This window comes from Eptatretus burgeri, chromosome 4, assembly GCF_056783735.1.
Source record: "Eptatretus burgeri isolate ZD-2024b chromosome 4, Ebu_testis_v1, whole genome shotgun sequence".
NCBI classification, from domain to species: Eukaryota; Metazoa; Chordata; class Myxini; order Myxiniformes; family Myxinidae; genus Eptatretus; species Eptatretus burgeri.
In genome coordinates, this window is record NC_140964.1 from 103,182,496 (window position 1) to 103,254,584 (window position 72,089).

Sequence of the window (72,089 nt, forward strand, 5' to 3'; positions counted from 1 at the left end):
TATCGATGAGTAAGGTGAGGATAGATGGGTTGGTTTTAAACAGTATGATATAGTTAAGTAAGGTGAGGATAGATCGGCCGGGTTTAAACAGTTTGATATAATTAAGTAAGGTGAGGATAGATCGGCTGGTTTTAAACAGTATGATATAGTTGAGTAAGGTGAGGATAGATGGGCCGGTTTTAAACAGTTTGATATAGTTAAGTAAGGTGAGGATAGATGGGCCGGTTTTAAACAATATGATATAGATGAGTAAGGTGAGGATAGATCGGCCAGGTTTAAACAGTTTGATATAGTTAAGTAAGGTGAGGATAGATGAGCCGGTTTTAAACAATATGATATAGATGAGTAAGGTGAGGATAGATCGGCCAGGTTTAAACAGTTTGATATAGTTAAGTAAGGTGAGGATAGATCGGCCGGGTTTAAACAATATGATATAGTTGAGTAAGGTGAGGATAGATCGGCTGGTTTTAAACAGTATGATATAGTTGAGTAAGGTGAGGATAGATGGGCCGGTTTTAAACAGTTTGATATAGTTAAGTAAGGTGATGATAGATGAGCCGGTTTTAAACAATATGATATAGATGAGTAAGGTGAGGATAGATCGGCCAGGTTTAAACAGTTTGATATAGTTAAGTAAGGTGATGATAGATGAGCCGGTTTTAAACAATATGATATAGATGAGTAAGGTGAGGATAGATCGGCCAGGTTTAAACAGTTTGATATAGTTAAGTAAGGTGAGGATAGATCGGCCGGGTTTAAACAATATGATATAGTTAAGTAAGGTGAGGATAGATCGGCTGGTTTTAAACAATATGATATAGTTAAGTAAGGTGAGGATAGATCGGCTGGTTTTAAACAGTATGATATAGTTGAGTAAGGTGAGGATAGATGGGCCGGTTTTAAACAGTTTGATATAGTTAAGTAAGGTGATGATAGATGAGCCGGTTTTAAACAATATGATATAGATGAGTAAGGTGAGGATAGATCGGCCGGGTTTAAACAGTTTGATATAGTTAAGTGAGGTGAGGATAGATCGGCCGGGTTTAAACAATATGATATAGTTAAGTAAGGTGAGGATAGATCGGCTGGTTTTAAACAGTATGATATAGTTGAGTAAGGTGAGGATAGATGGGCCGGTTTTAAACAGTTTGATATAGTTAAGTAAGGTGATGATAGATGAGCCGGTTTTAAATAATATGATATAGATGAGTAAGGTGAGGATAGATCGGCCGGGTTTAAACAGTTTGATATAGTTAAGTGAGGTGAGGAGAGATGGGTCAGTTTCCAACAGTTTGAGCCTGGGGAGTAATTGCTGAAATATATCTGTCCGCATTCTTCCCAACATCTTGTTCTTTGTTCCTTTCACATTTCTTTCTCCTCTTTTTTTTCAGAATTCTCTTTATTCATTCAAATTCTTGCTTTTTCTTCTCTTCATCTCTTTAATCCCTCTATTCCTCTCTTCCATTATCTATCTCTCTTCGGAGAAGTGATTTTACTGAAACATTTCTGTAAGGGTCACTTACTTGGCTGCGCCTCGATGTGTTTGAGGGCTGTGGAATAGCTGCTGAATTGCATTTTTTGCAATTGATATTTATTTATAACTGATAATTATTATCGATAATTGCAATTGATAATTGCATTATCATGTATCCCCCAATGTTGATTGCACATACAAAGTTTAATTTAAAAATGTGCCCATAATTGCATTTTTTAGAATTTGAACTTTTGATCCCACCCCAGGGATGGGCCAAAATGATGCTGCTCTTGCACCGTCGTGCTATGTGGTGATCATAACTACCAAGTTTGGTGAATTCCTCTCGAGCCATTTGGGAGGAGATAGCATGATGGACGGACAGACGGAGACAGACAGGACTGTTATAGTACATATTATATTTAGACAGGACTAATTTTTTTCAAAAAGCATGTATAAAGTAAAGCAAAAAGTAAACTGCTCAGGAGGAGATGACAGATGGATGGACACTTGGAGCCGATTACAATATCTCCTCTTTTTTTTCTCTCAAAAAATGTGGGGATATAAAATAGAAAAGGGACGAAGAGAGGAAAAGGAAGAAGAAATTAAATTAAAATGCATCAGATGATGGGAGAGTATTGACACAAGTAGATAATGCTTGTTATGATGTAAAAAAAAACCAGATAGGAATTGGTAAAGTTGGATTTTAAGAGTTTATTTGGTGTAAATCAGCCAAGAGCACATCTAGGCCATTAGCCTATTGGACATAAAGCAGGAACAATATTTATTTTTGTCACCATCCTAGAGGTAATGGAAAGTCAAGATCGAATTCATGATGGTGAAGGTGAAATGTAAATTAAAAATTTACTGACCTGTTTATATGTAGCGTGAAGTGTTTTGGTGTCTAAAGCAGGTTTAATTACCAACACTTTTCATTATGTCCTGGTCATTAAACCTTCTCTACAAACCAAAACATTACATATGTCATACTTATTGTCTACCTTCTATATTTTCCAATCATCCATCACTTAGCATTATCATTGTAATTCCACTGGATACGTTGTCTGCTTGGTTTCGTGCCAAGCACTCAATCCCATGGAAGTTTATTTGCAATAATCGAATTCATTATTATTTACACATTCATTTATTAATTTCCCATTGGAAGCTCACTGTCAGAGATTAATGAGTTTGCCAAGTTGACGGCTTCAGATGGTCACACACGAGGAAGAGAGCCACTAATATGGTAAAAAAAACACAAAAAACATCAATGTCATTCTTGTTCACAAGTTACAAATCTTTCTAAAAACTAAACTCGTCTGAAAAATAAAGGCATGAGATAAAATGCAAATAGGTAAAACAATCGACTTAAATACGTGGAACCTCTGCTGGTAGCTAGTGAAGTTATGAATCAGCAATTATCCTGTTATTTTAATGCCTTACAAACCTGATCCTCTCTCTTAAAACAGTTATTTAAATCAAAGCTGATGGATCTTTTCTTCTGCAAAACAGAAAAGAGAAATAAATCTCCAGTGCAAGTATCAATGAACGGAAAAATAACGCACCGAATATTTAGAAACATTAAATAAAGCACAAATGTTAGAGATAATGCAAGAAACTCGTTGCATTGTTCAAGTAAAGGTGTGTGTGTGTGTGTGTGTGTGTGTGTGTGTGTGTGTGTGTGTGTGTGTGTGTGTGTGTGTGTGTGTGTGTGTGTGTGTGTGTGTGTCGTTGGTTGTTATCTCCATATCCAGGTTTTAAAAGGTGAAATGGAGTCCTCCGAGCAGTCAAAGTATCCACCTCTGTTTTATTAAGGGATCATGATTCATGGACCCAACTGAGAAATTTTCTTGTTCATAAAGTTTTGTTCTGAGGGATCTCTTGAGAAACCTCACTGAGCCACTGGACAGCTTCCAACTGCAGTTCATTTGTAGTAATATTCCCAGGGATGGTTTTTAAGATCTCTGTAAAGTTATTCTTCATCATTCCTGTTGCTCCAATGATCACTGGTGCAATTTCGGATCTCTTCAACTTCCAGGGGTTTTTTTCATTTTATTTTTGACATCTTGGTATTTGGTCATTTTCTTGATTTCTGCATAATTTAGGCCAAAATCACTGCGTACTGACATCTCAATTAGCAATGCCGTCGTTTCTTTTTTTTGTATATCAGTACTTCGTATATCCAGTCGCAATGCTTTGTTTTCTATGTTCACATTCGATGAGCTCATCAGGTCGTACATGACTGTTCCTTCCTTGTTTTAAATGATTGCTTTTGTTTTCTGTCTCCATGAGTTTCCTGGAACTGGGATGTCAAAGTTTGTGATGTTGTCCTGTTTTGCCTTTGTGATGACCTCGAGGTGTACAGCTGTTCTGACATGAGTTTTTTTTTACATCCCAAGAGAAGGTGACTCATACTTTCTGTTTCTAAAGGCCCAGTCACACCTTGACGTTTTAGCCAGGAATGGCAACGTATAAAAATGCACGTAAAACGTTGGTGTACGCTGAAGTTTTGAGGTTTTTTTTTAAAGTTTTGGTCATATTCATAACGTGTTGGTCGTATGCATAACGTATTAGTAATGGGCACAGAACGTTTCGTTGTGTTAAAGATAACTTATACCAACGAATGCTTAGCCTGTTGTCGGCGTTCACAACCTCTGCCCAACGATAGTTTAACTTAGTCATAGCGCGCTGCACGTATCTCCGACGAACTCGTGGCGTTCTCTGTTAAAAACCTGCCGCACGCAGATTTAAATCATAACCGCCTGAAAATTGGAAGTGTCAAAATCGCAGTCACACCTCGACAATTTCGCCAGCGTATGCCGACCTATGAAAAATGTGTCTAAAACGCTGGGACACGTCGAATACGGTATGGGTAAGTTGTGTATACGTTGGGAGCACGATGAAAAACAATGAAGTACGCTGGCATATTACGTGGTACGTCTAGTACGTCGTGAAATTTCAAGCATGTTGAAAATTTTAGGACGTACTCGACGTATGGCTCACAAGTTCCTCATACGCTGGCATAAGTTCTCGGCACGCTCCGCAATCGTTTACACACGTCGGCCACACGTTACTTATAAGTTACTCATAGGTCGAAACACGTCGAGGTAATGTTTAGCATACCCGAAACTTAATTTTTAGCCTACGAGTAACGTGCTTTGAACCTATTAGTAGTGTGCTTTGAACCTATGAGTAGCGTGCTTTGAACCTATGTGTAACGTATCTCAAACGCACATTGGCGTATGTAGACGAATTTGATTGACGTCTTCCGGACGACCACAGAACTTACTGAACGTGTTTCTAACTTACAGCTACCGTATAATGGCGTATTGGCAGCGTTTAGGGGAATTGGTATATACAAATGGGCTTCACAAGAAGAACCCGTCAGTGTTCCAGACTCCATGTTGAGTAGATGTCAATGTCAGCAGCAGTGGCAGTAGTAGTAGTAGTAGTAGTAGTAGTAGTAGTAGTAGTAGTAGTAGTAGTAGTAGTAGTAGTAGTAGTAGTAGTAATAATAGTAGTAGTAGTCGTAGTAATTCGAGAGAATTTAGTGACGTCGATGTTATTAGTAGTAGTTCGAGAGAATTTAGTGATGTCGATGTTAGTAGTAGTAGTAGTAGTAGCAGCAGTAGTCGTAGTTCGAGAGAATTTAGTGATGTCGATGTTGGTAGTAGTAGTAGTAGTAGTAGTAGTTCGAGAGAATTTAGTGTTGTCAATGTTAGTAGTAGTAGTATTAGTATTAGTCGTAGCAGTAGTAGTAGCAGTAGTAGTTCGAGAGAATTTAGTGATGTCGATGTTAGTAGTAGTAGTAGTTGTAGTAGTAGTTCGAGAGAACTTAGTGATGTCGATGTTATTAGTAGTAGTAGTTTGAGAGAATTTAGTGATGTCGATGTTAGTAGTAGTAGTATCAGTAGTAGTAGTTCGAGAGAATTTAGTGATGTCGATGTTGGTAGTAGTAGTAGTAGTAGCAGTTCGAGAGAATTTAGTGATGTCGATGTTATTAGTAGTAGTAGTAGTAGTTCGAGAGAATTTACTGATGTCGATGTTGGTAGTAGTAGTAGTAGAGGTGGTAGTAGTACTTTCAAGTAACGTGTTGCAAAGTGTGAACAACGTTCGTGTAGCGTGCTTACAAAACGTTACTCATAGGTTAGAAATAAGTTTCGGGTATGCTAAACATTACCTCGACGTGTTTCGACTTATGAGTAACTTACAAGTAACGTGTTTCACAGGCAGAGCGATTCATCAATGTATGTGTTGTCTCTTGGATTCATGTTAAACCGAAGTCCTGCCAGCATTAGATGGTGGACCTTAAATATTCCATGGTGTCCTTTGCAAATAGTAGGTGAGCCATTGTTGGCACCATGAACAAATTACCAGTTGTTGCCCTAACCAGCAGGGGGCATTGCATCGGTGGTGCAGCCGTGCTCTCAGCAATGATGCAAACCAGCAGCCAGAGGCAACACACAAAACGAATGTATCATCCATGAATGTGAAACACCACCATAAGAATTATTTTGAACGGACTATCGATGCTGTGGACAATTTAAGTCTTCTCATTTTACAATTTTCGAGTATGGTCCTGTTACCCCAATGCACACGAAGCGAAAAGTGGGGTTAGGCAATTGGTTCACTGTGTCTGTCTGCCTACAAACGCCAGTTTATAATCGAGGAACAACTTAATTTCAATCGAATGTTATATTTTCAGCACAGAATCGGAACATTAATCGGAAAAAGAACTTGAACCGGAACATTAATCAGAGAATGAACCGGTTGTTGAGCAGTACTTTGGCGCTGAATTCATTTTGAATGCACATCCGCAGAGAGGAGTGATATTATTGTTAAGCAGTGAAGCCGCTTCAATATTCGGGTATGTCCTTTCTTCCATCCGTCTGTCCATCCGTCCATCAAAAATGAAGAAGAATAGCCTTTCTCACCCACCGTGTTTAATTCGAAGTGGTTCCAAAGTGTATATTTTTTAACGTTTCTAACGGGTCATTCTAATTTCATATGAAAAATTTCACACTGAACCACTTCCTCCGTACACAGGTGCGAATGTTTTTTTTTTTTTTCCTCACTCTGCCTGTCTGGCAGTCAAACAAATTTGAAAATAATTGCAAACAGGAAACTGATTGGTTTTCAGGATGTTATAAAGGACACAAACAACAGGCACGAATAACTAATGTAAACGTGTTAAGTAGGGTGGGTGGTGCAAAAACACTGCGTCAACGGCAGTGAACTTCTGAAAAATATTTTTGTACAACCTTTAAAATCTTTATTTTATTTCAATTTAATTTTATTCCTTAACACTGTAAATCACAAATCACATTTTTTGCATTTTCAAAACTCTTCCGTTTAGCAGGACTTCAATAAAATATTGTGGTACTTTACGTCATCACGACCAATCAAATTTGCAGTTCTTAGACTCTGTTCACGTCATTGTTTAGTGATAGGTACTCTGTTGTTCTGTAGCATCCTCTCTTGCATCCCTTTTGTTCTGCAATTTGGCCTCCTTGTTGTGTTAGATGGTGAAATATAATTTCTGTGATGGTTCCTATCAGAAGTTTGTACGTTGTTGGTAGACATGTTATTGGTCTGTACTTGTCAGGTACTTGGGTTTCTTCCGATTTTGGAATGAGGAAGGAGTTACCCTGTGTGAGCCACTCATCCATTACCTCCTCCCCTTGGATAAGTTTGTTGAATGCTCGAGTGGGGTGATTATGTAGAGGATCTTGTTGCTTTAGTCAGAAGTTTGGAATTCCATCCGGGCCTTGGCTTTTAAAGTTTGGCATTTTTGCTCATTTTATTATTATTTTTTCATCAATTAGTGGTCGCCCATTAGCCTCCTCCAGCCGTGATGCTCCGTTGCTGAGAGAATCCAGTGAGCAGGATGAGCATCAGGGAAATGAGCCACACGCCCATGCAGCCACGCCTGACACTCACAGACTATACATGTAACTTATCTTATCTGAATCTCTCTCTGCAAATCCTCGGTGGACACAAAGTGTGCCAGCGATAGCCAATATTCTCTGAAGAGACCTGGTACCAAAGAAGTGAAGTCTCATCCTCAGATCCTGAGTCAGAGTCCAAGTTTCACATCCATAGAGCAAGACTGGAAGCACCAAGGACTCAAAGACTCGGAATTTTGACCTCCTGCACAGGTCGTGACAGTGCCACAGCCCATGATCCAGTGAATCCATGACTCCCCAGGCCTGATCCAGACATCTATCAACCTCTGGCTCACAACACGCAGAGACATGAATATCACTTCTCAGGAAAGTGCCTCTCTCTCGGTGACCTCAACATCTTCACCACAAACAGGAACAGACAAGATAGCAGCATCCAAAATGTCATTGAAAGCCTGGATCTTAGTTTTGACCCAGGAAACCCATAGTCCCAGCAACTCTTACTCCTCATTCAGCAGCCCGAGGCCCTCAAAAGGATATCCAGCATCTCCGCAAAGATGACTGCATCATCTGCGAAATCAAGGTCAAAGATCTTGACATTCCCAAATGTTGCACTGCAGCTTGATCTCTCTGATATCCTTCTCAGAATCCAGTCCATACAAGTGTTGAAAAGTGTGGGGGCCAGTACACACCCCTGACGAACTCCAGTAACAACTGGAAATAAGTCAGAGATGGTACCACCACACTTCACAGCACTCTCAGTACCAGAGTAGAGTTCAGAAATAAGATTGATCAGTTTTGGTGGCACCCCACGAAGACCAAGAATCCTCCAGAGGTTGTCCTGATTCACTGAATCAAACACTTTGCAGATATAAACATAGGCAGAGAGCAGCCCCTGCCAAAACTCTCGTCTGCTTCAGGTGAGGACCTAAAGAGCAAGGATACAGTCAATTGTTGATCTCTTTTGGGTAAAGCTGAACTGCTCTGGGTGCTGGTGCTCTCTCAGATGGTGGACCCTATAAATAATTATCCGAGCAAAGATCTTGCCCTGCACTGAGAGCAGCATCACCCCTCGGTAGTTGTTGCAGTCCTGGAAAACACCCTTTCCTTTCCAGAGCGGGGGAAACAAGGCTCCTCTTCCAGTCAGTTGGGATGATGCCTGTGTTGAAGGCAGAGCACAGAACTGCATGTAACGACATGAGTACAGCATTTCCACCAGCCTTGAGATGTTCAGAATGGATGCCACAGATCCCTGGAGCTTTACCCCCATTTCAACCGGTTCACCATACCCTGTGTTTCCATAAATGAAGGTGTACCACTGTTGATTGCAGGGTCAGCAATGGCGATAGTAACACCCCTGACATCCAACTCAATGGCTGGTGGATCAGCCTGGTACCGCCGCTCTAAGTAACTAGCCCAGCGGGCCTTCACTTCGGACTCCTCTGTCTAGAGTCCACCACATTCTGCTCTAATTGTAGTACACCAAGGGACGGGCTTGGAGGAATGCAACGCGTGAAATCCCCTGTAAGCAGGACAAGAATCACTTGACCACAGGTGATGCTCTACCCCTCACAGATTCCTCGCACATAGGCCTCCTTGTCCACCCTTGGCGTACACACAGTGTTACGTCGCAGCTCCTTGAACAGCTCAGCTCTGCCATTCAGCCTGGCCCTGTGACTCTGTTCAATGGTATCCAGTGTCCCTTGAGAGACAAAATTATTCTTCGCTCAACAGTGAGTTCTTAGACATCCACCAGCAACATCAAGGAAGGTGGTCTTGATGGCATCCACAACTCTTCAGGATTCCCTAAAGCACCCAGATCTACCAAATCTCCACTCAGCCTGTTCGCACACTCCTCAGCTACCTCTCATCCTTGAACTTATCAACATCCAGCCTAGGCTGGGATGGTACCATTCTCCAGGATTTAAGCTGCAACTTCATATATGCTACAACAAGCCTGTGGTCGGTATTGAGAAACTGAGCACTCTGGTGGACTCCGCAGTTTTAGATCATACTCCAGTGATGATCAACGAGCACATGGTCAACCTCTTTTGCCACACCACCAGCGTTGGAATACTTAGTCCAGCGATGAGCCAGTGGGTGCTGAAACCTTGAACCGGCCACCCTAAGTCCATGACTTCTTGCAAAGTCAAGGAACTTAATGCTATTCTGATTCACAGTTCCAGACTCATGGGGACCAACACATGTCTCATAGCCTTTCCTATTAGTTCCAGTCGATGCATTGAAATCCCCCAAGACTAGAAGAGTATCTCGCCTGGGGCACTGATCAACCACAGACTTGAGCGTGGCATCAAATGAGTCCTTCATGATGAGATCACTTGCCTCGGTCGGAACATATACGGAGACTCGGGAAATGACACCCAAGGAGTGACAAATTCATAGTCTCATAATACGCTCATTGACTGGTGTTACCGCAGTTATAGTTGGTGTCAGCTTGTTGGACACAGCTACAGCAACTCCTTGGGCATGGTAACTATCAGAGCGACAAGACCAATAGTAGGTGTAACCACCCGCCATGATCTCGCCGCAATCCGGTCTCCGAACCTCAGAGAGAGCTGCAATACCGATGTCCAAACGCTTGAGCTCAGATGATAACAGAGACAGGTGATCATCCTCTCTTAGGGATAGGACATTCCAGGCACCCACCCGAAGGGACCGCCTCAGGTTAACCCAAGGAGACCGCCGTCTGGTGGATGACACCTCAGCACCACTCTGACACACTCTACCGCAATCTGACCCAGGAAAGTTACCCCATGCTTTTCCTAATATCATCAGAGAGTGGGGGTCCCGAAGGCTTTGCCCCAATCCCGTCATCTGTCACAGGGCAGATGCACAGGATAAACCCACAGAGTGGGTTTTAATTTTTATTTGCATTTTTTGTGTTTTGCAAAATGAAGCGTTCTACGGTGGTCGGTGCGCAAATTCTGCTACCAACCTCTGAGATAAAGGTAACTCAACTGCAGGAGGACGTCCGCAGACAGATGGACACGAGACAAGGATGGCCGTTGGTTCACAAGTTGCTCCTCCACCTTTTGACAGTTGTTTTTTTTTTTAATCCTACTGGGTGTATCCATATCCATACACCCTCCTTACAAGAAAACCTGGTGGGGGAGAAGGTTTAGTCGCCGACAATCCGATGATTAAACAGGTTAACACAGGTTTACGTGGTATCTGTAGCAAGTCACAGATCTGATCTGGCCTGGCCTATCAGTGGGATACAAAATGCAAACTGTTCAGCCTGGCAGAGGGTCTGCGCTCTATTGAGTGCCATTCTCATTCTCTCTGTGTCTCCAGTTTCGGTTTCCATGATTGTGTTTGTTTTCTGTTCATGGGGCCTAGTCTATTCATTTTGCAGCGTTGTTTGCCTGTTACTTTTTCTTGAATGAGCAGTGTCGCTGCAAAGCACACTATTGATTTGCTTGAAGTTAGTGATTTTGATTTTACCAGGAGGATATATTCTAGTAGACGGTATGAGCAGACAAGAACAAGCGAATGATCACAGAATGCCTGCACATAATTCATGCAGGAGGTGTACAGGCCCTCTCCCTGACATGCGATGGACCCTCTTATCATTTCAAAATGATGCAATCTCTCGGTGTGACCATGGACGTATGCGGTATATGGATCCCTCTTTCCCTCGTCCGTCCAACCCATCTCAAGTTGGGCACAAGTTTTCAATGCAAGTATGGCAGGCGCTTTGCAATACCGGAGTACGAGGGACTGAAATACCTTGCAGTACGAGGGACTGAAGCTGCTGTAGTTGAAAGGCTGCATGGCAATGGCAAATTTATGAGACAAATTGACAAAATATTTGACGTTCTCAATTGCAGGAATCCCCTTTTGAAAGAGACTCATGAATGGCCTCAATGAAAATGGTGTACAAAGAATGAACACTGAATATCCTACAAGAAGCTAAAAGCCATTCATCGTCTGTTTGAAGGATGGGGCTGGTAACCCCATGTACTTGAGTCCCAGAAAAAGTGGATTTGTTGGCTTTCTTGCAAGTATTCCAAGTATCGCCAACATTTTGATGGAACTTGTAGCTGCCCCCAAATGCCCGCCATGAAATACCTTCTTACGTACAAATTAAGCGAAGACCACCGAGAACTGTTTCTTTTTTCTGCAGCAATAGCTGCACAAAGGGGGTTCAATAACAATCCGACTGCCATGGAGTTTCAAGCAACCTTACAAGTGCTAAGTGATGACATAATGTGAACAATGGTAAGGGCAATTGTCTGCTGAGAGATGACACCGTCATTCTTCATGCAACTCAAATGCAATCTCCAATCAGCAATGCCGGCAAGCATCACTTGCGGACAAGAACGCCCATTCGACGGCGAACATAACACTGCAGACGTCGCAAACTTTGAAACAGCTTCGCAATACAAAGAAGCTCCCGAAGCTTATCATGCTGGTTTTGTGGTTAGGATGTTGAAGTGATGAATCAACCGCCTGTCACGCACTCAAGCACTGACAGCCACAACGGATACCATTCATCCATTTTGGGGACATGAAGGACAGGGGATGCTTGGAGAAGCCATCATCTGCCATTCTCACCGTATGTTGAGAAATGGAGTAATAATATTATTATTATTTGAAAACATCAGGTGGACGACCTGAAACAGGGTGCTGAGTGATGGGACCTCCACGGCCATATTGATGACTGTCCTGAGCACGTCTGCTGACAGCCAAGCGCTCTTCCCAGAACTGCACAGCCATGTGTTGGACACAGCAGTAGATGACAATCATGTTTACATGCTTGTGAAGGTGGCATCCTCATACTATGCAGAGATCAAGTTGTTTCATGTTATGAAGCGAGTCACACAATCTTCTCATCGATACTCGTGTGAGAAAGCAGATTTCAAAGCTCATTCTGTTCAAGCATCACGATTAGAAACGGTGGATTATTCATCTGGATTACATTCCAAACTCCATCAACGGACTTGAGAAAAATCTGTGAAATCTTCAATTATCATGGTGAATGTGAAATAAACTTCTGTGAATTACATGATACTAGTAACGGGCCCATAGGTGAGTCCCAGTATGTGCAGCCCCTCTCTCGCCCTCCTCTCTCTCGCCCCCGCTCTCTCATCCCCCCTCTCTCGCCCCTCTCTCGCCGCTCTCTCGCCCCCTCTCTTGCCCCCCACTCTCGCCTCCTCTCTCGCCCCCTCTCTCGCCCCCTCTCTCACCCCTCGCTTGCCCCCACTCTCATCCCCCCCTCTCCCGTCCCCCTCTCTTGCAGATATTGGTCGACAGATAAATGGCCGTAACTTGGGAACCGCTCGTCCGATTAATATCAAACCTCGAAAAGACACATCCGCGGGTCCCCAGAAATATTCCTGTCAAGTTTCAATCAGATCGGACCGGCGGTCGCAGACAAACAGACAAACAGACACACACACACACACACACACACACACACACACACACACACACACACACACACACACACACACACACACACACACACACACACACACACACATTGCTGGAATTATAGATAGATGTTAACCATGCATTTCATACTTCAGTATATTTGGGATTTAATACTTTAGCTGACTTTTGTTTTTTTTCAAAAACCTGAAGTTATTTGTTCAACTTTTTCTTGCACATTAAACTTGAAATTTTACATGCACAAGCAAGTTGCCCCGTGTCCGCATGGGATCTAATCGGGGAAGGGATGGACACGGCAAAAATTCCAACGGCGTCTTCTGCCATCAAGCCGGCAAGCTGGGAGCAACAATTCACATTTATTGCCACATCTGATACAATTTAAATGCTCTAATGGCAGCGAGGTGCTCCATTTGAAAGTGTTTGTTCGATATGTGTTGCCTTTTGATGCTGAGGGTCCGTAATAAATATTTGTGTCGGTGTCAAAGCCAGTGACCAATTAGCAAATTAATAGTAAGATTCATCTTGCCATTTTATACTTAAGTTGGTGAAATATTCAGTGAGGAATATTAAACATTCAGCTCAGGGATATGGGACATGATATATGTTGCCAGAAATGTTGTGGTGCAGAGATTCGAACTCAATTTCAGCAGAAACCACAGAACTATTTTTCTTGCTTTTTTGCATGTTGCATTTTAAATTGAGTCAATAATACATCCTTCTTTATCTGGTGTGTGTGTGTGTGTGTGTGTGTGTGTGTGTGTGTGTGTGTGTGTGTGTGTGTGTGTGTATGTGTGTGTGTCACCTCCAAAACCACAAATCAATTAAAACCTAGCAGCTCAAACTTTGCATGCACACTAAGAAAACTCCAAGGAAGTGCAAGAGTGAAAATTGGGTGTTTGGGTTAATTAAAACACCCCTTTTGAAGATAATTAACGGCCTTATTTAATTATATCCTTCATCACGCGATGCTCAACCACCTCGCTGTCTAGGTCTTCGGGCGTTTCCTGGGTAACCTCGCTGGAGTCTTAAGCTGCCATGTTTTTTGGCCTGCTGAACCATGCCTCAGCTTGGAACAGGCCACAACTATTTCTTAAAGATAAAGTTTTTTTTCCACTTTCCTCACTCATATCATCAAATGTCTGTTCATCATCGCTACGAATTGCTGGATTCATTGCAATGCTTATAAACGCTCAGAGACGCCGGCGTTCATGTCTCTATTTCATTTCCACACATGCCATAACTTCAAGAATCTCTTTAACTAAACGGAATTACAAAATTTAAGCTCCAGAATTGAACTTAGCAGCAGTGCCGAATGCTAAAAGAAATAGTGTTAATTTGTCTAATTCGGATATATTTGACATTTTGACGTCTCCGGGAGGTGTCCTTAATATGACGTATCGCTAATTGCTTGCCAAGCCAGCTGTTCCTTATCAAATGTTTCAATGGAGTGCTTCCTTGAGTGCTTAAGTCACTTGGCAGGCACTCTACAATACTTGCACTGTCACTGAACACTGTGCTATGCCTGGTGTTAGCTTAATGGTTCGGGTGGTGGGCTTGGGATTCTAGTGATCCTGAGTTCAAATCCCACTTGGCTGTTGAATTAACTCCAGCAGGGGTTGACTGCCTGTCATCCTATCGAGGTCAGCAAAATGAGTGCCAGCTTGCTAGTGTCCTGTGTCAGAGTGGTGACCCATCCAGGATTGTGCCCAATAGCCAAGGAGACTGCTTAGGGAGCACCAATGCTCTGCACAGAGTATGGTCCCATTGAATGGATGGAACACTGTACTGGCGACACTTGTACAACCTGTGTTCTGATAATGCTTTTTTTGCTGCAGTTCAGATTTAATACAACACCAACAACTAGAGGGGGAGCACTCGGGAGAGTGCAAAACCTCCGCCGCCAATACTGCTGGGTCACTCAAGTGAACCTTATATCTTATTCATTAAATATGTCAACAGTGTTGAGAGTTATAGTTCTTTTCTCCATTTTTTTTGGGGGGGGGGGGGTTGGAAATCACTTAAAACATGTAAAAATGCAAAAAAAAAAAAAAATCGAAATTTTGTTGAAAAAAAAGTTGCAAAATTTTTTTTTTCTCTAACAATTTTTTTGGGGGGGGTTGGAAATCACTTCAAATGTAGAAATGCAAAAAAAAGTTTTTTCTTTTTTTTGGGGGGGGAACAATTTTTTTTGGGGGGCGGGTTGGAAATCACTTAAAACATGTAAAAATGCAAAAAAAATTTTCTGTAACAATTTTTTTGGGGGGGGTAACAATTTTTTTGGGGGGGTTGGAAATCACTTAAAACATGTAGAAATGCAAAAAAAAAATTCTCTTTTTTTTGTTGGGGGGGGTAAAAAAAAATTTGGGGGGGTTGGAAATCACTTAAAACATGTAGAAATGCAAAAAAAAATTTTTTTTTTCTCTAACAATTTTTTTTGGGGGGGGGGACCAAGTCCAAAATTTAATGGCATGATCCTTGGACCATACCTAACCCCCCCCCACCAAGTTTCGTCGAAATCCGTCGAGGAGTTTTTCCGTAATACTGTTCACAAACAAACAAACAAACAAACAGAAAGGGGGTAAAAACAGTAACCTCCATCCATCTTCGAAGATGGCGGAGGTTAATAACAACAGTGTGACATCATCCAGTGTGAGTCATTTGTGCTCCATCCTTCTGAGCATGTCGTCCATGCTCTGTCATTCTGAGAGAGTCATTCACTCACATTGACCAAAACTATGGCTGCAAAGCATGTAACAAGTGGGATTGGAAATAATAATCAACCGAAGAAGTCAAGAAAGTCTCATTCATTGAAGGTGAAATTAGAAGTTTTAGATTTGTTTGATAGAGGTGAGTGCAGCATTGATATTAAAAAAAAGAGATGAGACTTCGTGATTCTACAGTGAGAACCATTCGTGACAATCGTGATAAAATCCATGAGTGCTCAGACAACATCGAATCTCAGTGTTACCCAAACTGCAAAATCTCGACCTGATATGATTGAGAAAATGGCGAAGATGCTGACCACGTGGGCAGAGTATCAGAACCAACAGAAAATGCCCTTGCCTGGAATGGACATTCAAGAGAAGGTGAGGAGTTTGCTGGCGATCTAACCAAAGATATCAATGATCTCGTGCTTGTTGCTGCCAGTCATGGGTGGTTCGAGTGCTTGAAGAGTCGCCATACATTCCACAATCTCAAGTTGACTGGGGAAGCTGCAGCTACAGATCAAGCTGCTGCCAAAAAATTTGCAGCTGTCTTCAAATCAGTAATGTGGATGGAGATGAGACACCAAGCCAGGTGTTTAACCTCGACGAAACTGGACTTTATTGGAAATACATGCTCAGCCGCACTTTCATCTCCATCATCTTCATCTCCATGAACTGCAGCCTGAGGCAGTGATTGAGGTCAGAGGTTTCACGGAGCCTGAAGTCAGGAAAGCATGGCAACGGATTGTGGACATGGCCTTGAAAGAGGAATTTGAGGAGGTTGATGAAGATGATGTTGAGGATTTGTTTCTCTCACACAGGGAGGAGTTCAGCAATGAAGATCTTCTGGCTCTGGAGGAGTAGCACATCAGAGAGGAATCAGAATCAAGTCATGAGGATGTTGTGCCTGTTAAAACCCTCACGACGAAGGTCACGGCTGAAGGTTTCATATTGGTCGATGAAGCCATGGCCATCTTTGATGAACATGATCCCGACTGCATGAGAAGTTCCAAGGTGCGGAGGGAGATGGAGAATGTCCTAAAATGTTACAAGGAGGTCTACAAACAGAAAATGAAGGCAGCCACTCGATTCTCCATTATGAAGTTCTTCATAAAAATCCAAAGCGAATCAGCCTTCATTTCATCTTCTGAGCCTTCAACCTGAACTGCACAGACTGCCACACCTGAAGAAGCATGCCACAAGCAATACGTACTGTATCCAACCCCAATCATGACAACACTATTTAAAAAGTAATTCATTTTAATGTTTTTATAACCTCTGCCACCGAAGGTGAAGGAGGTTATGTTTTCACCCCTGTCTATTGGGTCGCCGAAATAGGTGACCTCTATTGTCAGTAATTCTGTCTGTTTGTTTGGATGTTTGTTCGTTTGTCATCAGCATAATTGGTAGTAAACGTGGGTGGATTTTGACCAACCTCAGGTGGTAGGTACATCTTATGACCTTGTGCTTTGGAAATTGTGATGGTTGCTCGGGACGTTTTGGTTCCCTAGCAAAAACCGAAAAACCTTCAAAATCGGTACTGTTCACGCGAAATCAACTCCGAAAGTCATTATCCCACGTAGGGTTATGAAATTTGGCACGAATGATCTACAGGTGATGCTCTATCAAATATATTCCGGTTTTTGTGATATATGGAAAACTTTACCCGCAGCGCCCCCTACAATTAGGGTATGCGCGAAAATTGGCGAAAATTGAAGGCCCCCTGGCAACCAGCTGAGTGCATCGATACGAATGAAACTTTGCAGGTTCATGGTACTCAATGAGTACTACAACTTTGCCTCAGGACATACTGACCGATTTCGCTTAGGTCAGGGGTCAAAGGTCAATTAGTGCAAAAATCAATAATATGCGAGAGCTGGAGGTGCCTTCGCACCAAATGCTACTCCTCCTGGGGTTATGGTCGGATGGTCATGAAAATTCACACTAATCGTCTGGAATACATTGTGCACAAACGATCAAGCCGGATTTTCGATTGAGATCTTTGTTCACCAACAGCACCCCCTCGAACTTTGGGGATTTCCGATTTCAAACTGCATTTTCGATACTTTTCATTCAAATGGATACCAAGTAGTTATCAGGAGATGGAACTGGATGAGATTTGATATGCATAATCTTAAGGTGATTCCCTATCCGCTATATGACATCCATTTTGCTCTATATCTTATAGTTTCCATGCTCGGCGACCCATCGCCGCCTACCGGCTTGTCTTTGTTTGTCTGTCGGTGTACAGGATATCTCAAAAAGTTGTGGAAGGATCAGGATGAAATTTTGTGGACAGTTTCAGTGTGTGGCAAAGACGAACTGATTAGATTTTGGTGAAGATCCAGATCCGGATTCGACTACTAGAATTTAAAAAAGTGATTCTTCACCATTGAGAGACGGGGCCAAAACGATATAAAGCACGATATCTCCAAAAATTGGGGACAGATTTGGATGAAACCTGGTAGAGAGGTTGGGTGTGTGACAAGGAAGAATTAATTCAATTGTGGTGAAGAGCCAAATCTTCCGAAGATCCAACGAGAATTATTTAATTTTAAAAGTGATTCTTCGCCATTGAGAGATTTGGCCAAAATCGATACAGTACTGTATAGTGTGAAATTTCAAAAATGTATTGGGCCAAATATGCTCTCGTGGATCAAGCATTGTGTGGTGGAGGATTTCGCTCTACCGAGTGCCCTTCTAGTTTGTTATGTTTTCATGAAGTCATTGTTTACTGCTTGGTAGAGGTTTTCATGTTGGTCTTCAACCTTAAAAGTTTGAAATCTTCTCTGTTTGAAACTTAACCCAGATTTTTCATGTTAAATATTGCGCCTATATCACGTTTTTGGATAACACTCGACGTTTCACAAGAACACCTTTCGAACAAACTCTGAAAAAAACCTTTGGAACAAAATCCCCCACTCTCTTCAATCACACTCATTCCTCCAGGCCTTCAAACCAGCTGTTCACTACCATCTCTTATCTTCCCCCACCCAAAACCTCGATCTTTTCTACCCCTCTTAATCCACCCCAAACCCACCTCCTTCATGTTCCCTGCTTTCCTTCCTGAAAGTCCCTGTTGTTTCCATGTTGTTTACCCTGTATACCCCCACCCCATCCCTCTCCCTTCCCCAGATCTCCTCATGTGTCTATTCCTCACTGTTTTGTGCTTGCCTCTATCGTCCCTCTTGTCTCCTGCTCCCCTTGTTGTATGTTCTCTGTATTAGCTATTATATGAGCCTTGAATATATATATATATATATATATATATATATATATATATATATATATATATATAATAAAAAACACATCCCCCACGTTACACGAGGGTCTCCTGTATATCAATCGACTTGAACAAAGTTCCGGTGCGACTCGCCTGCATTGTTCTGTGGTGCATTGGACAGTGGCTGTGCAATTTTATTTTACATCACGTTTCCCCTTTTTGTGTGATCTTCTTTCATTATATGACCCGTCACTTCGGTCTCGCTAGATAAATACATGTGAAAAATTGAACGTTTCATTTTAAAAAGTTTCTTCAACTGTGTCATTGGAGTGTTTGCTTGGAGCACTCTACAGGCTTCGATCTCTACAAGCCTCCATGTTGATACTGTGGCACGGTTGTCTGTGCGGACATCTCCGGTGTTAAGAAGGCAAAATAAATTAGATGATTCAAAGGAGTAAAAAATGTTTTTGGTTACAAGCAATGAATTGCCACATCACGGCAGGATAGCCAAGAGGTGCATACGCTCACTCCAAGTCGTCTAGCTGGGTTCGAATCCTGACCCAGGTATGAACTGTCATCCCGGTGTTTCACAGGTAGGATGATTCATTAATGTATATGCCGTCTCTTGGATGGACATTAAAATGGACGCCACATCCACTGGAATCCACTCCCTCAACCCCTCCCCTCCCCCCGCCCCCACTCTCATCTCCCCCTCTACACTCTTCCCCTCTGCACATTTCCCTCCCCTCTCTCCCCCCCCCCTCTCACTCACCTCCTCCCTCTCACCCCTCTACCTCTCTCACCCTATCCCACCCCTCTGCCTCTCTCTCCCATCCTTTCTCCTGCTCCTCCACCCTTCCCCCTCCATTGAAGGAACTGTAACATGTATGAATCACATTCGGAGTGAGCTGACCGGAGGGGTGCAAATATCACCGTACGTGTGAGCATGCATGTGTGCGTGCAGGCCTTTGCCACGTAGAGAGCATGGGTTTTAATTGCTCCCGCCTGGTTTTATATGCAAACTGGTGGTTAAAAAGAAAATGTTGCTGTTTGGGCACATTTTATCACCCTTTCCTTCCCCTCACGCTGCCTTCCCCTACTCTTATGTTATCTTCCCTTCCTCTCATGCTACCTTCCCTTCACGTCCCCTCACATCGCATTCTCTTCCCCTCACACTGCCTTACCTTCCCTTGCCCTCACGCTGCCTTCCCTCCACCTCCTCTCATGCTTACCTCTTTCCAAACCCCTCCCCTCTCCACCCTCATAGACATCTCCCAAAAGTCTCCATGTGCTGTATTAATGTACACCATTTCATTCAATCCTGCAGTACCACCCCCATCCCCTCCTTCTCCACAAGTCCCACTACCAAACACAAGTTGACATCCCTCCCCTCATGGTTACCTGCTCCTAGACGCCAACTCATCCCCGCTTCATCACCTTCCTCCGCCCGCCCCTCCGCTTCCTCCCGCCCCTCCTCCTCCCCCTCCTTCCCTCCTCCTCCCCCTCCCCTCCTCCTCCCTCCTCCTCCTCCCCGCCCCTCCTCCCCTCCTGCCCCTCCTGCCCCTCCTCCTCCTCCTCCCCCTCCTCCCGCCCCTCCTCCTCCCCTCCCCGCCCCTCCTCCCCTCCTCCCGCCCCTCCTCCCCCTCCCCCTCCTCCTGCCCCTCCTCCTCCCCTCCCCTCCCCTCCTCCTCCTCCTCCCCCCCTCCTCCTCCCACCCCTCCTCCTCCCGCTCCCCCTCCTCCCGCCCCTCCTCCTCCCCCTCCTGCCCCTCCTCCTCCCCTCCTCCCCCTCCTCCCGCCCCTCCTCCTCCCCCTCCCCGCCCCTCCTCCCCCTCCTCCTGCCCCTCCTCCTCCCCTCCCCTCCCCCGCCCCTCCCCTCCCCCTCCCCCGCCCCTCCTCCTCCTTTTGACACAGTCTGGCACCCTGCCCTACTCACCAAACTCTCTTCCCATGGTATTCAAGGCCATCTCCACTCATGGCTCGCAGACTTCCTCTCCTGTCGCAGTCAACGTGTGGCCCTAAATGGAGTTCTTTCATCCCCTCTTCCTGTCCAGGCTGGAGTTCCTCAAGGTAGCGTTCTGGGCCCTGTTCTTTTTCTGGTTTTCATCAATGATCTCTCGGACTCTCTGGAAAATCCTCTATTTCTCTTTGCCGACGACTCCACCCTCTGCTGTACCATCTGTCATCCCTCAGACCGGCAAGCAGCAGCTTCTTCGCTCACTGCAGATCTGGATAAAATCACAAACTGGTCCAACACGTGGAACATGTCTTTCAATCCTGAGAAATCACTCACTATACCTCTCCGAAAGGACCATCTGAAACCCCTGCCCCCTTGCCCAATCTACTTTCTCAACAATCCTCTTGAAGAAGTCCTTTCATTAAAATTTTGGTTCTCACGATTTGCCATGATCTTTCCTGGGAAAGCCACACAAAGATTGTCGCCGACTGGGAATCCTCCATCGTGCAAAGTCCCTCCGAGGGCCATCTGAGCTCCTGACCACATCCAAATCTTTCATCCGTAGCCTGATGGAGTACCGCTCACCTCTCTGGGCTGGTGCCCCTGCCTCTCACCTTTCTCAGCTTCACACTGTGGAAACCAAGACATTTTGGATCATCGGCATCTCCCGCAGTGAGGCTGAGTCTTTGGGCCTCTCACTCTCTCACCGCAGGCTGGTCGGTGGTCTTTCTGTCTTCTACCGTCTCCTCTCCAGCCTCGCCCCCCCTCCCCCTGCTCTCTCTGTGATTTGTCCCCACCACATTTCCGCAGGGTGCTCAAGGTCCGCCAAAAACCCCCTTCTGGTAAAACTACCAAAATCACGAATCACTGCTCACCTTCACTCTTTCATTCCTCTTTTTTCCCCACCTTTGGAATGAATTCCCTCACTCAATTCAATCCCATTCTTCCCTCCAGGCATTCAAAACAGCTGTTCACCGCCACCTCTTATCACCCCCCATCCAAATCCTCGATCTTTTCTACCCCCGATAATCCACCCAAGCCCACCTCCTTCAAATTCCCTGCTTTCCTTCCTGAAAGTCCCCGTAATGTCCATGTTCTATTCCCCATGTTCCCCATCCCATCCCTCTCCCTTCCACAGATCTCCTAATGTCTCTGTTCCCCACTATTTTGGCCTCCCCTCTTGTCTCATGCCCCCTTGCTGTGCGTTGTGTGTTATCTCTCATACGAGCCTCGACAAGGTATACAAAAAAATAAAAAATCCCTCCCATCTCTTCCCTCTCTCCACCTCCACTCCCAAATCCCTCCCTTCCTTCCCTCCTCTCCCCCCCCTCCATATTTCCTCACCGAAGCGACAGGTTGTATTTGCTACTAATATAATATGACGTAATCAAGTTCCCCCCCACCCCGCTGCCACTCCAATGGGGAAAGGGTGTTTCTAATTACAAGAAGGATTCTCATTATCCCAAAATTTCCCTGTTGTTTGTCAAATATTTTAATGGTTTGAAGTGAAATTAAAAACTGTCACGGAGAAACGTTCATAATTATGAGGTTTTTGTCAAAGGCATTTCCACTTCTACTTAGTAGATGTCCGTGCAGTATATGAAACCCTGTCCGTTTCTCAAAGATTTTTCAATAATTCATGTCCTCATGTTCATGTGGAACTCTGCACACCGAGCATCCACCGTTCCTCGTCGATCTTAACGTTGATCTATTCCTACAAACACACTCTAGGATATTCAAGCTCACCCGATTTCCCCTGATTCCCAATCTATCATCACAACGGTGGTTCACTTAATATTTAACGACGAACACAAGATAAGGTCAGATGTCGTTCACTGTGCACATTAATATCACAACATTATATTTACATTCATGGGAATAATCCATCCATCCATCCATCCATCGGGACCATACTCTGTGCAGAGCGTTGGTGCTGCCGAAGCAGTCTTCTTGGATATTGGGCACAATCTTAGACACGTAGCCACTCCAGCACAGGATACCAGCAAGCTGGAACTCATTTAGCCGACCTCGGAAGGATGACAGGCAGAGTCAACCCCACCTGGTATTAATTCAACAGCCGAGGGGGGTTTGAACTCAGGATTCTGGGATCGCTGTAGGATCCCAAGCCCACCACCCTAACCATTTAAGGGGCTGTCACACCTTGACGTTTTAGCCAGCGTATGGCAAGGTCTCAAAATGTATGTAAAACGCTGCCGTACGCTGAACTATTGATGTTTTGTTTAAAGTTTTGGGCGTATAACAACGTGTTGGACGTATGCATAACGTATTAGTAACACACACAGAACGTTTTAATCACATATAGATAACTTATACCAACGAATGCTGAGCGTGTTGTCGGCGTTCACAATCTATGCCCAATGATAGTCTAACTTATGCATAGCGCGCGGCAGCGTATCGCCAACGATCACGTGGCGTAGGCTATTAATAGGCTGCGGCTCGACGATTCAAATCATTACCGCACTAGACATTTAAGTGTCAAGCCGCTGTCACACCTTGACGTTTTAGCCAGCGTATTCCAACATATGAAAAATTTGCCCAACCAAGCTGGCACACATCGAATACGTTATGGGTAAGTTTTGTATACGTTAATAGCACGCTGGCATACGTCGTAGTTTTCTGGCATAGGTCGTCATACGCCGAGTACGTCGAGAAATTTTCAGCATGTTGAAAATTTCTCGACGTATGACACACGTTCCACATACGCTGGCATAAGTTGTAGACACGTTACGCGATCGTTGACACACGTCGACACACGTTACTTGTAAGTTACTCATAAGTCAAAACACGTCGAGGTAATGGTTAGCGTCAGTGTTCCAGACTCCCTGTTTTTTTTTCTTTGGTATTACGGTGATGTTGACACTTCGATTTCTAGTGCGGTTATGATTTAAATCGTTGAGCGGCAGCCTATTAATTATATTATATTATAACCGCACTAGAAATCGAAGTGTCAACATCACCGTCATACCGAAGAAAAAAAAAACAGGGAGTCTGTAACACTGACGCTAACCGTTACATTGACCTGTTTCGACTTATGAGTAACGTACAAGTAACGTGTTTGGACGTGTGTCAACGATCGCGTAACGTGCCTACAACTTATGGCCAGCATTATGTGGAACGTGTGAGTCATGCGCTGGCATACGTCGAAAAATTTCAAGCATGGAAAATTTGTCTAACACCTCGGCGTACAAAGACGTATGCCAGCGTGCTACGACGTATGCCAGCGTGCTCTTAACGTATACAAACTTACCCATAACGTATTCGACGTGTGCCAGCTTTTTAGCCAAATTTTGCATACGTCAGGCATACGCTGGCTAAATCGTGAAGGTGTGACAGGGCCTTTAGCCAACACCAGCCATATGGGACTTATCAATGTGTAAAAGCTGCTTGTTGTGTGTCCTGAACTTGTCCTGGTGTCTATCTACCTTTGTAGGAACCATCATGTGTCCAGGTGTGTATCATAATATGAAGTGGCATCAATCTTCTTCTTTGCTTATAATTTATCCCTTCTTCTTGTGTTCCCTTTTTGTGTAGCTCACACACTTGTGACCAATTTCCTGTCATTGTGATCCAATGTTCGTGTGACTTTCCTTGATGCTTTCAATAACCCTTCCCTTCAACCTGCTCATTGATGCCCGTCTCCTTTTGTTAAAAAAAACACATGAGATCCAGAAGAGAAACTCAATCTGCAGATAATTTTGCCTCATGTGCATTAACCCTTTCCTGCCCCACCACCCACTCAGCTCCTCCTCGTCCTCGTCTCCCAAACAGTGGTTAACCAATATTTGAAGCCTCTGTTCCAATATTACCGATTTTCAATTTACGTTACTCATACAACTCCAGATATTGTATACCTAACAAAAACGTTCTTCTTACAGGTTGTGTCTGATTCTTGTCTTTCCCTGGCTATTCTGTCTTCCATTTTGACAGCTGGATTCTCTCCCATACTAGAGGTGCCATTGCTGTCTATGTCAAGAAATCCATTCCTCACCGTCCATTTTCCATGCTCACCCTAACTCTTGCCCTCTGCAATATACATCCGGCAATTAATTCCTCATCCTGGTGTTGGCTAAACGGTTAAGGTGGCTGGTTAAGATCTTAGGGTCTTGAGGTTGTTTTCCTTGTCATGTCGTTGAAATAGCACCAGGTGGGTTGACTCAACCTGTCATCCTTACTGGGGTAATAAAGCCCTTCGAGCATTCCACATCGGAGTGGCGACCCGTCCAGGACTTTACTCCTCAGCCAAATGAAACTGCCTCGGCAGCTCGATATGTGTTTCATTGTGTGAAAAGAATGGCTATGGATTCATCGACACAACCACCTAATGTGTGTGTGTGTGTGTGCTGTATCATCCACCCAATGATTGTGACTCTATCTCCCTGTATTTTCTTTCAAATGGATTAACTCTCTCCTCTTTCCTTGCTCATTCTTTTCATTCCCTTGTTTGGTGTGTTCAACTCAGGCCCCATTGCCACACTATCAGCACATATACTTCATTACCCTCTGTTACTTTCACACTTCCAATGAGCCTATATTTTGTACCCACGAATGTATCCTGACGTCTATGTTAACAACAACCAGCATGTGTACTGGTGTGTGCGTCCAATTTCGATTAAAGGACATGGATAAATGTGATGGATTATCTTTCTAAGACTAATGACCTGATGGTATTAATGTTCCATCAATCCGGTTCACTGATACCTGTCACAGCCAGAAAGTGTGTGCTGTCGTGGACAACACTAACACTCACTCGACCATCCACCAGCAGTTTGCTTCTCTCATTTCTGAAATGTACTCAATGGAGCATTGTTTTGCAAGATGCCTCAGGAATAGTCGTAACTTTCAGAAGAATGATTATATAGTCAACTCAAGGTCGTTTTTTATAATCTCCTTCTTAAAAAACAAAACAAAAAAAAACCCCACTTTTTTTAAAATATAAAAATGTTTTCTTTTGTTTCATTTACAACGCCTTTATTGACAAGGCGTGTACTTTAAACTTTTGAAACCATTTAATACTCCAGCCTCTGACTTTTCGAGAGGTTTGATAACCTGTTGAAGAATTATTGGCAAATTATATTAATGTTGCTCATTGTTATATTTGTAACTTCAGCGAATAACCTTTTTTAAACCAGAATGCAATGCTTAGGAATAAAAGCATTTCAGTCGGGAAAAATGAGAAAGCACTCAGAAGAGTTATATAATAGGATGTAGTAAAAGCGTCTGCAGAGATAGCGGGTTAAGGGAGGCGTTATCACTGCGGTAAGTTAAAATCAAAGTTTGCAGCGTGCACTGCAAATCAGTGGGCAAGGTAAATGGAGTGTGGCAAAAGTAAATTTCCTCTTGGTCTTTCATCCCTCCGCTGATTCACTACCGAAGAAAACATTTAAGAGGAGGATGCAGCAAGGATAAGCCTACTTTTAGGAAGAAAAAAAAGACTTCCTGGGAAAGCATGCTTTAATCCTGCTCTATAAACACGCGCCTGACATGCCCACGATAACCGTGGCAGTCCAATTTCAACGAGTATTTGGTGAATTGAACTTGGTGAATTTTTGAGGCTGTGTACAAGCAGCACGAATCATAATAAATAATATATGCCATACAACTGGGTCTGCTTCGAAATATATTCAAGTCAGTGTCCTTGTATGAGATGACAATAGAAGACAAAGAAGAAGACCCATTCCTTGTGCATCTTCAGACACAAAGGTCCTCTGTCGAGGCAGTATTTCCTTGATGAGGGCTTAAGGGGCACAATCCTGGATGGGTCACCACTCAGACGCACTCATTCCCTCATTCTTACCAATAAGCTGGTACTCATTTTGCAACCAGTGTTGACAGACTGGTCTATACTTTGGAGAGACAGCTCACAAATTGATCCATTGCCCTGTCTGTGAAACACCAGGGTGACAGTTCGTAGCTGTGTTGTGATTAGAACCCAGGCGAGACACTTCAAAGGTGAATGCACACACCTATGTTTACTGCCATGAGCCCTGTTTTTCTTTGTTAGAAAAGCAAAAAATATCTTGAACGAGGGTCAATCTTCACCTAAATGTTGTGCAACGAAAAGGACTGTTTTGAATGAGCAAACACGCAAGGTCTTCAGGCAATTGGACTAATGCCGTACATACTTTTTAAATTAAGTGTTCGAAAATTCACGCCGATATTATTAAATGATTATGAGTCATAACTTGACCCTTGATCTCTTATCCAGTCCCTGAATTCAGTCCATAATTTTTTTTTAAAAGGACCGACACTTCATAATCCAACGCCCACCTACATTTCCTTATTTTGCCCTGATGAAGGGTGAAAGCTTAAAACATTTGCCAAACCGACTTTCCCACGATGGCAAAAACTCATCAGCTTTTCATGAATAATATCCATTGTTTCGTTAAATGAGCGGGATGCATAAAATGTCTTGCAAAAATACTTTTCTCTGCTATGATAGCTATGGTTGCGATATGTCAAAAATCAACATGAAATTGGTTTTGTGAATGGATTTCAATGAATTTTAAGCCAATATTTCTGTTTCGGCCACAAAGCCGCACCCGCGGAACATTGTTACTTGAATTCCCTTTTGTTGGGGGTGTTTTGAATTTATACGAATGAATAGACTTTATTTTCATGTCAATATTTCTGATTTCTGCTGATATTGACGTGGTTGCACGAGAAATATTTGTACTCAACCCTAAGATTTCTCCATCAATTTTAATCTATTGTGACGATAAAGATGGCACGTTCATGCTTAACAAGACCAACACTTATAAGAATCAATTTCAATTTTTTGAAGGTAGGATTTTATATCCTGGAGTTAACTCATCTATGCATTTATTTATTATCTCATCAGAAACAAGTGGCTAATGCAGAAGGAAACAGCTGTCAAATCCTAATTGCTGACATTTCTCAAAGCCAAGCACTCCTTGTCCCTGTTCTATTTGTTGTTAAATTCCTGACATGTTGCTCTCTTAAGTGTCTATTCACCTTCAAGATCTTTACTGATTGCCGTGCTGCAGCAATCCTTTTCATGCACAATTATTTTTCTCTTCGATTATCTATAACTATGACATCATAATATTCATGGGGATATGGTGTTCCTTCTATTTCTATACCTTTCTTATGACTGTGAACACACAAAAACTCGAAGGGCACTCGGTAGAGCGCATACCTCCACCACGTAATGCCTGACCCACGAGATCATTTTGGGCCATTACATTTTTGAAATATCATGCTCTTCGTCGTTTTTGGCAATATCTCTCAATGGTGAAGAATCACTTTTAAAAATAAATAATTATCGTATCCAGATCCGGATTCGGATCTTCACCAAATTTTAAGCTAATCGTCCTTGTCACACACCCAACGTGTCCAGCAAGTTTCATCCGAACCGTCCAAAACTTTTCGAGATATTGTGCTATATATAGTTTTTGGCCCTATCTATCAATGATGAAGAATCACTTTAAAAATTCTGGTAGCCACATCCGGATTTCAGGATCTTCACCAAAATCTAAATCAGTTCGTCCTTGTCTCACACCAAACCGGTCCACAAAATTTCATTCGGATCTGTCTCCAACTTTTTGAGAAATCCTGTACACCAACAAACATACAGAAAAAGGATGAAAACATCACCTCCTTCACCTTCGGTGGTGGAGCTAAAAATTGAGCAAACCATTCTTAGAAGGGCTATCTGTTACTCTTTTATCAATTTATAGCTGCAGGTGTAGCTTCTAGAATGCATTTATTAGGATTTATGCGTAACATGTACTTATGTCGAAATGAGGCAATTTTAGGTGAGTTGCCAATGAAAAGGTCAAGGTATTTACATCTCCGACAATGAATAAATAAGATATACCTTTCTTTGGTTCATTGATAAATTAGAATGAAAATTCAGAATGATTACATAGTCAACTCAAGGTCGTTTTTTAGTTTTTGACTCAACAGTGCACATAATTCACTCATCTCACTTTCTTGTGCTCTAACCTTTCATACGCTCCCCTTGACTCCACTCTTTTCTTACCACCATCCAATATGTCCATAGTATAATTAAATTTCCTTGGTGCAATCAACTCTACAGTTGTCTGTCTGCCAAAAATTGTCTCTTTCTGCCACAGGTTGATCTACATAAATATTTTCAAGTGTTTGTGGGTTTGGTACTTGTGAAAATCGAAGATTCAAAAGTATTGTATAATGATTGGTTGGTCACATGTGTTATTCTTTCTGTTTGCGACTTGCAAAATCGAAAATTTTCAAGGATATTGTTCGGTCAACTTTGTTATTACTTGGTGAAAATTTTTTTTTGCCAAGTATGTTGGTCTGTAGCGTTTGTCTGTCTATTTGTTCGTCACATGATTTTTGGCCACAGTTTTCAAGAAATCGTTCTGAAATATATTTCTGTGTGTAGTTGACCAGACAAGGACACCAACGCTTAATTTTGATGAAGATTCAAATGCGGATCTGGATCTGAAAATTTTTAAGTTAGTCTCCATCATTGAGAGATGGAGCTAAACTATTATATTGCACAATATCTCAAAAGGTTATGGATTCACACGAACCTTGATGGATAGGTTGGGTGTGTCACAAGGACAAATCGATTCAATTTTGGTGAAGATCTGAATCCGGATCCAGATACGATAATTTTTTTTTTTTTTTTTCTGATTCTTCACCTTTGAGAGATGGGGCTAAACATGATATTGCGTGATATTTCAAAAGCTTGTGGACGGATTCGGATTAAACTTGGTGGTCATATTGGGTGTGTGAGAACAACGAATTGACTCAATTTTTGTGAAGATCCGAATCCAGATTTTTCAAGTGATTCTTCACACTGAGAGATGGGGCCAAAAACTACGTATCGCACGAGATCTCAATAAGTTGACGAGTTATGACAAAACTAGGTGGATGAGTTGGTTAGGTGACAAGAACAAGCCGATTCAATTTTGGTTGAGGTCTGGATTCAGATCAGTAGATGATAAATGGGGTTTCTGGGATGCCCATTCAAATGAATCGGGGAAAAGGGGAAAACTTTCTAATTCAAGCCCCAAAAGCTAAAAATAGGAGACTCATTTTCTCCCCACCTATCCCCTTCCCTCCCATACAAACAAATGTAAAATTGAGACTCATTTTCTCCCCACCTATCCCCTTCCCTCCCATACAAACAAATGTAAAATTGACACTATGAAAGATTGAGACTTACTGATTAAAGCACTTCTTCCCTTTCATATTTTCATTCCACTCAAAGAGCGAACCAACGAATATTTGTCCATATTCTACTTTAGGGAATAACTTAATTTTCCTCTCACATTCATTTCCATCGAGTATATTCACAAAGAATAACTTGGAACTTGGTTCTTGGTTTAAGTGTCTTTGTTGTGCAGAAATGAAATGATAAACTTCTCTTAATGCTCTTATTTTTCATGGTCTTTCCAAATTCAACATTATGTGTTATTTTGTGTAAGTTTTTTTTTCTCAAAATCATTCAAAACAAGCTCTTTCATTTTCGTGTTAAAATGAGTGAGACTGCTTGAGAACTGAAGCAAAAATGCGACTCATTTCCTATGTGAGACACACCCTGAAAAACCCATTGTTGTGTAATCTCCCATGATGTCATCAACAGAAGGCTACTTATTAACAAAGCGAACTTCGTTGTTATTCAGTCCTATTCAGAGAATTTTGAGTTTTATTCAGAGAATGGATTATTTAGAAGAGTATTCTAACCTTGCAGATCAATCGTTTTCACAAGATGAGAGGTGAGATCCAAGGACCCATTCATTATTTGTTGTTTTATACAGAATTAAATCATATGAATGATGATTATACAGAATGATGATTTGTTTTATACAAACTATACAACCAATAATTATTATATGTCTTTTTCTAACAGGTTGTCCCCAATAAGAACATCGTTGATAACTGATCTGGAACAGGAGGCGTTTGAATTCCACGACGAGTGGCAAAAAATGAATGACTTCCTTAAAGACATTCAATCGTTCAGAAAAGAATTGAATGACATTATTGTTGGCTGGAAAAAAGTCCTCTCACGTCTTCTGACCTTGAATGAGTCGAGTCAAAGGTGAGAAATTATCCGTGTGTGTGTGTGTATGTGTGTATGTGTGTGTGTCTGTGTGTGTCTGTCTCTGTCTTTGTCTCTCTCTGTCTCTCTCTCTCTCCCTCTGTCTCTATCTCTGTCTCCATGTATCTGTCTATATCTCTCTTGAGTGTTGACTCATTATTATTATTATTATTATTATTATTATTATTATTTTTCAGTTTAAACACCTGTCTGGATGAACCAAACACACAACTTAATCTTCTGGAGGAATCTAACATGACACTCAATCTTCTGGAGGTAAATGTTATATTTATTATTTTATTAATATCATTATATAATCATCTTTATATACCCAATTGTTCCTCCCTCTTTGTTTTGAACAGAATATGTTGACCAAGTTTCAAAATCACAAACCATCAGACTGCTGCGAAAGAAGATTTTGTTCAATGTTTGTAATCTTGTTTTATTATATATGCTTTCCTTATAATTATCTGATTTTGAATTACAAGAAAAGAATAAAGATGTAAAGGGGAGGGGGGGAGGGTGAGGGTTGGGGGGTAGGTGTGCTCCCCCAATGACCCACCACCCCCCTCATCCCTCTCTCCTCCCCTCCCGTGTGTGTGTGTGGGGAAGGGTGGAGGGTGGGATGAGGGGGGTGGTAGGTCAAAGGTGGGGCCGCACAGGGGGCTGGGGCTTGTATGCGTGCAGCTTGAGTGGGTGGAGCTTGTGTGGGTGGGTGGGGCTTGTATGGGTGGGGCTTGTGTGGGTGGAGCAATTTTTTTAATTAAATAAACGTTGTGTGTGGGAACTAATAAACTAATCACTAATTATGTGGATATGATGGATGTGGATGTGGCTTTTGTGAGTGGGGCTTGTGTGGATGTGGCTTTTGTGGATGGGTTTTGCATGGATGTGGCTTATGTGGGTGGGGCTTGTGTGGATGTGGCTTTTGTGGGTGGAGTTTGCATGGGTGGGACTTGTGTGGGTGGGGCTTGTGAGGATGTGGCTTTTGTGGGTGGGGTTTGCGTGGATGTGGCTTATGTGGGTGGGGCTTGTGTGGATGTGGCTTTTGTGGGTGGAGTTTGCATGGGTGGGAGTTGTGTGGGTGGGGCTTGTGTGGATGTGGCTTTTGTGAGTGGGGTTTGCGTGGATGTGGCTTATGTGGGTGGGGCTTGTGTGGATGTGGCTTTTGTGGGTGGAGTTTGCATGGGTGGGACTTGTGTGGGTGGGGCTTGTGTGGATGTGGCTTTTGTGGGTGGGTTTTGCGTGGGTGGGGCTTGTGTGAGTGGGGCTTGTGTGGATGTGGCTTTTGTGAGTGGGGTTTGCGTGGATGTGGCTTATGTGGGTGGAGCTTGTGTGGATGTGGCTTTTGTGGGTGGGGTTTGCGTGTATGGGGCTTGTGTGGGCGGAGTCAAAAAGTGGCGGAGTTAAAAAGGGGGCGGAGTCAAAAATATTCAATTTATCTTTGTCTTTTGTAATTCCTGTGAATAAAATGAACCTAAAATCTCTTCCCCCTTTAAATCACATAATTTGTAAGTCCAAGGAACTGTACCGACGACATCAACAATTTAAAAAGTTCATTTGTCCATCGCTTGGTATAACCTTTTTCAAAATGAGATTTCCATCTGTATATTCTTACTATATCACCAACTTTGAACTTAGGCTTTCTGACATTAATCTCTTTTTCATATTTTAATTTTGTAAATGTTTCTGATGGCTTCGTTTTCATTGACGTATGACTCGTGTCGTTGTACTTATCTGCAATGTCCTGAATTAAAGACAACCATTGTTGATAACCGAGTTGAGTGAATTTTTTATTAGGTCTATCTTTTAAAGTGCGATTAAAACGCTCAATAACGACCGCTTTTCCTTCATTAAAGGACCCATTGTAATGTTGTTATTTTAAAGAAAATTAAAAAACGTTTTGTTGTAGAACTCTGTACCCTCATCAGTCCACAATTTTTTAGGTTTTCTCTTGCTTTTATTGAATATCTGTTGGAAAGCTAACATAAGAGTATTACCTGTTTTGTTTTTCAAAGGGACAACCCACGCATATCTACTCCTCAAATCAATAACGGCTAAAGCATACTTGTACCCCTTATCATAATTGAGTTCAATTAAATCAGTGGACCAGATATAATCAACTTCCTTGGAATAAACCTTTCTTCTCTGAAACTTTGTGATTATTGGTTTATGTAATTCATCAGCTAATTGCTCTTCAATCTTAATGACATCATTAGATCCTATAAGTTTTTTGAACTTCCAAGCCCAAGTTTCAATTTAGCACTGATCATCTTCTTCACGACGAACCTATCAACTTTTTCTCTCAAGGTTGGATTTTGTATCACAGACAAATTATACAACATTTCTCTATCGGCTTCATGTTTTCCTTCCAGTGTTGTGCTATTTCCATAATCAATATCGTGTCTCATGCACACTTCATCATCACATCGGTTTGCTCCACGGTTTCGGATTGTCAGCCTCATCTAATCTTTTATTCAAGTTTGTTCCTGGACTGCAGAAAGAATACCCTGGTAGATGTAATTCCCCTGGTATTCCAGTTGTTGTAAATTTACTTCTGGATAAAAACTTTTGTATATCTCCCCCTCGTTTGTGTTTGGTGATGAATTCACTCTTTTTTTCAGCCACACACCAAACATGTACCTTTTTGTATAACCCTATTATTTTTACTTTTAACATATGAGATATTTTTACTCTCGGTTTTCTTTTTACATTTGAGACAATAACTCATTTATTTATGTGAAAAATTCCAACAAAGTGCGAAAACCTTTTTTGTTTCCAACCTGCACATTTGAATCTTAATTTTTAAAACATAAAGAATCCTTAGAAATGTCTTCACTCTCTACTCCATTTATTTAAGAAAAAAAATGTAAAACTTTAATCAAAGTCAATTACACCAACATCATCAATAATATAATCTTTTCCTTCTTTCTCTTCTTTATCTTCACTTTCTCATTGAAATCTTCTCCCTGAAATCGATGTTAATAGTCTTGACGCATATATTTCTAATAGACTTGCCAATTATTTGTTTTCCTCCTCAGTGCGTTGAGATTGATTTATTTTCGGTAATACCTTTGATCTTTTTATAATCTCACTGGTTTCCATATTTTTATATTTATTTATTCTCTCTCTTTCCTCCCTCGCCCTCTCATTCTTCTCTCTTTTCTCCCTCTACTCCCCCTCCTCCTTCTCTCTCCTCAGTTTCTTCGACTCCTTCCTCATCCCTTACTATCATTGAACCACTTTCACCCCACAGAATATCATACATATATTCATCTGGATTCTGCGATACTCTTGAATCCACAATTATTTTTCTCATAATAGGAAACCAACAAGATTTGTTGATGATTTATAAAAGAGTTTTATATTTCATCACCTTTAGAAGTTCATTTTTATTTAATATTTTCATCAAATCTCTATTTGTGGGTTTTTTTAATATCAGTATAAGGCCTGTTTTTAATTGAAAATTGCCCGTGTCTATGTTCCAATTCATAAGGAATGTAAAATCGAACACCCTTTTCTTGTAGGTATCCTTGAATGCAAAAATTATAATTTCTTGAAGCATTCTTGCTGTCATTTATGTATCAGAAATATATGACAGATCAATATGATGACACGCAATACCACCCCATCTTCCTGTTTTAAATCTGTTTGTATTCTTCGACTTTGTATAATTATCCAATTTCCTTCCTTCTTTGTCATATAAACAATTGCTTCACCATCATATAATTTCCTATTCCTGAAGTTGTGTTTTTGTTGTTTGCTAATTGTGCTTCCACATGTCTCCTGATTCTTACCAAGAGGATAATATTCTTCTTTACGAGACTGATAAAAATCGTGTAGGTCTTCTAGGTTGAATGAAAAAGACCAATTATATCCTAAATCACACATATTATACCTCCATTTCTCTATTCTCATATTAACTATTCTTCCTTCTTTATAAAATTCAATACGAAGCAGATAATTGAATTTAATAAGAAAAGGTGTACGTTTGTTGAACCAGGTGTTGTGGTTGTAAAGTCTACTTGTTTATCAAAACGTGCCATTTTATTTAAGGATATATTTTGTGATAAATCACTTCATCTCATCAAGTCATTCGCGTCAGTCGGGCTTGGATAATTTATTAATTTATAAACATTTTTCATATTAATATTTTTTGCTATACTATATTTCTGTCGTTCAGGCTGTGCCTTTGTGTAATAATTTGATAAATCAATATCCAGTTCTTGGGATACACCAAAGATAGAACCATCTTTACCAACATAAGTCATTTATATTAGATTAAAAATGTCATTAAAATTTTTATTTTTGTTGAGTTGAAATAACACATATAGACATAATTGACCACAACACTTGGAATTTAATTCTTGGACTTGAAATGTTTGATAAACACCATTCTGTAAGAATTTTATGACTTCAACAGGTGGTGGAAGACCATAACTATCAAAATAATATTTGTCTTGACGATTAAAAATACAAACCCAATGAGAACCATTCCCATTATTATCTTCTAAGTTCATAATAATATTCTTTGTATGTTGAGACACGTTTGTTCATTAATTTCTCCGACAAATAACCACATTATGAATTTTTAATTTCTTAAAATATTGGATAAGTTCTGAATTTGATGTATTCTTTCCAAATTCTTTAAACCACTCATCAATGCTCATTTATTTATTACAAAGATATAATCCATTTCCCCTTTTAGTTAATTTTACACCTGCTTGTGCGATAGAAGAAAGCATATCTCCAACTAACAATCTCGCTTTATCAGGCAGACTTTCAAGTTTTTCAGCAAAATCTACAATTACATCACTTCCAGGAATTTGTTGCTCCAACTCTTTGTTATGTCTTTCCAACTCTTTTTGAGCCTGGAGTTGAGCCTTCCTTTCGTTGGCAGTTTTCACCGCTGCTGCAGTACCACCTGTCAATGCTCCAGCTGCACTTAAACCAGCAAATAAAGGAATTAGAAATGGGAGAAATCCTCCACTCGTCTCTCTTGTTGAAAGTTTCTTCAACATTGGTTTTGACATTTTAATTTTAAGTGAGCCAGTATCGTGCAAGATTTTAACCTGTTCTCTTGTGAGCAAAGCACCAAATCTTACTGCTCCTTTTCTCTGAATTGTATTAATGTTAATCATACAAGGCTTTTGATTTTGAATACAAGATGATAGTTTATGAAGATTGATTTGATTAACATATACCCCAGTTGGCACTTTACTACTAATTTATTTCTAAAAAAATTATGAGACTAATCATAACACCATTATCTGTATTAATCTGTAATTCTTTTTCTTCAAAAAAGCAAACAATATGTATCAACTTATTCACTCTGTCCTCTTTCAATGAATAGGGAAGTATCCACTCGATTCGACTTTATAGTTTCCTTTTGAGCACTCAGGTCAATCGCATAGATTGTATACAAACTTTTAAATGCTGTCATATCCAAAATGGGTTCTTTATTTCCATTGCTTTCACACACCTTTTGGTAAGACTTGTATGCTTTAAGCCTGTATCTCACTGGGCTGCGACAGTTCGCGACAAAATGCAAATGGGATTCTCGAAAATGTCTCGAAACGTTAGCGGATACTATCATAGATACTATCAATTGCTTTCATACTTGCATTTATTGAGGAAAAAAGATGTTAAAACTTTTGAAACCCTGACCCAAGTATTTGAAATAATTTCTGTCGTTCTTTGGGGGACAACTGAGTTTTGCCTTTCTTAATTTTTTATTGCTTGCAATTTATGAGATTCCTTTTGGCATCTTTAATACTCTTAATAGCACCCACTACATTTCCCACAGCAGACACAGTTGAACGAATTAGGTCTTTATGTTTAAGAATAGTTGAACCTATACCCATGAGAGTATCAATTATCCCATCTCCTTTTTTTTCTAAATTGATGTCCTACACCCCTTTGTCTCTTTGGTTTATAATATCCTCTACCGAGATACATACCTTCGCCCTTGTAGTATGGGGAAAGGAACATCCCATCCCCTGTAATTATTTTATATTTTCCCAACTCGTGTTTCCTCACAATAACCATCATATTTATTTATTGGAAAACTTCAAGGAGGTGAATTCTGATGGATATAATTTCTCCAATAAAAGAAATCATGCGATTATCTTGGTCGGTTATCCTAAACTTTACTCTGTATATGTTTTTTCCTGACACAGGTAGATAAACCAGATTTTTGGGTTCCATATTGAATTTATAACCAATTGGGGTTGAGTATGCACTGAATGAAAATATTGTATCTGTTCTTATTCCATCATTATTTGCACCATCAGTCAAATCACAGTGAATTTATACCAAATTTATGACTGAGGATATTTGAACAACATGATCACTGTAAAACATCCCATTAGTTTCAATCTTTTTTGAGGAGAAACTCAATAACTCTCTAAATGAATTATCAATTGTGAAATCAACCTTGTAGTTATTTTTAAGTTTAATCGTTGATTTTGAAGTATGTTTTTGAATATCTATAACAATATTTTTTGGTTCATCACCCTGTTCTTTCATAAGGCAAGCAATTTCAGAAGATACTTGAGAAATGTCAATGCTCTGGCTGAAACTGTAATCGTTTTGTATCCACTTCCCAGATTATAACTAAACTTATCATTTTTCTCCGTGATATTAAACAAGGTATTATAAGTTTCCATGTACAATAAAGACGCCTCATATTCTTTTGTTGCATCAAGTTGTAGTGGGTATGGGAATGAAGATGTGTGGTCGCTTGCTGTGAAATTAAAACTAAGGATTGTGCTTCTCATCTTATTTAATATGGGATAAAATGTCTTTGGATTGACATTTATTTATTATTTTCATGTTCATCAACTGATCTAAAATGGCTGATGCTTCATTAAAACAATTGATGTTTTCAGCCTTCTTACTTCCTAACAGCAATAACGGTCGATTAACTAATTGTGATGGGTCATTTGGAAGAAAACTAACACCTGAGCCAAGGATACTTAAAGCAGGAATAATGTGTTTCTCCTTCTCATTCTTCCTACTTTTACCAGATAGACCAACCCTATAATTAAGAGAGTCCAGCAGATCAATATATTCTCTATCATCCTTATTGTTCATATCCAATGGTTTATCAAAATACTTTGATTCATCCCTCATAGTTGAACCTTGTTTTCCATATTTTGTTGGAAGAAACATTAATCTCAGAGTTAGCTTAACAGGGGGTTGAGCAGAACTCAAGAACCTTAATTCATCATTAAATATCAATCCCTTTTCTTGAAGAAGATGAAGTATTGCTGGTTGTTCTGTTGAAATGAGTCCTGTTTTGGTTTTTGAATCTGCTGAATATTCATTGTTTTGAAGAGCCTTCACAATAAAATCAGGGGTTTGATTAATCTCTTCCAGTTGTTGAAATAATCCTTCATCATCATATTCGAATTCTCCTGTTGTTGTTGTTGTTGTTGTTGTTGTTCATCTTTCGGCTGCTCCCGTTAGGGGTCACCACAGCGGATCATCCCTCATGATCCGCATACTGATTTGGCATAGGTTTTACGCTGGATGCCCTTCCTGACGCAACCCTGGTCGACTCTTACAACACAGGGATAAGGATTGGGTTTCGCCATGATTCTGGGCTGCCCTACACCCTCTCATAGCACGGCCCAGCAGAGAGCTCCCATCCTCAAGCGATCCTCCAACCAAAGCCTCCGAGTAGCCGGATTACAGGCGCACGCCACTACGCCTGGTCATATTCTAATTCTCCTATATGCTCTAATTATTCCTCCATCATTTGACAGCAATCTTTTAACATTTGAACTTTTTTAGGAGTATATTCTATTGTGGGAATTGTGGAAGCATCTATAATTTTTTCTTGGGAAGTTTTTAAAAGTGGTTTAAAAAATTTCTCTTGTTTTCTTTCAAATGCTTCTTCACCCTTTAGTTTCTGTCTGTGTTTCTTCTTTATGTCTTCCTGTTGCTTTACAACTTTTGAAACCAACTCTTGATGCTCCTTAAATCTTCTTGCTCTTTCTTTTGCATCCATTTATTTATTGGAAAATATCATTCACTGAATTATAAAGGTCAACTGGGAAGTTTTCCTTTTCTTCATCATTAAAGTACATGTGTTCAAATAAATTCTTTTCTTTAAATACTTCATCAAATTCTTTATTAATATTAATACGAGCTGTAATTTCTTCTTCACTAATACTTGTTTCTCTGCTTTTCATACATTTGCGCTGACTTTCTTCATCAACATCAAAACCGAATGATAAAATCTTAACCCCATTACCACTCAGATGTTTCATAATTTGTCTCATTCCTTCTGGATTAGTTTCTGATATCCCAAAACCACCAGATTTTAGTTTCTTTAACTCACTCTTACAATGTGAATATTTTGTTGTACCAAGAGAAACCTCAAATATTTGGCCTTCATTCCTCAATCGCATATGTTCCTCGACTGAAATATAGTAATAATCTTCACATTCTACTTCTCCAGGTCTTATTGCTCTCGTTGTTGTTGATACAATACGAACTACATGGTGCTATTTAAGCAAATTTACAATATTTTCATTTGTACTATTCAAGAACCTTGATTTATGAAAGTTTTTCCAGAAGCAGATTTACCCACAAGATTTATAACAATAGTTGTCATTTGTATATGTAATTGTTTATAAAATAAAAAATATATCCCTTAATATCTCATCTTGTTTCACAACAATATATTTACATTTTTCAGTCGTGTGCTTCATATAATCCCCAAATTCCTTTTTACTACATAATGTAGAACAATTGTCTCTCCAAAAATTGTTTTTATCTATTGAATTTAACTTGAATAAAATAAAAGTATTAGCATTGTTTCTTATTGAGTGACGTTGGAGTTGAAAGTATGATTGACTAAGATAAATATAATTACAAGAAGAATGTCTCCTTCTGGTGTAGTAGCTATCCATTACCATTTGGTTTCTCTCATTAACACAATCATCAAAGATCACAAGGTTGTTTTTTGATTTATCCAAATCTTGGGGAGAAGGTATATCATCCGTATTATCACTAAGAATACAAGTTATCGGCTTTGATTTCTTTTTATATCTCGGTGTATCACAAAATAGTTGTATTATATCTTCAATGTTGTAATCATTTAGTTTGTTTTGAAGTTTAAATAAACCGATTATATCTTCTTTTTGAAGACCAACATTAAAACCTTGTGAGAGTAGTTGATACTCAGATTGAAATCTTGACTTTGTGAAAATTATTAAATTATCATGATCTATTAAGTTGGGAGTAAGGAGCATCTTTGAAAGTAAGCAGGTTTTTCCACATCCACTTGAACCAACTATGAGACATCTTAATGAATTTGGAAGATTTTTATGGTTGTTAACTTTTATATTATTTTCCAAAATGGGTAAAAAATCATTCATTTATATATTTGGAAAACAGGTTATTTAATTTTTTATTGGCTGTTTTATGTTTTATCCTAAGTTCAGGTTTAATTTCAAGATAATCCATTATTTTAGTTAAACAATATCCTGTGTTGACATTTCCCTGAAAATGACAATCGTTAATAATATAAATCATCAATCCACGAAACATGGTCGTCATTTGTTCAGTCTCTTCTCTTGTAAGAAAAGGTGTATTATCACCCTCATACTTTACATTCATTTCTCGAATTAATCTTGAAAAGTAATTCATTTTTGGTGTAAATCTCAAAGAATTATATTCCTTTTTATATTTTTTATTATCATGAATTAGAAGATAATCACAGAACATACATTGTTTATAGGCTTTTGACTGTGTTTAATCCCTGTCTTTCACACACAGGACAATTCTCAAATTTGTCATGTGGAGAATCAGGAAATTCAAGATGCTCAAAATCTAGTAAACTATTCCTATTTATAAAGTAAAACTTTACTTCTAATAAAATTCACCTTCGGTATCATCTTCGGTACTTTCATTGGTGCTTTCACAATAATCTGTAAAACTGCTTTCATTACTATCATTTGAACACAAACTCTCGGTATCAAAACTGTCTTCTCTTCCAACAGAGTTACTATCATCACTCTCATAATCTTCAAAATCTTCAGTTGAATCGTGACTCATATTTAATTAGTATAAAAAACATTACCATCTCTATCGACCATCTATATACTTTTTACGTTAACAGATTCAACTTCTACATTTTTCATATTAAAGGTAATTTTAAAATGGTCCTTAACTATTATTCAACAAAATGTAATTTCACCTGATATATTAGCATCCTTTATTTCATCAGGATTTACATCTTTCGGGTTGTTGAAAAAAATACAAATTTCTCCTTGCATATTACAGATGGTCTTATCTTTTCTTTCTAAAGCTTCATCCATAAGGTTTTTCTTTTTTGATACTTTTTCTTGTTTCATTGCTTTTTCTAGTTTTGATATATATTGCCAGAAGGAGAGTCGAAACTTTTGTTTGAGCTGCCTTAATTGATGTTCTTCCAGATATACTAAAAGCCCTTCCACTGAAGGAAATTGAACAATTCATATTATTCACCATAATTGTTTTTATCCAATCGATGTTATATTTATCTTTATTCAATTTTACATCCTCAACATATTTCTCAGTATCTTTTACAAATGAAGAGATTGATTGAAACTTGTCTTGTGTCTTGATACATTGTATTTATTAAATGAAAAAAGTTGGAGGATAAAATGGTTTTAAGCACAGATTCACCTATAAATACAATGGAATTTTCATCAAGAAAATTGTATTTTAAGCAAAGTTTTGATTATATAAATATGATGAATACAATGTACTGCGATGTTTGTAATCATGAATATAAATGTTATAAAAAAAAAACACCTACAAACCAACAAACACACATTCAATGTTTTCAGACAAATATCTCCACTTGACCAAGAAACAAAACATTGTGATGGATGTGATAATGATATTCTTATTTTTTTTTTATAATAAACACCTTCAATCACGCAAACACAAGAAAAATGAAGAAAGGTAAGGTGCCACTAAATTCTCTATTGAAAATACTGATGGGCCATTTGAAGGACATATAAAAATAAGATTGTTTCGCTTTCAAGTCCCTGGACCATCTTCAATCATGGAAGCTGTTGATGTGGTTAAACAAAGTATTGAAACTATTATTAAAAGCACATTAAGTGAAATGAAAACTTTAAAGTTTTATATGGGAGTAAAATTGAATATGGTTAGAGAAGGTGATGAAACTACTCCCTCTCTGAGGACAAACCCTCACTTTTTCTCATCATTTCAAGATTTTGTAAGATGTGATGTTTACGATGAACTCCAGAGACAATAACAAGATGTTGACAACACTGTAGTAGGTAGTGGATTTACTGTTACAAAAAGAATCTTTTTAGATATACACATCTTAAAATCAGATCCTCTTCAAGCTTCTTCTTATATTGATTCACCAAAAGAGATAAAACTTCAGAAAGCAGTTGTTAATATTCAAAACAAAGATAATAAATGTTTTATTTGGTCAGTTCTTTCTCACTTACATCCTCCACAATGGAAACCTGAATGGGTTGAACATTATATGAAATACGAGAATACATTAAATGTTAAAGATTTAAAGTTTCCAATGTCATTGAGAGATATTCCTAAATTTAAGAAAATGAATAATCTATCTGTTAATATATATGGACTAACGGATACAAACAAAGTTCAGACATTAAAAATTTCAAATAACTATAAAAATGATGAAACACACATTGACCTTCTCTACTTTACTTCAAAGGAAAAAATCACATTATGCTTTCATCAAAAATTTCTCAAGATTAACCAAATCACAACTATACAAGATAAAATGTAAAACGTATCCTTGAAAGAGATGTCTCAACTTCTTTCATACAAAAGAACGATTAAATAAACATTCGATATATTGGAGTAATCTTAAATTGACCTTAATCAATTAACCAAAAGCAGGTTCAAACATATCATTCAAAGATTTTAACAAATCTATAAAACATACATTTGTGATATATGCTGATTTTGAAAGTATCCTTGAAAAGATAGATACTGTTTTTCCAAATCCAAATATATCATACACAAATAAATATCAAAAACATACTCCTTGTGGTGTCTGTTATTATATCAGTAGGGAAAGAATACTGGTTCTGGCTCACTTTTCCCCATGTAAATGAATGGGGGATTTTCAGCCATGAAATTTTTCTTTTTTTTCCCCTGAAAAAATAAATCCCCTTTTTAGCCCAAGGTATATTTATTTGTCTCCCCTTTTAACCTGGAGCCTGGTGTTGGCTTAGTTGTTAGGGTGGCGGCTTGGGATCCCAGGGTCCTGAGTTCAAATCCCGTTGGCTGCTGAATTAACACCAGGGGGTTGACTCAGCCTGCCATCCTTCCGAGGTCGGCGAAATGAGTGCCAGTGTACTGGTCCCGGTGTATGCCCCGGTTAGAATAGGTGTACCGTATCCCTGTGTGTCGTAAGAGGCGACCAGGGTTGGTGTCAGGAAGGGCATCCGGCCATAAAACATTGCCTCAAGAAAAAGCCAAACCCCTGCACAGCAGGGAAAAATGGCTGTAAAAACGGTCATTTTTTTTATTTCCCTTTTAACCTAGGGGCTCTCTATTCAAATAGCCCATACAACAAGATAAAGATTTGTTAAAGGTGATTCTAAAGAAATATCTGAAACGTCTAAGCCTCGGGGCACTCTTTATCAAATAACCAATGCATATTGTTTAGCTCACTCATTGAACCTATAAACATTTGTTCATTCTCAAATTCCTTCAATAGTTTAATTTTCTTTGCACAATAATCCCCATCTAAAATATTGAAAAACAAAACATTTGAATCTTTATATTTTTTAAGATACCCCTTTTGTGCCATTACGAAATGATAAACTTGTCTTAATGATCTCATCTGGCCACCGCCTGCTTTGCAAATCATTTTTGTACATAAACCCTGCCAGAAAAAAGTTTTGTTTCAAATGTTTTCAGTTCATGCCGTGAAAATGAGGAAGTGTTTTTTTTGACACGGCCGTGCTGTGTGAATGAGGAAGTGGTTTTGGACTGTCATGCTGTGAAAAAATAGGAACTATTCTGAGAGACAAGGTCTCGTGTTTATATTTTATCTCAGAACACGAACTGAAAACATTTGAATCAAAACTTTTATGGCGTGGTTTATGTCCAAAAACGATTTGCAACTCGGGCGGTGGCCAGATGAGATCATTAAGAGAAGCTTGTCATTTCCTGTGCCCACACCCAATGATTAAGCAATTTCCTCATCGTTGCTTTATAAGCGGTTCGCCAGACAAAGTTTCTGCCAGAGCGGATTTCATTTTTACAACTGAGGCATGGACGATATTTCTTCCGATGAAGCCAACAGCCCACTACAGAGTTGGTAAGTTTGTGTATGCTTTTCTCTTTGAACGATGAAGCAAATGATTATTAATTAAATCATGATAATTCTGATATATATATATATTTTTTCCTGACAGGGCATTGGAAGAAATTGAGTTCACATATCACGACGTGGTTCATGAAATTAATACTCTTATTGAAGAGATCAATGATTTTAGAAGAGAATTGAAAGACATTTTCAATGAGTGGCATGAAGTCTTATCACGTCCCTCTCATCTCGAAGGAATTAAACCAATGGTGAGACACGTGTGTGTGCCTCTCTCTCTGTCTGTCTTTCTACCTACCTCTCTCTGCTCTTATTGAAGAGGCCAATGATTTATAATGACTGGTCTCTGATCTCGAATGAATTAAACCAATGGTGAGGCACGTGTGTGTGTGTCTATGTGTGTGTGTATGTGTGTGTGTGTGCGTGTGTGTGTGTGTGTGTGTGTGTTGCTTTCCCTGTCTGTCTCTTCATCTATACCCTTGACTTATTTTTTTTTTTTTCAGCACTATCGCACAACATCAGCTGTTGAAGCAATCTTGTACAACACATGATTTTCTGGAGGTAAATATTTCTGAATTATTATTAATATCACTCGTACAACACATGATTTTCTGGAGGTAAATATTTCTGAATTATTATTAATATCACTCGTGACAACACATGATTTTCTGGAGGTAAATATTTCTGAATTATTATTAATATCACTCTCTCTTTAGAATGTCGCCTTATGTTGGTTGCATCATTAGTTTGGACGTGGTTTTGTCAGTACACTGGAATTCATTTTATTGACCTTGAAAGGATGACAGGCTCCTGGTGTGTTAATTCAGTGGTCAACGAGGCTTATTCATATTACCATGTAATTATCTTTATAGAACCTAATTATTATCCACTTTTTGTTTCAAAACAGAATATGGTGTCTGAGTTTCGAAATCACAAGGCATCTGAAGAAGATTGCTGGGAAAGATTGTACATTCTCGCAAATGAATATTTAATATTTTCAATATTAATAAATTATATTTGTTTTGTTTACAATTACTTGATTCTGAATTACAAGAAAAGAATAAAAGAGATGTAAAGGGGGGGGGTTGGAGGGGAGGGGGGTAGGTGCGCTCCCCAATGACCCATCACCCCCTCATCCCATCCCTCCCCTCCCCATGTGTGTGTGTGGGGGAAGGGGGGGGGGGTGGGATGAGGGAGGTGGTGGGTCAAAGGTGGGGCGCACAGGGGATGAGGGGGGTGGGGCTTGTGTGGGCGGGGGCTTGTGTGGGCGGGGCTTTGGTGGGGGCTTGTGTGGTGGGGTGTGTGTGGGAGGGGCTTGTGTGGGCGGGGTGTGTGTGGGTGGGGCTTGTGTGGGTGGGGCTTGTGTGGCGGGGGGTTTATGTGGGTGGAGCTTGTGTGGGAGGGGGTTTATGTGTGTGGAGTTTTTGTGTGGAGCTTGTGTAGGCAGGGCTTATGTGGGAGGGGTTTATGTGGGCAGGGTTTATATGGGCAGGGGTTTATGTGGGTGGAGCTTGTGTGGGAGGGGTGAATGTGGATGAGGCTTATGTGGATAAATGGATGGGTGGAGAGATGGGGGATGGGTGGATGAGTGGAGCTTGTGTGGATGGGTGGATAATTTTTTAATTAAATAAACACGTTGTGTGTGTGGGGAACTAATTAACTAATCACTAATTATGTGAATATGATGAATATGGGTGGAGCTTGTGTGGGGTTTGTGTGTGTGGAGCTTGTGTGGAGTTTTGTGTGGAGGTTGTGTGGAGGTTGTGTGGAGCTTGTGTGGGGTTTGTGTGGGCGGGGCTTCGGTGGGAGGGGCGTGTGTGGGCGGAGTCAAAAAGGGGCGGAGTCAAAAATTTCAATTTATTGGAGCTTGTGGGGGGGGTGTGTGGTGGGGTTTGTGTGGGGTTTGTGTGGGCGGGGCTTGTGTGGGCGGGGCTTGTGTGGGTGGAGCCAAAAAGGGGCGGAGTCAAAAAATTTCAATTTATCTTTGTCTTTTGTAATTCCTGTGAATAAAATGAACCTAAAATCTCTTCCCCTTCCAAATCATATATCTTATAAGTCCAAGGAACCGTATCTATTACATCAACAATTTTAAAAAGCTCGTTGGTCCATCTTTTCGTATAACCTTTTTCAAAATGAGATTTCCACCTATATATTCTTACGATATCACCAACTTTGAACTTAGGTTTTCTGACATTAATCTCTTTTTCATATTTTAATTTTGTAAATGTTTCTGATGGCTTCATATTTGTTGACGTGTGAATCGTGTCATTGTACTTATCCACAATATCTTGAATAAAAGATGACCATTGTTGTGAACCGAGTTGTGTGAATTTTTTATATAGTCTCTCTTAAGGTACGATTAAAACGTTCAACAACAACTGCCTTCCCTTCATTAAAGGTACTGTATAATGTAATACTGTTATTTTTTAGAAAATTCATAAATGTCTTGTTATAAAACTCCCTACCCTCATCAGTCCACAATTTTTTAGGTTTTCTCTTACTTTTATTAAATATCTGTTGGAAGGCTAACATAAGAGTATTACCTGTTTTGTTTTTTAATGGTACAACCCACAAAGATATCTACTCCTCAAATCAATAACGGTTAAAGCATACTTGTACCCCTTATCATTATTGAGTTCAATCAAATCAGCAGACCAGATATAATCTACTTCCTTGGAATAAACTTTCCTTCTCTGAAACTTTGTGAATATTGGTTTATGTAATTCATCAGCTAATTGCTCTTCAGTCTTAATGGCATCATTAGAGCCTATAAGTTTTTGAATTTCCAAGTCCAAGTTTCAATTTAGCACTGATCATCTTCTTCACAATGAACCGATCAACTTTTTCTCTCAAGGTTGATTTTGTATCAGAGACAAATTATACAACATTTCTCTATCGGCTTCATGCTTTTCTTCCAACGTTGTGGTATTCCCATAATCAATATCGTGTCTCATGCACACTTCATCAACTCTATTGATAGGCTTACTCCAGGATTTAGGATTGTCTGCCTCATCTAATCTTTTATCCAAGTTTGTGCCTGGGCCACAGAAAGAATACCCTGGAAGATGTAATTCCCCTGGTATTCCAGTAGTTGTAAATTTACTTCCTGATAAAAACTTTTGGATATCTCCTCCTAGTTTGTGTTGGGAGATAAATTGATTTTTTTTGAACCACACACCGAACATATACCTTTTTGTATAACCCTGTTATTTTTACTTTTAATATATGAAATATTTTTAGTATTAGTTTTCTTTTTACATTTGAGACAATAACTCATTTATTTATGAGAAAAATTCCTGCAGAGTGCAAAAACCTTTTAGTTTCCAACATGCACATTTGAATCTTGATTTTTAAAACATAAAGAATCCTTAGAAATGCCTTCACTCTCTCCTCCATTTATTTAAGAAAAAAAAAAATGAAAAACTTGAATTAAAATCCATATCTTGTCGATGCCAATAGTCTTGCCGAAAGTATTGCAAATAGACTTGTCAATTCTTTCTTTTCCTCCTCGGTGGGTTGAGTTATTTTCTGTAATACCCTTAATCTTTTTTTAATCTCACTGGTTTCCATATTTTGATATTTATTTTGTCTCGCTCTTTCCTCCCTCTCCTCCTTCTCTCTCTTCTCTTTTTCCTCCTTCTCTTTCTTCTCCCTCTCCTCCCTCTCCTTCTCTTTCTTCTCCCTCTCCTCCCTCTCTCTCTTCTCTCTCTCCTCCCTCTCTCTCTTCTCTCTTTCCTCCCTCTCTCTTTCCTCCCTCTCCTCCCTCTCTCTCTTCTCTCTTTCCTCCCTCTCTCTCTTCTCCCTTTCCTCCTTCTCCCTCTCTTCCTTCTCTCTCTTCTTCAACTCCTTCCTCATCCCTTACTATCCTTGAATCGCTTACACCCCATAGAATATTATACATATATTCATCAGGATTTCTTGTTATTCCTGTATCCAAAATAATTTTTTTTACAACAGGAAACCAATAAAATTTCTTTTGAATTTCTAAAAGAGCCTTACCTTTTCTTAACTTTATAATTTTTTCATTATTTAACATTCTAATTAAATCTAAAGTTGTCGGTTTATCAACATCAGCATAATGCCAATCTTTTATTGAAAATACCTCATTCTTATGTTGTAGAACATATTTATTAAAATACCGAATACCCTTTTCTTGAAGGTATGCTTGGACACAGAAATGATAATTTTCTTGAAGCCTTCTTGCTGTCATTTATGTATTAGAAATATATGTTAGAATAATATTATGGCACGAAACACCTCCCCATCTTCCCATAGTTAAATCATTTTGTATTTCCTTACTTATTATATATAATCCTGTTTTTTCTGTTTTCATGAGATAAACAAGGGCAAAACCATTATTATATTTACCCTTATTAAATTCTTTTATTTGTTGTTTACTAATCGTAGCCCCACAAAACTCATTCTCGATACCAAGTGGATAATATTCTTCCTTACGAGACTGATTTAATTGTTCCAGGTCTTCGAGGTTAATTTTAAATGACCAATTATACCCTAAGTCATTCATATCATATCCCCATTGTTCTATTCTCATACAAACGATACGCCCTTCTTTATAAAAATTTATTTTAATTCGAACTGTGAATTCTGTATGACCTGGAGATAATATCAACACTTCTGTATCTTTGGAATACACAGCCGTTTTATTTAAGGATATATATTGTGATAAATCGCTTAATCTCACCAAGTCATTCGCGTCAGTCGGGCTTGGATAATTTTTTAATTTATAAGCATTTTTCATGTTAATATTTTTGGTTATATTATATTTATGTCGTTCAGCCTGTGCCTTTGTGTAATAATTTGATAAATCAATATCCAGTTCTTGAGATAAACCAAAGATAGAACCATCTTTACCAACATAAGTCATTTATATTAGATTAAAAATAATATCATAAAATTTTTTATTTTTGTTGAGTTGAAATAACACATATAGGCATAATTGGCCACAACACTTGGAATTTAATTCTTGGACTTGAAATGTTTGATAAACACCATTCTGTAAGAATTTTATGACTTCAACAGGTGGTGGAAGACCAAAACTATCAAAATAATATTTGTCTTGACTATTAAAAATACAAACCCAATGAGAACCGCTCCCATTATTATCTTCTAAGTTCATAATAATATTCTTTGTATGTTTCGCCACATTTGTTAATTCATCTCTCATACAAATAACCACATTATGAATTTTTAATTTCTTACAATATTTGACAAGTTGTAAATTTGATGTTGTATTCTTTCCAAATTTTTTCAACCACTCATCAATGCTCATTTATTTATTAGAAAGATATAATCCATTACCTCTTTTCGTTAATTTTACACCTGCTTGTGCTATAGAAGAAAGCATATCTCCAACTAACAATCTCGCTTTATCAGGCAGACCTTCAAGTTTTTCAGCAAAATCTACAATTACACCACTTCCACTAATTTGTTTCTCCAACTCTTTGTTATGTCTTTCCAATTCTTTTTGAGCCTGGAGTTGAGCCTTCCTTTCGTTGGCAGTTTTCACCGCTGTTGAAATACCACCCGTCAATGCTCCAACCGCACTTAAACCAGCAAATAAAGGAATTAGAAATGGGAGAAATCCTCCACTGGTCTCTCTTATTGAATATTTTTTTCAACATTGGTTTTGTCATTTTAATTTTAAGTGAGCCAGTGTCATTCAAGATTTTAACCTGTTCTCTTGTGAGAAAAACATCAATTCTTACTGCTCCTTTTCTCTGAATTGTATTAACGTTAATCGTACAAGGCTTTTGATTTTGAACACAAGATGATAGTTTATGAAGATTGATTTGATTAACATATACCCCAGTTGGTACTTTGCCACTCATTTATTTAACAAAAAATTATGTGAGACTAATCATCACACCATTATCTGTATTAATCTGCAATTCTGTTTCTTCCAAAAGCAAACAATATGTATCAACTTCTTCACTCTCTCCTCTTTCAATGTATAGGGAAGTATCCACTGATTAGACTTTATAGTTTCCTTTTGAGCGCTCAGGTCAAACGCATAGATTGTATACAAACTTTTAAATGCTGTCATATCCAAAATAGGTTCTTTATTTCCATTACTTTCACACACCTTTTGGTAAGACTTGTATGCTTCAGCAAAATCATTTTTTTCCCAATTAATTTCCAATCTATCTCGTGGGTAAAATGTTCCATCTAGAGAAACGCGAAGTTGTTTCACCTTAGCATTATCACTCAATGCATTATTCTTATCAGTCGCAGTATCACCATCTGGCTTTTTAAAAATGATCCACAGATATCGTGGCTTTCCTTCCAGAACACCCAAATTCCACGTGTAAGTTGTTTGATTGAGTTTAACGTGTTGACATCTTTTGAGGTATGATACACTGAGTGGTTTCTTTGAGTTAAGTCTTCGATTCAACATCTCTTCTGTTTTAAGATTAGGAGTATATTCACTGATATACCAACTCATTTCCTCAATTACAAATTTATTCTGATCACCAAAAGCACTACCAACACCAAAAAGCAATCGATTTTCATTATCATTCCTTTGAAGTTGAAATCTAATTTTAAGGCCATACAGAACTTTATCATGATCACAAAATCCAAATATACCTTTAAGAGGAACTGCCACAGTAAAACTATTTTCTGCTTTTGTATCATCATTATACATTCCTTTCCTTTGAGTATACTCCAGGGTCTGTGTTTGTTCCCGTTGACATATCAGGAATAAAACCTTCGACAGACCCCTTTCCCATTCTATCACTGAATGTATAGAGTGTAAATTTTATCATTTCAGATACAGCAGAGACATAATCAACCGCTTCAACTTCTTGTGTTCCAATATACAAACGCACACTATCAAACATTTTCCAGAAGAAATCATTTACAAGTGTAGCGTTTGTGTTATTCCCAGCCTTAGTGAATTTAAATTTACACAACAAGAAACTTTCGGAGAGATTCAAATAGGTTTGTTGATTATTTATTTCAAAACTTTTTGTACCATTCGTATTCCAGTCTGTTCCAGTTATTGCATTTACCTTGAAGTAATCTTCTTTTTTAGTGGAGTTTGAGATAATAATAGTATCATCCAAATCATAGATACTATCAATTGCTTCCATACTTGTATTTATTTAGGAAAAAAAAAGATGTTAAAACTTTTGAAACCCTGATCCAAGTATTTGAATTATTTTCTGTCGTTCTTGGGGGGACAACTGAGTTTTGCCTTTCTTAATTTCTTTTATTGCTTGTAATTTATGAGATTCCTTCTGGGCATCTTTTTATACTCTTTACAGCACCTGCAACATTTCCCACAGCAGAAGCAGTTGAACCAATTAGATCTTTATGTTTAAGAATAGTTGAACCAATACCCATGAGAGTATCAATTATCCCATCTCCTCTAAATTGATGCCCAACACCCCTTTGTCTCTTAGGTTTATAGTATCCTCTACCAAGATACATACCTTCACCCTTGTAGTATGGGGAAAGGAACATCCCATCCCCTGTAATTATTTTATATTTTCCCAACTCGTGTTTCCTCAAAATAACCATCGTATTTATTTATTGGAAAACTTCACGTAGGTGAATTCTGATGGATATAACTTCTCCATTAAAAGAAATCACACGATTATCTTGGTCGGTTATCCTAAAATTTACTCTGTGTATGGTTTTTCCTGACACAGGAAGATAAACCAAATTTTTGGGTTCCATATTGAATTTATAACCAATTGGGGTTGAGTATGCGCTGAATGAAAATATTGTATTTGTTTTTTTCCCATCATTATAAGCACCATCAATCAAATCACAGTGAATTAACACCGAATTTATTCCTGAGGATATTTGAATGACATTATCACTGTAAAACGTCCCATTAGTTTCAATCTTTTTGAGGAGAAACCCAATAACTCTCTAAATGAATTATCAATTGTGAAATCAACCTTGTAGTTATTTTTAACTTTAATCGTTGATTTTGAAGTATGTTTTTGAATGTTTATAACAATATTTTTTGGTTCATCACCCTGTTCTTTCATAAGACGAGCAATTTCGGAAGATATTTGAGAAATCTCATATGCTCCGGGTGAGACTGTTATCGTTTTGTATCCACTTCCTGGATTATAACTAAACTTGTCATTTTTCTCGGTTATATTAAATAAGGTATTATAAGTTTCCATGGACAATAAAGATGCCTCATATTCTTTTGTTGTGTCAAGTTGTAGTGGGTATGGGAATGAAGATGTGTGGTCGCTTGTTGTGAAATTGAAACTAAGGATTGTGCTTCTCATCTTATTTAATATGAGATAAAATGTCTTTATATTGATATTTATTAATTATTTTCATGTTCATCAACTGGTCTAAAATGGCTGATGCTTCATTAAAACAATTGTTATTTCCAGCCTTCTTACTGCCTAACAACAATAACAGTCTATTAACTAATTGCGATGGGTCATTTGGAAGAAAACTAACACCTGAACCAAGGATACTTAAAGCCTGAATAATGTGTTTCTCCTTCTCATTCTTCCTACTTTTACCAGAAAGAATAACCTTATAATTTAGAGTGTTCAGCAGATCAATATATACTCTATCATCATTATTTTCCATATCCAATGGTTTATCAATATACTTTGATTCATCCCTCACAGTTGAACCTTGTCTTCCATCTTTTGTGAGAAGAAACATTAATCTTGGAGTTAGTTTAACAGGGGTTGAGCAGAACCCAAGAACCTTAATTCATCATTAAATATCAATACCTTTTCTTGAACAAGATGAAATATTGCTGATTGTTCTGTTGGAATGAGTCCTGCTTTGGTTTCTTGAATCCGCTGAATATTCATTGTTTTGAAGAGCATTCACAATATAATCAGGGGGTCGATTAATCTCTTCCAGTTGTTGAAATAAACCTTCATCATCATATTCTAATTCTCCTAAATGCTCTAATTCTTCCTCCGTCATTTGACTGAAATCTTTTAACATTTGAAGTTTTTTAGGAGTATATTCTACCGTGGGAAATGTGGAAACATCTTTCATTTTTCCTTGGGAAGTTTTTAAAAGTGGTTTAAAAAATTTCTCTTGTTTTCTTTCAAATGCTTCTTCGCCCGTTAGTTTCTGTCTGCGTTTCTTCTTTATGTCTTCCTGCTGTTTTACAACTTTTGAAACCAACTCTTGATGTTCCCTAAATCTTCTTGCTCTTTCTTTCGCATCCATTTATTTATTGAAAAATATCATTTAATATCTCATCTTGTTTCACAACAATATATTTATATTTTTCAGTCGTGTGTTTCATGTAATCCCCAAATTCCTTTTTACTACATAATGTAGAACAATTGTCTCTCCAAAAAATTGTTTATATCTATTGAATTTAACTTGAATAAAATAAAAGTATTAGCATTGTTTCTGATGGAACGACGAGGAAGCTGAAAGTACGATTGACTAAGATAAATACAATTACAAGAAGAATGTCTCCCTCTTGTGTAGTAGCTGTCCATTACCGTTTGGTTTCTCTCATTAACACAATCATCAAAGATAACGAGGTTCTTTTTGGATTTATCCAAATCTTGGGGAGACGGTATATCATCCGTATTATCACTCAGAATACAAGTTATCGGTTTTGATTTCTTTTTACATCTCTGTGTATCACAAAATAGTTGTATTATATCTTCAATGTTAAAATCATTTAGGTTTTTTGAAGTTTAAATAAACCGATTATATCTTCTTTTGAAGACCAGCATTAAAACCTTGTGAGAGTAGTTGATACTCTGGTTGAAAACTCGACTTTGTGAAAATTATTAAATTATCATAATCTAAAAAGTTGGGAGTGAGGAGCATCTTTAAAAGTAAGCAGGTTTTTCCACATCCACTTGAACCAACTATGAGGCATCTTAATGAATTTGGGAGATTTTTATGGTTGTCAAATTTTATCTTATTTTCCCAAATAGGTAAAAAATCATTCATTTATATATTTGGAAAACAGGTTATTTAATTTATTCTTGGCTTTTTTCGAAATTCTATATTTTATCCTAAGTTCAGGTTTAATTTCAAGATAATCCATTATTTTATTTATGCAATATCTTGTGTTGATATTTCCCTGAAAAATCACATCCATGAATAAGATATAACAACAATCCTTTGAACATTTCTCTAATACGTTCAGTTTCTTCCCTTGTAAGGAAAGGTGTGTTCTCACCCTCGTTCTTTACATTCATTTCTCGAATCAATCTTGTAAAGTAATTCATTTTTGGTGTAAATCTAAAAGAATTATTTTCCTTTTTATATTTTTGATTATCATTAATTAGAAGATAATCACAGAATATACATTGTTTATAGGCTTTTGACTCTGTGTTTAATCCCCGTCTTTCACACGCAGGACAATTCTCAAATTTGTCATATGGAGAATCATGGAATTCAAGAGGCTCAAAATCGAGTAAACTATTCATATTTATAAAGTAAAACTTTACTTAAACTGAAATTCATCTTCGATATCATCTTCGATACTTTCAGAATCATCTATACTTTCATAACTATCATTTGAACACAAACTCTCGGTGTCATAACTATCGTTTGAATGCAAACTCTCGGTATCATAATCACTCTCATAATCTTCAAAATCTTCAGTTGAATATTGGCTCATTTAATTAGTAGAAAAAACATTACCATCGATATCGATATACATTTTTTCATTAACAGATTCAACTGCTACATTTTTTATATTAAAGGTAATTTTAAAATGATCCTTAACTACAATTGAACGAAATGTCATTTCACCTGATATATTAACATCCTTTATTTCATCAGGATTTATATCTTTAGGGTTGTTGAAAAAAATACAAATTTCTCCTTGCATATTACAGATGGTCTTATCTTTTCTTTCTAAAGCTTCATCCATAAGGTTTTTATTTTTTGATACCTTTTCTTGTTTCATTGCTTTTTCTAGTTTTGAATATATTGCCAGAAGGAGAGGAGAAACTTTTGTTAGAGATACCTTAATTGATGTTCTTCCAGGTATACTAAAAGCCCTTCCACTGAAGTAAATTGAAGAACTCATCATATCCACCATAATTGTTTTTATCCAATAGTTGTTATATTTATCTTTGTTCAATTTTACATCCTTGACATATTTCTCAGCATCTTTAACAAATGAAGAGATTGATTGAAACTTGTCTTTTGTGTCTTGAAACATTGTATTTATTAAGTGAAAAAGTTGGAGGATAAAATGGTTTTAAGCACAGATTCACCTGTAAAATAAACGAAATTTTCATCAAGAAAATTTTAGTTTAAGCACAGATTCACCTGTAAAATAAACGAAATTTTCATCAAGAAAATTTTAGTTTAAGCACAGATTCACCTGTAAAATAAACGAAATTTTCATCAAGAAATTTTTAGTTTAAGCAAAGTTTTATTATATAAATATGGTGAATACAACATACTGCGATGTTTGTAATCACGAATATAAACATTATAGAAAACACCTCCGAACCAACAAACACACATTTAATCTATTTCACAAAAATATCCCCTCTTGAGTTGGAAAGAAAACATTGTGATACCTGCTCAAAGGATGTTTTGAAGAGTAGTTATAATAGGCATCTTCAATCACAAAAACACAAGAAAAATGAGTTTAAAGTAAAGGAGACTATTATATTGAAAACACTGATGGGGCATTTAAAGGGCATATAAAAAATAAGGATTTTTCAATTTGGAGAACCCGGTCCATCATCAATAATTGAATCAATTGAAATAGTGAAACCTGATGTTGAAAAATTTATTAAAAAACATTAAAAGAAATGAAAACTTTAAAGTTTTATATGGGAGTGAAAATGAATATGAAAAGACAAGATGAAGAACAAACTCCTTATATGAGGACAGATCTTCATTTTATAACATCATTTCAAGATTTTTTTGAATAGTGGGGTTTATGAAGAACTATCAAGACAAGAGGAGGATGTTGATAATACAGTGGTAGGAAGTAGATTCAATATTAAAAAAATCATCTTTTAGATGTACACATTCTAAAAATCAAACCTCTTAAAGCTTCTTCTTATATTGAATTACCAAAAGAAATAAAACGAAAGAAGGCAGTTGTTAATATTAAGAATAATGATAATAAATGTTTTCTCTGGTCTGTTCTTGCTCACTTACATCCACCAAAATGTAATTCAGAAAGAGTAAAACAATATATGAAATATGAGAATACCTTGGACATTAAAGATTTTAATTTCCCAATGCCACTAACAGATATTCCTAAATTTGAGAAAAAGAATAATCTTTCTATTAATGTATATGGATTAACGGATACAAACAAAGTTCAAATATTAAAAATTTCAAACAACTATAAAAAATGAAGAAACACACATTGATCTTTTATATTTTAGTGTTGGAAATAATTCACATTACACATACATCAATAATTTATCAAGATTAATCTCTTCTCAGGTATTCAGAACAGCAAACAAAATATATCCTTGTAAGCGATGTCTTAATTCATTTCATACAAAAGAACGATTAGAACAACATTCAAAATATTGTAGTAATCATAAATCAGCTGTAATTACAATGCCTAAACCTGGTGAAAAGATTTCTTTGGAAGATTATAATAAATCTATCATGCACCCATTTGTGATATACGCTGATTTTGAGTGTATCCTTAAAAAGATAAATACTGCTTGTCCTAATCCAAAAGAATCATATACAAATAAATATCAAAAACATATTCCTTGTGGTTTCTAAGTTATTATATCAAATCATCTGTTGGAGAAAAGTATAATAAACTTGAACAGTATAGTGGAAAAAATGCTTCACAAGAGTTTGTAAAACGATTAGAAAAGGATTGTATAAGACTAAGTAAATTAATGAAAGAAACAAATGAACCGATGAAATTAACCATAGAAGAAAAATTAGAATTTAGAAAGAACAATATCTGTCATATTTGTGAGGAGGAAATTGAGGAGTCTAAAGTTAGGGGATCATTGTCATCTTACTGGTAAATATAGAGGTCCCGCTCATTCCTGTTGTAATCTTAATTATAAATTACCTTCTTTTATTCCAGTCTTTCTTCACAACAGCGCCAACTATGACACACATCTATTTATAAATGAACTTTCAAAAACACCAGGGAATATTTCTGCCATAACAAACACAAGTCAAAAGTATATTTCATTTACAAAAATGATATTCACAAAACCTATAACTCGTATAAGGTTTCTTGATTCTTACAAGTTTATGGGAACGCCACTAGCCAACCTCGCATCAAATCTAAGCTCCACGGGCTCTTTTCCAAATCTTAATTCATTCTTTCCAAAAGAGGAAATTCTAACTAAAGAGGAAATTCAGATTAAAGAGAGAATTCAAAGTAAAGAGGAAATTCTAATTAATGGGGAAATGAATGAAGAAATTCTTACTGAAGATGAAATTCTAATTATACACAAAATTCGAACAAAGGATGAAATTCTAACTAAAGAGGAAATTCTGATTATAGATGAAATTCTGATTAAAGAGGGAATTCTAACTAGAGAGGAAATTGAAACAAGGAATGAAATTCAAAGTAAAGAGAAAATTCTTACAAGTAAGGGAATTTATCCTTATGGTTATATGGATTCATTTATGAGATTTAAAGAAACACAACTTCCTTCAAAAGAAAGTTTCTATAATAACCTTTATGAAGAAGAGATAAGTGAAAAGGAATATAAACACGCACAAGAAATTTGGAAAATATTTAAGATAAAGAACCTTGGAGAATATCATGATTTGTATCTAAAAACAGATGTTTTATTGTTAGCTGATGTGTTTGAAGCTTTTAGATCACTCTGTCATAATAAAAATTGTTATGGATTAGATCCTGCCCACTATTTCACAGCTCCTGGTTTAGCTTGAGTGCAATGTTGAAAATGACAAAACAAGATATAGATTTAGTCAGTGATGTAGATATGCTTTTGATGATTGAGAAGTCTAAGAGAGGTGGAATATCACAAGTATGTTCAAAAAGATATGCTAAAGCAAATAATAAATATCTTCCAAATTATGAGAGTGAAAAAGATAGTAATTATTTGATGTACTTTGATGCTAATAATTTGTATGGATGGGCAATGTCTCAATCTCTGCCTTATGGTAAATTAGAGTGGGTGGAAGAAAAGGATTATGAAAAGGCTTTGATGAATATTGTTATTTCTTCTCAAGAGAAATTGAATGACAAAGAAGAAGGTTATTATTTTGAAGTTGATTTGAAGTACCCGTGAAAGTGATCTTCATAATAAGCATAAAGACCTTCCTTTTGCATGTGAGAAAGAAACCCCAAAGAAAGAATGGTTCAGTGATTATCATAAAAGTTTTAATATTAAAGGCAAATCAACAGAAAAGTTATTAACAACATTCTATGATAAAGAGGGATATGTTTTGCATCAAAGGAACTTGAGACAATATTTATCTGCTGGGTTGAGAGTAGCTAAAATTCATAGAGTTTTAAAATTTAAACAAAGTCCTTGGATGAAAAAGTATATTAAATTCAATACAGATATGAGAACAAATACAAAAGTAAAATTTGAAGGGGAATTCTATAAATTGATGAATAATGCTGTCTTTGGAAAGACAATGGAGAATGTTAGAAACAGGCAAAACATTAGATTTGCAACATCTTGGAAAGAAGCTTCTAGATTGATAAATAAACCAAGTTTTGAGAGAGAAGAGGTTTTTTCAGAGAACTTTTCTGCTATTCATATGAAAAAGGAAAGTATTGTCATGGATAAACCAATTTATATTGGAACAGCAGTTCTTGATTTATCAAAGATATTGATGTATGATTATTTGTATAATGATTTAAAGAAAGAGTATGGTGAAAATGCTTCATTGTTGTATATGGACACCGATAGTTTTATTCTAGATATAAAAACTGATGATGTTTATAAGGATATGAAGAAAAACATTGGAGTATATGATACAAGTAATTTTAGTAAGAAGAGTGAGTTATTTTCAAAAAGAATGAAAAGGTTATTGGTAAGTTTAAGGATGAGTTGGGTGGAAAAGTAATGAGTGAGTTTATTGGATTGAGAGCAAAGGCATATGCTTATAAGTATGGTGATCAGATTGATAAAAGGTTAAAGGGAATAAAGAAATATGTAATAAAGAAATCAATAACTTTTAGAAATTATTATAATTGTTTGATGAATAACAAAGAAGAATATAGGAAAATGAATACAATAAGAAGTTATAAACATAAGATATATAGTGAAGAAGTAAATAAAAAGGCATTAGGAGCCTTTGATGATAAGAGATTTATTTTAGATAATGGAATAGATTGTGTTCCATATGGATATTGTATGATAGAGTGTATAAAATAGATTGTGTTCCATATGGGTATTGTATGATAGAGTGAATAGAATAGATTGTGTTCCATATGGACACAAGTTTTAACGATGGGAAGATGGGTTAGGGTTTTTAAGGGCTTCCGCCGCGTTTTTCACAATATATAAATGGTCGAACCAAGTATTAGTCAAACTAAAGAGTGGAGAAAATCTCAGTCTTGGTATATAAATGGAAAACATAATGAATGTGAAAAATATCAAATAAGTCTTATTGAAAAATATCTAAAACAAAGGTAAATAAAACAAATATGCGAATCAATTTAAAAACCAATAAGTTAGAGGATGTAAAGAAAATAATAAATATGTTTGAATGGACTGAAAAATTTGATGGTTATCAATTGAACAATGGAAAAATAATTTACTACAATATCAAAATGATATGCAACTCAGGAGGTGGTCAGATGAGATCATTAAGAGAAGTTTATCATTTCGTAATGGCACAAAAAGGGGTATCTTAAAAAATATAAAGATTCAAATGTTTTGTTTTTCAATATTTTAGATGGGGATTATTGTGCAAAGAAAATTAAACTATTGAAGGAATTTGAGAATGAACAAATCTTTATAGGTTCAATGAGTAAGCTAAACATTATGCACTGGTTATTTGAAAAAGAGTACCCGAAGGCTTACATGTTTCAGATATTTCTTTGCAATCACCTTAAACAAATCTTTATCTTGTTGCATTGGTTATTTGAATCGAGTGCCCCAAGGTTAAAAGGGGGAAATAAAAAATGACCGTTTTTACAGCCATTTTTCCTGCTGTGCAGGGGTTTGGCTTTTTCTTGAGGCAATGTTTTATGGCCGGATGCCCTTCCTGACACCAACCCTGGTCGCCTCTTACGACACACAGGGATACGGTACACCTATTCTAACCGGGGCATACACCGGGACCAGTACACTGGCACTCATTTCGCCGACCTCGGAAGGATGGCAGGCTGAGTCAACCCCCTGGTGTTAATTCAGCAGCCAACGGGATTTGAACTCAGGACCCTGGGATCCCAAGCCGCCACCCTAACAACTAAGCCAACACCAGGCTCCAGGTTAAAAGGGGAGACAAATAAATATACCTTGGGCTAAAAAGGGGATTTATTTTTTCAGGGGAAAAAAAAGAAAAATTTCATGGCTGAAAATCCCCCATTCATTTACATGGGGAAAAGTGAGCCAGAACCAGTATTCTTTCCCTACTTATATCAAATCATCTGTTGGTGATGAATACAAGTTAGAACTTTATTGAGGAGAAGATGCCTCAGAGGAGTTTCTAAGACGATTGGAAAAAGACTGTTTTAGACGAACAGAAATAATGGTTAAAACCTATAAACCAATGTTATTAACAAAGGGAGAGAAAAAGGAATTTAGAAAGAACAGTATCTGTCATATTTGTGAGGAGAAAATTGAGAGGGAGCTCAAAGTTTGGGATCATTGTCATCTTACTGGAAAATATGGAGGTCCAGCTCATTCCCGTTGTAATCTTAATTACAAGCCCCCAAACTTTATTCCTGTCTTTCTTCACAAAAACGCTCACTATGACACACATCTATTTATAAATGAACTTTCAAAGACATCTGGAGATATTTCTGCCATTCCTAACACAGATCAAAAATACATCTCATTCACAAAAACAATTCATACATCCCCCATAACCCATAATTATCAGATTTCTTGACACATACAAGTTTATGGCAAGTCCATTATCTAACTTAGCATCAAATATTAAAAACTTACTGAATCTTAAATCACATTTCTCAAATCAAGAAGAGATTGATCTCTTATCACAAAAGGGAATATATCCGTATGACTACATGGAATCATTTGAGAAGTTTAAAGAAACAAAACTTCCTTCAAAGGAAAGTTTGTATCGCAAGTTGAATAAAACTCATATTTCCGATAGAGATTATAATAAGCGAAAAAGGTTTGGGAGAAGTTTAATATCAAGAATCTTGGAGAATATCATGATTTGTATCTTAAAACTGATGTATTGTTATTGACTGATGTGTTTGAAACTTTCAGAACAGTCTGTCATAATAAAAATTATTATGGATTAGACCCCGCTCACTATTACACAGCCCTGGGTTTGGCTTGGAGTGCTATGTTAAAAATGACAAAACAGAATTTGGAATTAATCAGTGATATAAATATGCTTTTAATGATAGAGAAGGCTAAAAGAGGAGGAATATCTCAAGTATGTTCCAAGAGATATGCTAAAGCAAATAACAAATATCTTCCTCATTCTAATAAGAATGAGAACAACTCTTACCTGATGTATTATGATGCTTACAATTTGTATGGGTGGGCCATGTCTCAATCTTTACCTGATGGAAAACTTAAATGGGTTAAAGAAAAACATTATGAAAAAGTTTTCCAAGACAATGTTGTCTCCTCTCAAAAATAATTGGATGAAGCTGAAGTTGGATATTATTTTGAGGTTGATTTAAACTATCCAGAAGAACTTCATAACAGACATAAAGACCTACCTTATGCCCCTGATAAAGAAAGTCAAAGAAAATAATGGTTAAGTGATTACCAACAGTCATTTATATAAAAGGTAAATCTTCAGAAAAAACTACTTACTACATTAAATGATAAAGTTATGTTTTGCATCAAAGGAACTTGAGACAATATTTATCTGCTGGGTTGAGAGTGAGGAAAATTCAGAGGATTTTAAAATTTAAACAAAGTCATTGGTTAAAGAAATATATTGATTTTAATACAAAAAGGAGAACATAAGCAAAAACAGATTTTGAGAAGGACTTTTATAAATTAATGAATAATGCTGTATTTGGAAAGACGATGGAAAATGTTAGGAATCGGCAAAACATAAGACTTGCTACATCTTGAAACAGGCTTCTAAGTTAATTAATAGACCAAGTTTTGAGCAAGCGGAGGTGTTTTCAGAGAACTTTTGTGCTATTCATTTGAAAAAAGAGAGTATTGAAATGGATAAACCTATTTATATATGAACAACAATTCTTGATTAGTCAAAGTCGTTCATGTATGACTATTACTGTAATAATTTAAAATCAAAGTATAAGGATAATGTGTCATTGTTATATATGGATACAGATAGTTTTATATTAGAAATTAAGACAAGTGATGTAAATGAGGATATGATTGATAATATTGATATATATGATACAAGTAATTATAAGTACAGTGATGTGTTGTTTTCATCAAAGTATAAAAAGGTTATTGGTAAGTTTATAGATGAATTGGGTGCGAAGGTCATGAGTGAATTTATAGGATTGAGATCAAAGTCTTATGCTTTCATGTATATTGATAATAATAACATTGAAAGGTGTGATAAGAAGCCAAAGGGAATAAAGAAAAATATAATCAAGGAAACAATAAACTTTAAACACTATTACAACTGTTTAACCTTAAAGAAGGAAGAGTACAGAAAAATGAATACAATAAGAAGTTCTAAACATCAATTATATACAGAAAAGATCAATAAGAAAGCATTAGGAGCTTTTGATGATAAAAGATATATTTTAGAGAATGGAATCAATAGTCTCCCTTATGGTTATAAGTACAAGTGTTAAGATATTGGGTTGGGAATTCTAACAGGCTACCACTGTCTTTTTACTGATTTATAAATGATAGAACCAAGCAATAACCAAACCAAAGAGTGGAGATGTAATCAGCCTTAGTATTTAAATGGAAAACATAAAGAATGTGAGAAATATCAAATAAGCCTTATTGAAGAAATAACCGGGGTAAAAGTAGATAAAACAAATAAGCGAATAAATTAAATCATAAATAAGTTGGAGGATGTAAGGGGAAAAAATATCCTTGAATGGACTGAAAACTTTGATGATTATGAATTGAACAATGGAAAAACAATTTAGGACAATCTCAAAATGATATATGTGGCTCAGGAGGTGGTCAAATAAGAGCATTAAGAGAAGTTTATCATTTCATTTCTGCTCAACAAAGACGCTTAAACCAAGATCCAAGTTTCAAGTTATTCTTTGTGAATATACTTGATGGAAATGAATGTTATAAGAAAATTAAGTTATTCCCTAAAGTGGAACATGAAGAAATATTCGTTGGTTTGCTCTTTGAGTGGAATGAAAATATGAAAGGGAAGAAGTGCTTTAATCAGTAAGGCTCAATCTTTCATAGTCTCAATTTTACATTTGTTTGTATGGGAGGGAAGGGGATAGGTGGGGAGAACATGAATCTCAATTTTACATTTGCTTGTATGGGAGGGAAGGGGATAGGTGGGGAGAAAAATCATTATCCTATTTTGACTTTTGGGGCTTGAGTCAGAATGTTTTCCCCTTTTGTCCCCATTCATTTGAATGGGCGTCCCAGAAACCCCATTTATCATCTGACCCCATTTATCATTTATCATCATACTCAGATCTGACCTATCACTAGCATACACAATGTAAACTATTCAGCCTGGCTGAGGTATGTTCTCTGCTGAGTGCTGTTCTGTTTCGCCAAGTTGTCACTATGAGTGATTTTTCATTCTGTCTGTTTGTCTGTCTGCCAATCACCTACAGGTCACAATTCTAAACCAATCGTAATGAAACTACCAAATTGTAGAGGTAGTCTCAACTGAGAAGCCTATTGATTTTGAGGTCCTAGGTCATAGCTAATCTTGAGGTCATATTTCTAAAATTGTCATTTTTCATCTGATTGACTTGAAAGTTGAACAGAATTTGCATATTGGGTCACTGCATTGGGAAACCAACTCTTTTTGAGATCAAATGGTCAAAGGTCAACTCAAGGTTAAACTTCTAAAATTATCAATTTTCATCTGAAAAATTGGCAATTTTCATCCCCGTTGACTTCAAAACGGAACAACATTTGCGTCGTGCCTCACAGAATTGGGAAAGCAACTGTTTTGATGTCAAAAGGTCAAAGGTAAACACAAGGTCAGGATTTCTAAGATCAGCATTTTCCACTCAATTGACTTCAAATTTGAATATTTATTGCAAATTTGAAAAAATGATATTGCATCATTTAAATGGTTATTCAATTATTTTTAAGGTGAAAAGGTCAAAGTTCAACTTTCTAAAATTAATTTTCATCTGAAAAATAATCCATTTTCATCCGCTTGATCTGAGCTTTAATTAACACTGTCAATTTTAATATTAATGAAATGGACAATTTGATGTGTCCTTGGCAATGTTTTTTTTGGGGGGGGGGGATTTTTTGATTTTGTGGATTTTGGGGGTGGATTTTGCAAATGCAGTATAGTGCTAAGCATGAAGACTTTCTTGTTTGTCTGTATGTCTCTCTCTGTCTGTCTGTCTGGATTTCAATTGCCGACAGGTCACAATTTTAATCCAATCTTCACTAAACTTCACCAAATTGTCGAGTTGATCATCAGCAAGAAGCCTATTGATTTTGTGGTCAAAAGGTCAACATAGTCCAAAGGTCAACAACATAGATCGAATTTCTAAAATCCTCAATTTTCATCCGATTGACTTGAAATTTGAAGAGGATTTGCATATCAGGTCACTCAATTCAACCACCAATTATTTTTGAGGTCAACAGGCCGAAAAGTCAACATAAGCCAAAGGTCAACAACATGAAGGTGGAATTTCTAAAATCCTCAGTTTTCATCTGAATGACTTGAAATTTGAAGAGGATTTACATATTTGGTCATTCAATTCAAATACCAATTTTTTTAAGGTCAAATTTTTTTAGGGATTTTGCAAGTATTGTGCTATGTACATCAAGAAAGATGTACTTGCATACATGTACATATGTACATGTATGCAAGTACATTTTTCTTGTTTGTGCGTTTATACGTTATTTTTTCACGGCTAAACTGTAGCACTGAGAGGTCTCAAATTTTGAGTTTGGAACATCAGAATCTGGGCAAGCTTTGAAGCTCTCCTCTCCCACAAATCTCACCCCCCCCCCCTTTCAAGGAAATTCTCTGTATGTACGTTTGTGTAGTTGTGGTAATCAAAAATGGCTTGGTCAATCTCCAGCTGATTTTGTACAAATACTGGGGGTACCCATGGTCAGTTCATGGATACATCCTACCCCCCCCCCCCCCGTTCCCCACAAAGGTGCTGCACAGGGAAAAATAAAATGCTACATAGGGGTTCTGGCACATGTTGGTCATTGAAAACATTGAAATATTCTAAATAATTTTGTTTGTGCGTTTTTTTGTGAGTTTGCTTCTTACTCTTTCACAGCCAAAACCATCGCCGGGAAAAGCTCCCTCAGCTAGGCAGTGGCAGGAACCCCCTACCCTCCCCATTTCCTGCCATCAGTAGCACCTCGTAGCCCCTGTTAGTGTTAAATATATAAAGCTCTTTCTAACCAGTGACCGACTGACTCACTCACTCACTTACTGATATAAATGTTGAGTACTTTCTCGGCAGTGGGATAGAAATTTGAAATTTTTCATCCTGATGCAACCCAAAGCCAATATGCCAGGAAAAGTCTATAAACAAAAATATCCCAAACAAAAGTTCGCCAGTGCAGCCTCACTCTGCTCATGGCAGGTCATGTGATCCAAGAAAATGGAACCTCATGTAATGTTGCACACTCCCTCATGTGATCTGAGGGAGCTGGTGTTTTTCAGTTTGATGGCGGTATTATTAGAGAAATGCCTGTGGGTTTGTGTCATTTATTGACGTTGTACAGTCAGTGGTAGGAAGTCGTTTATCATTTACAGTTGGTGTACAAGTGTTACAACGTACATTTTAAAGCATTGCCTGCTTATAAATATACAGTTAGACCTCTGTATCAGGCACCCTGGTTGTGATGTCACCAAGTTTGAATGTAAAATGTATATTATGTTCCGTGCATGTCTTGCCAAATTCATATTCATGTTTTGCCTCATGCATAGTTATGCTCCACCCATGTGTTGCATCATCCTTGCTGCAGAGGGCAAGTGAACTCTTCCTCGGTCAAGCGGGATGTGTGGTTTTGTTTTAAAGGAACCATTTTTTCCCACGCATTTGTAGTATTTTAAATTAAATAAAAGTTGATTTGAAACTCTGTAAGTATTGGTTAAACTGCCTGGAGCATTCTTATTCAAGAATCAGGACCCACGGGTCATTCCTGGATCCTGGTTATGACAAACATTCAGAACATGTTTTCGTAAATGCATAAATCCATGTATTGATGGTCCAGGTAGCGAGAAATTAATCTGGAAATAAAGAAATATAGCTTTGTCTCGAAAAGTCCAATGCAGATACAAGGCCGTTAGTTCAAAAATCCTCGCAATCCAGGTGAGATTGACCAAATCAATTGTGCAAAACATCAAAAGAAACAAATCACGTACATCATTATATTATTCGCTGCATGTTTGCATCATTCTGGTGCTGAAATTCACCACCCAGTAGAAATGCATCTGCTCTGCTGAGGAAGAGAGGTGTGTTAGCGTTGCCTCGCAACCAGTTCCAGTGTAAACACTGCCTCTTAAATGTGATGATTATATTTGTGAAAAGGTCAAAAAAAACGGAAAAAGTAAAAAAAACAAAAATATCTGCTTATGGTCAAATGGCTATACATGTGCTTGGTCTGCTTGGATCAAGCATGACCCATTATCTTTTGTCCAGATCTATGTCTTTTCATTGCTTAGTGTCAAGTAAGGAAGCAGAAATGTAATGTTTTTAAAAATTAGTTTGTTTGATTGGACCAGGGTTCAAACTGCATACCTCCAGACCCAGAGAGAATGCTCTATTACATTCTGTCAATTCAGAGACACAAAGGGCTGTCGTGTTGCTGCTGGGTTTTATGGTGGTATGATTCGAAGTGTCTTTGAGCTTTTGTCGTTTACTGATGATGCCGTTTGTTTTTATCACTTGCGGGTGATGTACGTGATCGGAAGTTGTAAACACTTAACGTTTACCGAAGATATCCAGTGGGAAGTGTTCCAATGTGTACTTCAAGTTTTGCAGGTTTACATACAGTCAGAGCTCTGTATCAGCCACCCTGGTTATAACAAGCATTCAGAACATGTTTTCATCAATGCGTATTTTCCTGTATTCATGATCCATGGAGCTGAATATTAACTCATAAATACATAAAAAGATCGCTTTGTCCTTGTAAATCGAATTCAGATGCAAGGCTGTACATTAAAAATCCTCGACATATGGATGAGATTGCCTAAATACCGTAGATAATCCAAAACATCAAGAGAAACAAAAACTGTTATGTATAATTCCTTGAGTTTTTGCATCACTCTAGTAGCGAAATAAAACACCCAGGGATGTCGAGGAGACAAGCGGGTAGAGATACTCAGATGGGTAGATGAATGGAGCTTGCTTGGACCTGCCCCCTTGGAACAGTAAAGGGAAGAGGCTTGGAGAGACAGAATTTAGGATTCTGGAAAGTCAACTTCTGCTTCGCAGTGTTTTGGTTACACAATATGGCAGTATCTTCATCATCCATTGAAAGCACACAAATTGATTTATGTTGTACTTTCCAGCATTTATGGTCGAGTTGGGAATTGAACCCAGAACAGACAAAAGATTACTGTCTCTCTTGCAGCCTATTGTGTAAACCATTACTCATCTAAATTCAATCAACGCATCAAAAAGGGAAGATACGAACTTAACGTGCAGTAACACCCCGATTTACGTCTCCCCATTTGACGTTTTTTCATAAATACAATCGGGCACTTTGTTTATACCACTACCTGATTTGGCACATCACAGCCCACAATTGCATTACTGACAGCATCCATCATTTCTCGTATCCATCACCTTTGCGATTCTACCTACCCTGCACTCAAACTACTTTGTGTCGTGCATAAAGAAATGTACTGTACAATAGCATGGCTAAGTGGCAGCATAAAGGTGCTATCTTAGAAGTGGAATTAGATGTTATTCATTGAATGGATGCTGGTGAACGAGTGGCTGATGTTGTCGAGTTATTAAGTTTGCTCCTGACTACGGTGCACACCGTCTACAAAAATACCAATGTTCATTAGAAGTTGTGGCTGATTCGACCGCTTCCGGAAGAGGTACCGAAGGTAAGAAAATTTCTAACTCTAAAATATTGTTGTGGAAATGATCTTTAGGGGCTAAACGATCTTGAGTACAATGGCAGTTATTTCTTAAGTTTCTGTGTTCAGTTAAGCATATCATACTACATGTGAATAGATTTGTGTTGCATATGTAATAGATCGAATCCACCTCACCAGTTGTTTCTTTTCTGGCCCCATGTGGACCCATGTTTTCTATTTTGTTCTGTGTTTATTTCCCCGCTTCGTCCCCTGAATGCACAGAAACTCTTCACAACCCGAGTGAGTCACAACTTGCCCTCAGGCATGGGCTTCATTTATGGGAAAGCAGTGGATCATAGTATGTGTCCATGGCCCCTGATAATGTCACCAATCAGAGGAAAGCATTGAGGGATCCCAACACATTCACACCCCTTGATAAGACCTCATAAGATAAATGGGGATCGGAGAACGCAGCCACAGAACATAACATACAGACAAACATCTTATACGTTTTTTTTGTTTGTTTATAAAATATTAAGAGGGAATCCCTATACGTATACTGCATATAAATTTGTAGGATTGGGGTTAATTTTTTGAGGCCAGGTGATCATCATTGCCGGTGAGCTTGTTGCGGCACGAAAGGTTTACATTTAAAGCCACTGGATACATTTCCACAAAAAAGAGGTGTAAGAGGATCATTGAGAGACTTGAACCCATGTGCTGCCCTCTGCTCCTTGGAGATGTACATCCTGTTACCCATTTCCTTGTACAAAGCTCCCTTTCATCAGCATTGAACACCTGTCCAGGGGCATAGCCATTTTCTGTCCCAAACTCCAGGAAGTCAGACTTGAGCGAATGGTCCATATTGTGGACTCGTTCACATGATACTCATGGCCAACCAATGCCTCATTCATCCCTTCACATAACTTGTCTAAAATCACGATTTTCTCTGCTAATGTCATCACCTTAAGGGATTTCATACTCTATTTGAGAGTACAGTATGCGGCTAAATCATGTTCAGTTGAATAAATCTCCTGGGCACAAGCTCACTCGACTGCACCGCGATGCAGACTGAAAACAACGAAGATGGTGGAAGATGGTGGGAGAAGTCGCCTCTGGGCATGATGCGGTCACAGAACTACATTCACACCTGCTAGGAAATCAAGTTTTATGCATGTTTGGGAAATAAGAGATGCATTTATTCCCAAGCGTATAAACAAATCTGCATTGTGAAGACCCACGTTGGATGGGGTTTTACTGTTGTTGGCAAGTTGGCGAAATGGTGTTCCATAAAAAAAAAAAATGCAACCCAAAGTTGTTTTTATAATTTTTAAATGTTGCATTGAAACAACATGAAAATTATACATAAGAATCTTTGTAATATCATCGCCTTAGAATCTCAAGGTTATATCTGACAAATGAACCTTTGTTCGTTCAAACCTTTTGATTCTAAGGTGACGATATGTAGAATAAAGTAACACACAAAAATGAAACTCATGATTTCAGAAGACAGTTCACAAAAGAAGTTCTAAACGGCTGCCCTGCTGCAGCTGATAAGTTATCGATAACTGGACTGCATTCCTGAAACAAAATTGCCTTGATGTTGGTGGCAATTGCATTTTTGAGGTCATCAATAATCTGATGTCTCCGTTGGTGCACTCTATCCTTCAGGTAACCTCAAAGATAGAAGTCAGGTTGGTTGAAGTCCGGAGAATGGGGCACCCATTCAACATCTGCCCTTCTAGAGACGATTCAATCACTGAATTTCTGGTGTAGCCACTGCATCGATGTATTGGAAGTGTGAGGTCTGGCTCCATCTTGCTGAAACAATTTCACAGCTCAGCCAATGTGGCGCTTCCTCATTGATGCAACCCAGAACTTCTGTATCACTTTCAAGTACCATTCAGTGATTACTGTTACCGATTTTTCTTCTTCTTCTTGAAACCAGAAAGGCCCAATGATGCCAAATTTTCTTTTGGCAACCCATGAAGTGCATATCCAGCTGTGCAACGGCCTTTCAAGAACTTCATCAAGAGAACTAGAACCCCTTTTTTAAAGTCACGTGACTGGATCAAGCTTTGAAATTGCCGTTACCAGTCACTAGCGGAACCTTGCTGCCATATTTGAGCTGGATCGGCCAAGAGATTTGTGCCGGAGAAATCGAAATAAGAGACAGACCGATGATGCATGATGACAATACCTTATCTTGAATTCCAATTCCAGATAAACTAAAATGTAGACCCTCTGTTGGGCCCAGAGGCAATTCCTGTTTAAACACAAGATGCATCCAGGCTAGATCACTGGTGAACTCATTCTGATCACTCATTCTTGATTTACTTGAGTTATTTAGCTGCTTATAGAATGCAATCACAATCTTCTTCTTCTGCTCACCTTAATCCCATGCCAACTTCAGGAAGACTTCATTCTAAACATTGATCTTAAAATATAAATTGATTTACATATCCTTACCATGAATGGAAATGCTGCAAAAACCTTAATTATATCGCTGAATCCTCCCCTCCCCGCCATCACCTCACGTCTCCCCCCCCCCCACTCCACCCCTGAAGGTAACACAGCCCCCTCCACTGGACCTTAGGCTTCTGCCAAGGTCATCGAAGAATCAGACCTTAACAGTTGATCAGACACATTATAATTATGTGACCAATTATAAGGCCTTAGCATAATCTTTAACTGTAAGTGTATGGGCTAGCTCAGCAACCAATGTATCCGAAGATAAGGTGATGGGGGTAGTACTGCATGTGGTGTAGCCAGCAGGGCACAATGAAGTCCCCTTTTTGGGGAATCCTGGGCCCCACATTCGTCCATGGTCCCAGCACCAAGACAGCTCCTTTGCTGCATCCTTGCTCGGGCAGCTGACTTAGCTGACTTGCCTCTTGGCTGAAAAACTTGACCCTCTCATTGGCTGATCCCCCTTCAGTTATGATTTGAACGAATGGAGGTGAGGCATGGCGGGGCTCCCATATTCTTTCTCCAAGAGAACCTGCTCCTCCTGCAGATATGCACAACTATCTCTCTCACACACACACACACACACACACACACACACACACACACACACACACACACACACACACACACACACACACACACACACACACACACACACACACACACACACACACACACACCCACACACACACACACACACACACACACACACACACACACACACACACACACACACACACACACACACACACACACACAGTCTACTCAGCTGCAAATTGCTTCCATGCCCTGCCATACAATTTATGCCATGGTTTATTATACAATAAACAAGACGAAACACAATATATGGTATTCTTTTCATGCACAACACAACAATGGCATTTCATTCTAACACATTTCAACCCCTTCCACCCAGTCCACATGCTGGCCCTCATGACTGACTCCTCTTACCCATCACCAATACCAATTCCTCGACTCACGTGTGTGCCCTCAAAGTCTGGTGAGTCGTGGCAGTGGGAGAAGGTAAAATTTTCATCCATTTTCATCCAGCTTTCCAGTAGGGAGTGTGTTGAATACCAGCAGTGACTGCTGCAGCAATTTTTCCCTGGTCCATAATCTCATCAATCCAAGGGTCCTTGTCCCAACCATATGAGCTATAACTATATTTCTGAAATCTCCCCCCTCCCCCCACCCATGAACATGACAATATATTTTTTCTTTTTTTCTGAAGAACATCAGTAATAGTCCAGATGAAAGGTAAGCACTGTT

The 72,089-nt window shown here is 38.2% G+C and overlaps 2 long non-coding RNA genes across 3 annotated transcripts; both read left to right on the forward strand.

The window, feature by feature from the left end:
* Positions 1-30,620: 30,620 nt before the first annotated feature.
* LOC147028798 (uncharacterized) lies at positions 30,621-31,242 on the forward strand. The gene is made up of 3 exons (XR_015056953.1): positions 30,621-30,742; positions 30,940-31,018; positions 31,105-31,242. It is a non-coding gene; the product is annotated as an uncharacterized LOC147028798 (long non-coding RNA).
* Positions 31,243-43,659: 12,417 nt separating this feature from the next.
* On the forward strand, positions 43,660-45,161 carry LOC147028799 (uncharacterized). Of its 2 annotated transcripts, none has more exons than XR_015056954.1 (4): positions 43,660-44,084; positions 44,182-44,341; positions 44,594-44,651; positions 44,998-45,161. It is a non-coding gene; the product is annotated as an uncharacterized LOC147028799 (long non-coding RNA). The 2 variants fall into 2 exon arrangements; XR_015056955.1 differs by lacking the exon at positions 44,998-45,161 and adding an exon at positions 44,765-44,987 and having other exon boundaries at positions 44,594-44,707.
* Positions 45,162-72,089: the final 26,928 nt, after the last annotated feature.